Source organism: Aquila chrysaetos, chromosome 8 (genome assembly GCF_900496995.4).
Source record: "Aquila chrysaetos chrysaetos chromosome 8, bAquChr1.4, whole genome shotgun sequence".
Taxonomy (NCBI): Eukaryota; Metazoa; Chordata; class Aves; order Accipitriformes; family Accipitridae; genus Aquila; species Aquila chrysaetos.
In genome coordinates this window covers 3,275,625-3,344,389 of record NC_044011.1, presented here as the reverse complement: position 1 = coordinate 3,344,389, position 68,765 = coordinate 3,275,625, and the positions used below count along the sequence as shown (strand labels likewise).

The 68,765-nt window shown below is 57.2% G+C and overlaps 3 protein-coding genes and 1 long non-coding RNA gene across 5 annotated transcripts in view; 1 reads left to right on the top strand and 3 right to left on the bottom strand.

The window, feature by feature from the left end:
• The window catches only part of ITGA3 (integrin subunit alpha 3), a 16,533-nt gene extending 9,224 nt beyond the window's left edge, over positions 1 to 7,309 (bottom strand). For both annotated transcript variants that reach the window (XR_003924508.2, XM_030021446.2), the window contains exons 1-2: positions 6,956 to 7,309; positions 1 to 16 (exon numbers count right to left, since the gene is read on the bottom strand). The exon at positions 1 to 16 is cut by the window's left edge and continues 106 nt beyond it. Coding sequence is in view for 1 of the 2 variants with exons in the window: in XM_030021446.2 (XP_029877306.1) it covers positions 1 to 16; positions 6,956 to 7,194 (255 nt within the window). In the remaining variant the exon portion in view is untranslated. The remainder of the gene's footprint in view (positions 17 to 6,955) is intronic.
• Positions 7,310 to 12,941: 5,632 nt separating this feature from the next.
• DLX3 (distal-less homeobox 3) lies at positions 12,942 to 16,372 on the top strand. Its single transcript, XM_030021579.2, has 3 exons — positions 12,942 to 13,405; positions 13,782 to 13,972; positions 15,926 to 16,372. Exons 1-3 carry the CDS (start codon positions 13,087 to 13,089, stop codon positions 16,265 to 16,267), a joined length of 852 nt encoding a protein of 283 aa, XP_029877439.1. The 5' UTR covers positions 12,942 to 13,086; the 3' UTR covers positions 16,268 to 16,372.
• Positions 16,373 to 22,393: 6,021 nt separating this feature from the next.
• DLX4 (distal-less homeobox 4) lies at positions 22,394 to 26,567 on the bottom strand. The gene is made up of 3 exons (XM_030021584.1): positions 26,173 to 26,567; positions 24,461 to 24,654; positions 22,394 to 23,547 (listed from the first exon to the last, which is right to left on the bottom strand). The coding sequence occupies exons 1-3, from the start codon at positions 26,462 to 26,464 to the stop codon at positions 23,296 to 23,298; spliced, it is 738 nt and encodes a 245-aa protein (XP_029877444.1). The 5' UTR covers positions 26,465 to 26,567; the 3' UTR covers positions 22,394 to 23,295.
• An 11,341-nt stretch (positions 26,568 to 37,908) lies between these two features.
• Positions 37,909 to 46,806, bottom strand: LOC115344390. Its single transcript, XR_003924518.1, has 3 exons — positions 46,748 to 46,806; positions 40,002 to 40,219; positions 37,909 to 38,002 (listed from the first exon to the last, which is right to left on the bottom strand). It is a non-coding gene; the product is annotated as an uncharacterized LOC115344390 (long non-coding RNA).
• Positions 46,807 to 68,765: the final 21,959 nt, after the last annotated feature.

Genomic DNA, 68,765 nt, shown 5'->3' with positions numbered 1-68,765 from the left:
GGCTCCCACCAGCAGCCTGGGGGGCAGAGAGGGGGTGGGTGGGTGGGTGGGTGCGGGAGAGGCAGGTCCACCCACCCCAACGCCCTCCGTCACATTTTGGGGGGTGCAAAGCCAGGCAGGCTGCCCCGGGGACGGGGTGGTGGGGTGCGATGGCGGCCAGGAGGTGCTCGGAGGGGACGGGAGCTGCTTCCCCGGAGGACGTCACGCCTCGACACCCCCAAATAACGGGGGGCGGCAGACCCCCAGCCCCATCTCCAGAGCAGGAACGGGGGTTCCTCTTGGACGGGCGTGCGCGGGGCTGGCAGCAACCAGCCTCTCGCTCCCAGCACGTGGGTGCACGAGCACGCGGAAAGGTCTCACGAGACAGCAAAGGGACAGACACCCCCCCCCCGCCACTCGGGGTAGGGGGACAGACTGACGGACACGCTCCTCGCAGGACCCGATCCCAACCTGGGCTCACGACCGAGCCCCCCCATCCCGGTGCACGGTGGGTGCAGGAACAGGGGGATCAGGCTGACGCCTGCAAACGTCGCACGCCGCGCCGGTGGGGAAAGCGAAGCGGGGAGCAGTTCGGCACGAACCGGCCGCCGCCGGCACCGTGGCCCCCCCAAGCCTGTGTAAACAGCCGCAGTCCTTCCCGGCCAACCTTTGAGCCGACGGCGACGCCGGGGCCTCCGCGGCACAGCTGCGGCGTGTCCGGCAGACAGGCTCGCCGCCTCCGGCCGCCGTGCCGTGGAATGCCGTGAGAACTGGACGTCCCAGAAAACGGGGAGGGGGGGGAGACCCCTCAGGAGTGGGGAGGGTGAGTTGGGACCAGTTCCAGGTGGGGCACACGTGCATCCCTTTTCCCGGAAAGCGTCTGGGCTTACGTCCCCCTCCTCTGGGCAGCGCTGGGGGTCCCGGGGGGAGGCAGCACCCTTCCGGGGGGGGTGACTCAGGCCCCTGGAGGGGCACAGACATCCCGGCTGAGTCACAGTGATGCCACGCAGCGGCGGGGTGGGGGGAGGACATTGGCATCCCTGGATGGGTGCCCAGGCTGGAGATGCATCACCCGCAGCCCAGCTCCACGTGCACTCATCCCCCAGGGGCTTTAAGGTGATGCTGAAGGGACCCCAGCACCCACCTGAATCCCCCCCCCCCCCCGCCAAGGGAAGAGGCTGGGGATCCCACGTAACAGAAGGGCACAGGATCCGCAGCCCTGCCATGGGACTGGGGGATGATAGGAGGACCCGGCATGCCTGGGGGGGTCCGGAAAGGCCAGCCTTTCCGCCGGGAAGTCCTTCGGGATCGCGAGGACAATGGCGCGGAGGAGGCACGGCCGCACGGTGCCAGCAAAGGAAGCGCGTCCCCACTCGCAGGCAGGATGGAGGCAGGCTGCTGGGGGGGGGGGGGGGGACACGACACGGGGGACAAGGCACCCAGGTAGCTGCCGCAGCCCCTAGACCTTATCGCAGGGCACTGGGGTAATGAGCTGGCCAGTTCTCAGCCTGGCCAGCCCGGCCACCGGCAAGGACGGGGCCAAATCTGGCTGTCCCCATCCCACTGCCATCGGGAAGGGAGCGTTGGGGAAGGCAGAGCTGAGCGATGCGAGGCCGGGAGCGCGGGCGCGTTCGGGCAGCGCCGGGGCGGCTGACTCAAAGCCCAGGCGCAGGAGGAATGTGGGGCCCCAGGCAGCCCCCGTCCCGGCACGTCAGGGCCCCCCCCCCCCCCCCTCCATGCCCGCCTGGCCGCTGACGGGCACTGCCGGCGGCATCGCTCCGGCTGAGTCAGCCAGATGCTGCAGGTGGGGGGGTATGGCATCACTCAGCCATAGAGGAGCCCCCCCCAAGGGGTGCAATGGGGGGGGGGGTCCACTCCCCCCGCTGGGGAATGCTGGGCTGGGGATGCCAGCGACACCTGCATCCCCCCCGGGAAAGCGGGACGCTCCGGGTGTGAAGGCGAAGTCGTTTCCTCCTGACTTTTTCCAACCTGACACAAAGAAATCTGCCCCCCTAATACCCGTTGTGTGTCGTCCGTCCCCCCCCATACACCTGAGAGACACGGTGGGGACAAGGGACACCATGATCCCCACTTACCTAAAGGGGAAGTGACTCAGTGCAGCCGTGCTGTGACTCAGGGCTGGAGGGAAAAGCTGGGGGGGGGGACAGACACTGGGGGGGGGGGGTCCTGCAGGACCCACAGCCCTCGGGTGCTGCCCCACCGTCAGCGTGGCTCCTGGGGGACAGGGACACGCATTTGGCCCCTTGTCAGGGGGCTGCCATGGCCAGGACCTGCCCCCAGCCTCCCCGGGTGGTCCTCCTGGCTCCAAGCAAAGCCATTCCCAACCACCAGCGCTCCCCACGGCTGTGCTCCGGGGGTCCCCCCGTGGAGGGGGGGGGGCGGTGGGAGCCGACCCAAGCCAAGCAGCTTCGGCGTCTCGCTGCCTCCAGCCAAGACTTCCCAGCATGGCAGCCCACCCGCGGGATCTGCTCCTGGGGTCGGGGTGGGGGGGGGGCAGGTTGCGGGATGCTGGGGGCTTCCGAGCTTCACTGGAGCAGTGGGGGGGGGATATGCACAGACACCCCCCGCCCCTCCCTCAACCCACGCATGCCCCAATGTGCCACGCAGAGCCCAGCGACCTCGAGACCCAGGAAAACCAAAAGCCGGGATGCTGGGACTCCCATCTCGGGGACGCCAGGACCAGTCTGTGGCACTGGTCCCACCCGAGTCGGAGGGGGGGGGGGACACACACGAGGAGATGGGGTTCAGCCCAGGCTGCGTGCTCGGACAGCGGAAAAAAGGCAGGGATGGTCAACCAGCAGCAAGAGGGGGAGGCTGGGAAGGGAGGGAGGCAGGAATGCGAGAGGCCATGGCCCGTCCTAATCCACCCTGGTAAAACGGGGCAGTGGGGGGGGATGGGGGGGGGGGGACAGGGGCTCCCCTGTGGGTGCTGGCTGAGCCAGGAGAGGCGGCTGCGGGATGGTCTTGGCACCACGGCACTGATCGGCCCCGAAACGTGGGGGTGGGAGAGGTCTGGCGAGGATGGGGAAGGGGGGATCTGATGGGGACACCGCAGCAAGGGGAGCAGAGACTGTGCAGGGTGGGCTGGGCTCAGCCCTGAAGGGGTCTGCAATGGGGGGGGGGGGGGGGCCGTGCTCCCCCCAAACAGCAGCACATACCCCCCCGCCCCCCCCCCCGGGGTGGGCGCCAGGCAGGGGAGCAGCTGGGCAGCGAGCGCAGCACCTCATCCATCTCCTGACACGCTCGAGGGGTGACAAGCGGAAAAGTGGGCTCCGGCACAGCACCCCATCCTGCTCCATCACATCCCATCCCTGGGCACAGGGACCCCCCCCCGCCTCCAAGGCTCCAGGTTTGAGAGCTCAGCTCCACTATTGGGCTGCAGGGCCCCCCAAGACCACCCCCCCCCGAACCCCCAAAGGCAGGCAACCAAGGGGTGTCCCTGGCATAGCCCACCTCCCCAAGGCTCTGGGCCAGTCCCAAACCACCCACCAGCACCCCGACACCCCCCCAGCACCACTATGTTTGCAATGGGGGGGGGGGGGCGTCCTGCAATGATCAGTTCCCCCCGGGGAGCCCTGAGCAGGCAAATCTGCCGATGCCCACGCCAGAAAGGAGGTGGGAGAGGGAGACATGGCTCCTCGAAGCGGCGAGGGATGGACGGACGGACAGGATGGATGGATGTGACCCCCCGGGCGCCGGCCCCACCACGGCACATCCGTCCCCCCTCCGCCTGCCAAAGAGCCGCAGCCCCACAGGACCCCGGCGGCTTTCGCCGGCCCCCGGCCAAGGCGGGGGGAGCGTAGCCAGGCCAGCTCTGGCAATCGGTAGAAAAATCAGGCGAGGGGGAGGGAAAGCTGGGAATTCAGCTGGCCCCGCTGCCGGCCATGCTCTCCTCCTCCCCGCTGGCCAGCTGGGACCAGAAAGACCCCCAAGCATCGGACAGAGCCCCTGCTCCCCCATGCACACAGGAGGGAAACTGAGGCACACAGAAGGTTGCAGATGTGGGTGCTGCCTCCTGCCTCCCCCCTGGCTGCACGTACAGGGTCCCTGGCACAGAAGCACCGTGCCTCAGTTTCCCCATGTCGTTCAGGGACCACCAAACCCACATGGGTCGGATTCCCCTGGCACCGCCGGGTCCTGCTGGCACGACCACAAGCTGAATCACGTCCCCTGTCTGAGTCCACGGGAGCGGCCGGACCCGGCACGGGCAGCCAAAGGAGTTTCTTAATCTCGTGGAGACCGATAACGCCGCTGCTTCCACCTCGCCTTCACCTGGCCTGGGGAGGAGTGAGCAAACAAACCTTTGCATGGGCACAGCTCCAGGACATGAAAAACACCGCAGGGGTGGAGGAGGGGGGGACGACACGACAGGGGACTCCAGCATCACACCGGCCGTGCCAGCCTGGTCCCCCCCCCGCCGCTGGGAAGCGGCTCTCCCCACCCCACCGGGAGATCAGGAATGCCAGCTGTGCTCCGGAGCATCCCTCCCACCCCACCGCCATCCCAACACCTCCGGCAGCCGCACGGCATCGAGGCGCCAAAAAATAAACCACAGGACACCCTCCTCCCCCCCCCAACTCCACCCCAGCGAGGACGATGGTGGCAGGAAGCGTCCCTTTCCTGTCCCCACCCCGGCTGCAGCACGGCTGCACCTGCGAGAGATTGCCCACCAAGCAAAGGGCAGGGGAAACTTCCATCCGCTGCCGGGACCGAAGGAGAGGAGCGGGTTTTCCCCCATGGTGCTGCAGCCCGGCTCAGTATCCCCCAACCCCGGCTTGTGGCTCAGCTATGGGGAGGAAGAGCAGGGCTGCCTGCCCTGGGATGGGGGGAGCCGGTGGGGGGGGGGGGATGACGATGTCTGTGCCGGTCCCACCTCACCGCATCCACCCAGAATGGTTCTGACAGCCCAGGTTGGAATGCCGGACACCCTCATGGATGGGGCAAACCCTGCGGCTCTTCCAGCCCTCTGCCCCGCTCCTGCCTGCACCGTTCCCCCCCCCCACTCCCTGAGAGGTAGGAGCGAGGGGCAGGCAGCTCCCCCGGTTCGCAGGAGGGCGGCTTGGCCGTCAGGATACCGACACCGGTATTTATCTCCTGCCGCTTCCACGAGAAGCAAGTGCCTCCCCGGACCTGCCCGCAGCGGGCGAGCCAGGCCCTGGTTAGGCAGGAGCTGCCTGCACTCGCCCCGGCCCCCCCCTCCTGCCCACGCCACGCAGGCAGAGCTGCCTGCGCAGCCCATCCAGGTCCGTTGCCCGCATGCGAGGCTCCGTGGGGAAGCAGGGACGTGCTTGGCATCCCACGGCCCCTCCGCACTCACAAGGATCCCCTGTGTCCCCTGCAATGGGGATGGGCAGCTGGGGGGGGGGGGGGGGGGGCTCCCAGGGGAAGGGGGTGCAAATTCCCCCGGGGGGTTTTTACACTCCAAAGCCTTTCCCCCGCAGACCGCAGAGCCTCCGCGCTTCGCCAGCATCACGCTCAGACACGCACGGGCCACGTGGCCCACGCTGGGGGATCACAAGCCCGTGCCGGTGCCAAAGCCCCCCCAAACTCCCCCCCCCCCCCCCCCCCCGAGACAGGGCAACAGCCAGCGCCAACATCTCGGGAAGACGGACGAGCCAATGTGCCCCGGTGCCAGCCAGGAACCTGACCTCGATGTCCCCCTGCCAGCTGCTCCGATGTCACCGGAGCCGGGGAAACCCAGCTATGGATGGGAGCCAGCGTGTCCCCACGGGGAGGAGGGATCCCCGGGGTGCTGGGCCGGGTCCTGCACCCCCGCAGCTGCTCCGCGGGGGAACGGCTTCACTCCCTCCTGGACGGGAGCAACAACAAGACATCCCACGGCGGGCGAGCGGCCGAAATGCATCTCTGGAATGCGGAGCAGCAGATGCCTCCGTCCAGCAGCTGCCACCGGTCCCTTAACCACGGGCACAGCAAAAAAAGAGGGAGCCCTCCGGGTCTCCGAATGGGCCCCCCCAATCCCACAGCCAGGAGTTGCACGGGAGGGTGAGGCAGCAAAAACCTGTGCCCCCAAGCGAGGAAAAAAAAAACCCAACCCAACCCCTGCGCCGGCGCCTTCTCCCCAGCACGCACACGCAACTCGCACCTTCTGGGAGGGATGGGAGCTGGGGATGCTGCCCATGGGGGGGGGTCCGGCTGAGCCAGAGGGGGGGGACACACAACAGCAGGGGACGTGGCGAGCGACAGTGGTGGGATTGCACGGGGAATGCACCGGCTGAAAAGGGCTTTTGTTGGGGTTTTGCTCGACAGCAGGAATTACAGTTCAACAGGTTCCCCAGGGCTGCTGGATGGGGACGGAGCCTCGCCAACAGCCGGCCAAAGTTGAAGGGGGGACGCGAGGGGCTTCGCAACCGCCCCGGGTGAGGGTCAGCGCTGACGGTGCCGAGCCGGGACCCCGCCGGTGGGGATGGCTCCCACCTCCCGGGGGTGGCCGCCAGCCTCCGTGCCCACTGGTGCTGTCACGGCGTGTCCCTGCTCTGCTGCCCCAGTATCACCGGGGTCCTGTGCTGGGGCGGGGGGGGGGGGGGGGCGCACAGTGGATGCTCAGCACCCAGGGAATAAGGGGGGGGGAAACCCCAGGGTCAGGACGGGACCCCCTCCAATAAAGGGGTGCGGAGCAAAGCCACGAGCAGGGGCTAAACACCCGAGGAGCTATTTTACAGCATATATCCCCCTTACCCAAGGCTCTGGGGCCGCTTTCTCCCACGAGGGACCCCCCCCCCAAGCACCCAAACCCCTCGGGACGCCCCTCTCCCTGCACCTAAAGCCCCGCCAGCTCCTCCCCCCGCCCCACGGCGGCGAGAGCAACCCGGGGACCTTTGCCCCCGCCCGTAGGACCCCCCCCCCCCCCCCCCCCGGGGGACCCTCCCCCGCTCCCCCAACCTTAGGAAACCGCTCCCTCCCCCCCCGGGGACCCCTCCCCTCCCTCCGCACTCACAGACACCTCTCCCGCCGCTCGGTCTGACGGTGCAGCGCTACCGAGAAGCCGAAGAAGCCGTCGGGGGTCGCGCCCTCCTTCAGCACCGGGAAGGCGCGGTCCAGGTTGAAGGCGGCGGCACCACCGAGCACCGTGCCCAGCAGCAGCAGCACCACCAACCCCGGTGGCGGAGAAGGAGGAGGAGGAGGAGAAGGAGGAGGAGGAAGAGGCGGCGGCAGCAGCCGGCGGCACCGCGCCATGTCCCGCACCGGCTCCCGGAGCCGCCACCGCCGGACCGCGCCCCACCGGGGCCGGTGCGCTGCGGGGCGGGGGCGGGGCCGGGCGGGGCGGGCGCGCGCCCTTCCGGGCACTCCCCTTAAAGGGGCCGCGCGCACACACGCATCTCCTCCCCTCCCCCGCCCCTCCCTCCTTCCTTCCAAACCGGGCACCTGCGGGGGGGGGGGGGGGGGGGGCGGCGCCCCGCGCGTGCGCAGCGGGGAGGCGGGGACATACCTGCGCGTGCACGGCGGGCGGCGGGAGCACGCGCGCTGGCACACGCCCCGCCCACCCCCCACCCCATCATCCCCCCCCCCCCCCCCCCCCGCACACGCTCACCCACCCGCCACGCGCAACCGTGCCCGCACACGTGGGACGGCTCCGCCCACTCCAGCCGCCCACCCTGTCCTGGCCCGGCCCTGGGCCGTGGGGGATGAGGGGGGGCAGTGCCCCCCCCCCCAAAAAAAAACAAACCACGGGCCCTGCCCTGCACCCTGCGCTGTCCCAGGGGACCCCAAAGGTGGCACCCACCTCCTGGGACCCCCTTACCTGGGACCTCTACACATGAGACCCCCCCCCCCCCCCCCCCCCACTTCGGACCCCCATGATGGATCCTTTGGGATGAGATTCCCCCCCCCCGGGATGGGACCTCCAAGGATCAGACCCCCCCATGGGGTGGGAACCCCTGGGATCAGACCCCCCCCATGGAGTGGGACCCCCTGGAATAGGACCCTCAAGGATCAGACCCCCCCCCCATGGGGTGGGACCCCCTGGGATGTGTCCCCCAAGGATCAGACCCCCCCATGGGGTGGGAAGCCCTGGGATGTGTCCCCCAAGGATCAGACCCCCCCCATGGGGTGGGACCCCCTGGGATGAGACCCCCAATGATCAGACCCCCCCATGGGGTGGGACCCCCTGGGATGGGACCCTCAAGGATCAGACCCCCCCCCCCCATGGGGTGGGAACCACTGGGATCAGACCCCCCCCCCATGAAGTGGGACCCCCTGGAATAGGACCCTCAAGGATCAGACCCCCCACCATGGGGTGGGACCCCCTGGGATGTGTCCCCCAAGGATCAGACCCCCCCATGGGGTAGGAACCCCGGGATCAGACCCCCCCCCCATGGGGTGGGACCCCCTGGGATGGGACCCCCAAGGATCAGACCCCCCCATGGGGTGGGAACCCCTGGGATCAGACCCCCCCCATGGGGTGGGACCCCCTGGGATGTGTCCCCCAAGGATCAGACCCCCCCATGGAGTGGGAACCCCCGGGATCAGACCCCCCCCATGGGGTGGGACCCCCTGGGATGTGTCCCCCAAAGATCAGACCCCCCCCATGGGGTGGGACCCCCTGGGATGTGTCCCCCAAGGATCAGACCCCCCCATGGGGTGGGAACCCCTGGGATCAGACCCCCCCCCCATGGGGTGGGGCCCCCTGGGATGGGACCCCCAAGGATCAGGCCCCCCCAAAGGGATGGGACCCCCCCCAAGGGATGGGACCCCCGCTCCTGAGCTCAGCCCCCCCCTCACTGCACCCCACTGGGAGGTGGGAGCAGGACGGGAGGGGAGAGAAAATCCCCGGCCTCCCACGACGCCTTCCCACCCGGGAACGCCGGGAATGCACGGGCTCCCTGCCCGGTACCGGCTCCCGGGACCCTCCCTCCGGGGGTGGGTGCTGGGGGCTGCGGCACCCGGTGGGAGTCACCCGGGGATGGCTGTGAGGACCTGGGGGGGGGGGGGGGGGTCCCCCAGGGATGGGGCTGGACGGACCCCCACCCTGAGGGCCTGGCTGGGGGCAGGAGGTCAAGCCGGGACCCCGAGAGTGGGACCGGGGTCACGGGGGTGCCCCGGGACAGCCCCCCCCCCCCCCCACGCCGGGGACGGGGACATGGCTGCAGCCCACGTCCCTCCCGGGGAAGGTGGCACGGTCCCCAACCCGGGCAAAAGTCACCGGGAGCCATCGTGCCACTCCCACCCGTGCCAGGAAACCCCCGGGTGGGTGGAGGGGGAAATGTCGTTGCCCCCCCCCCCCCCCCGGGTGAGTGGGTGGGCTGCAGGATGTCCTGTGTCCCCCACCCCGATGTCCCCGCGTCCTGCGCTGCACAATGTCACTGGAAAGAGTGACGGCACAGGGGACGGTCCCAAGGGCAGCCGGCACACGGTGCTGGCACGGGGCCCTGTCCCGATGTCCCCACGTCCCCAGTCCCTGTCCCGACGTCCCCAGTCCCTGTCCCGACGTCCCCCAGCGTGGACTGGCCCCGATCCCGGCTCGGAGCACCCCAAACACCCACCGTCTCCCCAGGGATGGGTGGATTTTCGCGAGGGGGTGACACAGCCCTCGGCACGGGGACAAAGAACCCCAGCCAGGTGGCCAGGCCACCCCCCCCCCCCCCCCCCCAGCTTGGGGACATTTTGGGGTGCAATGGGTCTGTCTCTCAGCCCAACGGGTTGTCAGGTGTTTCAGGGGTTCGCCCTGCGGCCTTGGTTGCCACCCAGGAGGGTGCTAGCACCCAAGGGGGGGGGCAGCACCCCAGGAAGGGTGTTTGAACCCAAAGGAGGGGTATTTGCACCCACAGGAGGGTGTTTGCACCCAAAAAGAGGAACATTGGCACCCAAAAAAGAGGAGCATTTACACCCAAAGGAGGGTGTTCGCACCCAAAGGGGGGGGGGGGGGGTTCACCTAAAGAAGGGTATCGGCACCCCAGGAAGGGTGCTTGAGCCCAAAGGAGGGATGTTTGCACCCAAAGAGGAGTATTTACACCCGAAAAAAAGGGTGTTTGCACCCAAAGAAGGGTATTTACACCCAAAGGAGGGATGTTTGCATCTAAAGAAGGGTAGTTGCACCCAAAGGAGGGTGTTTGCCCCAAAGAAGGGTGTCAGCACCCAAAGAAGAGTATTTGCACCCAAAGGAGGGATGTTTGCACCAAAGAGGAGTATTTACACCTGAAAAAGGGTGTTTGCACCCAAAGAAGGGTATTTACACCCAAAGGAGGGATGTTGGCATCCAAAGAAGGGTAGTTGCACCCGAAGGAGGGTGTTTGCACCCAAAGGAAGGATGTTTGCACCCAAAGAGAAGTATTTACACCCAAAAGAGGGGGTTTGCACCCAAAGGGGGGGATGTTTGCATCCAAAGAAGGGTGTCAGCACCCAAAGAAGAGTATTTGCACCCAAAGGAGGGATGTTTGCACCCAAAGAAGGGTGTCAGCACCCCAGGAAGGGGGTGTCTGCACCTAAGGAGCGTGTTTGCACCCACCGGGGGTGGTATCTGCACCCGAGGGTGGGAGGGGGGTGTCTTCCCCCCCCCCAGGGAAGGGTATTACCTGCCGGGTGGGGTATCAGCTCCCAAAGAAGGGGGTGTTCGCACCCACGGGGGAGTATGAGCACCCAAGGGTGCCAGCACCCAAAAAAGGGGTGTCACCGCCCAAGGAGGGGGTGTCATTACTGTAAGAGGCCACTGGATGGAGCCGTCCGCTCAAGGATGCTGCGGGGTGGGGGGGGCAGTCCGCCTGGTCGTGTCCCCCCCCCCGCACCCTTCCCGCAGCAGCTGTGGGGACACGAGGGGACTCCCGTGGGCACTGCCGGGCTGCGGGGGCGTTTCCAACTGGGGCATCTGGGGGGGGCACCCACCCACCCACCCAACTTTGGGAGGGGACGCACGGGGAGGGGGGGGGAACCCCTCCAGCCTTGTGGGGGACACAGGGGACGGCAGGGGTGGGGGTGCTGGCTTGGCCCTATGGTCAGCCCTGCCAGCCCCCCCCACGCGTGCACCCACCCACGGAGACCCCCGAGTGCCCCCATACAGCGACTGCTGCCATCCCCCACTGTCCCAGTTCACCCAAACTGGACCACCACCCCCCTCCAGTCCCCCCTCCCATCCATGAGCTCCTGGGTTTTTGGGGTTCACCAAGTGCCAGCCTGGCCGAGAAGCCTCCTGCGGCCGCAGGCACCAGTGCCTCCCAGTCGCAAACTGGTTCAGGACTGCACAGACCTGCTCCCCGTTTGCGCCCCGCTCCCCAGCTGCGTTCCCCGGCCTGCAGCTCTCCAACCGGCTTTTCCTGCTGGAGAAACCCTCTCCCAGAAGGAACCAGCCCTGGTGACAGTCCGGCTGGAGGGACAACCTGGCCGGGGACCTGGGGGATGTCCCAGCGGCTCCTCCGGGACCTTGGGAAACCTCCCCAGGGAGGCCCCCGCGGAGCTCCAAGCAGGACAGGCGGCAGGGCTGGGCTTGTCCCAGACGTTTCTGTCCCCTCTGAATTAATTCCTCAAATCTCAAATTACATTTCGCATGCGGGGAGGCGAGCCCGTGCCTTCACACGCAGACTTCTGGGTCACGCTTTGGCCTCCTGCCTCTTCCTGGCTGCTTCCCTCTGGAACTGATCTCCAGTTCTTTCTATTTCTATTTCTATTTCTATTTCTATTTCTATTTCTATTTCTATTTCTATTTCTATTTCTATTTCTATTTTTTCTATTTTTTCTATTTTTTCTATTCCTCCTATTCCTCCTATTCCTCCTATTCCTATTCCTATTCCTATTCCTATTCCTATTCCTATTCCATTCTTTCTATTTCCATTCTATTCACATTTTAAAAAATTATTTTTCTATTTTATTCATGGCCCCGGCGGTGGCGGCAGGGCCGGGACTCGAACCCGCGGCTCCGAGGAGCGGCGCAGATGCCCGCTGCGGCCGTCAGGTGGAGCCGTTGCACCGCGCTGCACTGCTGGGGGGGGGGCGATCGGGGGGGGGGACGGGGGGGAGAAGCCTCTACCAGGCTTAAGGATCGGGCCCCAGCTCCCTCCCAGCCCCCCCCCCAGGCCCTCTCAGGGGTAAGGACCTGCCAGTAGAGGCAGAGACACCCCCCCCCCCCAAAAAAATAAAAGTTCCCCTCCCGAAGACCCCCCCCCCCCCCAACACTGCTGGGTGGGAGGGGGTGGCTGGGGACAGCCCTGCGAGTGGCCGGGGGTGGCAGGGGCTGGTCTGGGACCCCCGGGCTGGGCAATGCTGGCAGGGGGTCTTAGGGCAGCGGGGGGGGGGGTCAGGACCCTGACTGGGGGTGGGAGAGGGGCACAGAGTCCTGGGGGGGGTGATGTCCCCAGAATCAGGGCTTGTCACTGCCCCGAGGTCCCCACAGGGCAGGTGGAAGATGGCGAGTTTTGGGGTACCTGAGGGTCCCCTGCTCCATGAGGCTGGGGGGGTTTCTGCCTTGGGGATGGCATTGAACTGGGAGACACTGGTAACTGCTGGGAGAAGGTGAGGGGGGTCTAAAACATCCCCCTGTAGCCACCCAGCCCCAAGCCTGAATCCATCCTACCCCCTAACCCCAACCCTTCCTCTCCCCTACCCCCCAGCAACCCCCCCTCCCCCAAATCCCCCCTCAGCACCAAAAGTCCCCGGGAGGGCCACCAATCCCCCGGAAAAAAAAGCCCTCCCCTGAATCACAGGGTGTCCCCAGAGACCCTGCCAGCCGCCCCCCCCCAGTCCCTGCTCCTGCAGACAGGAGCCTGCGATCTTTATTTATTCCTTCTCCCTCCTTCACCCACTCTTTGTTGTTTCTTGAGAGAGGGAAAGAAGAAAAAAAAAAAAAAAAGAAAGAGGAAAAAAAACACACACAGAGAGGAGGCAGGAGCCTATTTTGCCTCCCAGGCAATATTTCTGGAGCCAATCGGAATGCGCACCCACCCTGCCCTGCTCCCTAATTAAAGGCTTTAAGCAGGCGGCCGGGGCTGGAGGTTTGGGCACAGTCTCTTGGTTGCTCTTCGCAAGAGCCGGTGCGGAGGAGCCGGCTCTGGGCACGCCAGGCCTGACGCGCGGGCAGCCGGAGCCGCCAGGTTGGGGGGTCCCCAGCCAGGCGGGCAGCTCCCCCCCCCCCCAGTTCCAGCGATGAGCGGCTCTTTCGACAAGAAGCTTTCCAGCATCCTCACCGACCTCTCGGGCTCGCTGAGTTGCCATGCCGCCTCCAAGGACTCTCCTACCTTACCGGAGTCCTCCGTCACCGATTTGGGCTACTACACCGGCCAGCACGACTACTACTCGGGCCAGTCCTACAGCCAGCCCGTGAGCCACTACCCTTACCACCAGTTCAACCTCAACGGCATCGGCGCTGCCGGCACCTACTCGCCTAAATCCGACTATTCCTACAGCCCTTCCTACCGCCAGTACAGCCACTTCAGGGACCAGCAGCTCCCAGTACAAGAAGCAGGTAGGATGCTCAGGAGAGAGGGGGTCGTATCCATCCCGCTGATCCCCTGGGATTGTGGCCGGAGCTTGGCGAAGTTGCACCCCTCTAATTGTCCCCGAGTTGGGGACGGGGTGGCCGTGGGGCTGGGGGAAGGGGGTGTTGTCCCCGTCGAAGGATGGGGTGGATGTCGGGACAGGGCTCAGCCCCCTCCGGCATCCCCGGTGCTGCGGGGGGGATGCAGCAGGATGGAGCCGGGCTGGATGCGGCCATCCGGGGGATGCCCCGAGGGACGGGGCAGTGTCACCGCGCAGAGCGGGATGACCCTGAGCTGGGGGTGGGATGCCTGCGCTGGGACCCCTTCACCGGCACCGGCCTCACACCTCCGCTCTCTGCCCAGTGTCGGTGAAGGAGGAGCCGGAGCCGGAGGTGCGGATGGTCAATGGAAAACCCAAGAAGATCCGCAAGCCCCGCACCATCTACTCCAGTTACCAGCTGGCGGCTCTGCAACGCCGATTCCAGAAAGCCCAGTACCTGGCGCTGCCCGAACGGGCTGAACTGGCCGCCCAGCTGGGGCTCACCCAGACCCAGGTAAGGGCTGAGCCCCCTGTCACCCCCCCGTCACCCCAATTCCCAGCCACGGGCAGGAAGGATTGGCAAGAGGGGGAGCCGGAGCTGCCCCCCTCCTGACAAAACCCGAATGAGTGGAGGTTTGGGTGAGGGCTCCGTTCACAGCTGGATGGTGAGAGCCGGGAGGGGTCTGGGGGTCCCTGGAGATGGATGATCCCCATTTGCTTATGGGCGCCGGGATCCCTGCCGCCAGATTTCCCTGTGCGGAGCAGATCTGCTTTGCAGAGGAAAAAGTGGAGAGGAGAGAAGGAGCAGAGAGAGGGGACGGACCCCAGTCCGTGCCCCGTTCCCCAGGTTTTGGGGTGTATCCCCTTCCCTGTGGAGCCACCCCCATCCCAGACCTCGCTCTGCCCAGGCACCCGGCAGGGTCTGAGGCCGAATCCTGCCCTGGTGCCTGGGAGGGTCCTGGCTCCCAGGAACATGGGACACAAAATCCCAGGCGGGACAGGGTGCTCGGGACGGGGTGCTTGGGACACCCTATCCCGGCAGCAGGTCCTGACCCCGAGTCCAGCTGGAGCGCAGGGACGTGGGGGCCGGACTCTGCTCCCCCCAGCCGGGTTTCTGGGGGTCCCCTTGGGTCCGTCCTCGTGGCACTTCAGCTCCCCGATCCCGCTCGGTCCAGGCAGAGAGAAGGGATTTTGGGACAGGAATCACATTCCCCTCGCCAGGACGCTACGCTTGGGGTGGCACTTTAGGCTGGACTGGAAAAGCAGGAATGGGCGCGATGGGCATCTCGCCACTCATGCACCCAGATTTGGGGCTAAACCCTTGCTTTTGGGATTTGCTTGGCGCAAGGACAAATCGCCCCCCACCGATCTGCTGGCATCAGGGCGAGCGGGTCGTCACCGCGGCGTGCGACTCCCCCGCACCCCATCCCGTCCCCGGCGCCCTCCCTGCCTGCGGGCCGGCGCCGGCGCCCTTGTGCCGCCCTTGGCGCGGCGCTCCCCAGCACCCGGCCTTCCTCCTCCTCCTCCTCCTCCTCCTCCCTTGGGCGATGAAGCAATCGAGGACACTCGGCAAAGGGCTGACGGAGCGCGTCACCCGCTCCCAGAGGGACATCCTGTTTGGGTGACAACCACCGCCCCCCCCACTCCTTCCCCAGGGGCCAAGGGCGTCCAGCACCGACGCCTCACCCAGCACCGGCGACGCTCCCGACGCCCGGCGTGCCGGGCCGGCGGCCCGTGATGCATGGCGTGACGGGCTTCCCGCGACGCCCATGTCCCCAGGGGGGGGGCTTCCCACGACGCACCGCGTCCCCGAGGTGCCCGTGACACCCGTATCATGGGTGCCTTCCCGCGGCGCACGGCGTGTCCGGGTTCCCCGTGACACCCGCGTCCCGGGTGCCTTCCCGCGATGCGCTGTGTGTCTGGGTTCCCCGTGACACCAACGTCCCGGGGGGGGCCTTCCCGCGATGCACCATGTCTGTGGGGTCCCCGTGATGCCCATGTCCTGGGTGCCTTCCCACGGTGCACGGTGTGTCCAAGCTCTCCATGACACCCATGTCCCTTCCCATGTTGCATCATGTGTGTGGGCTCCCCATGACACCCATGTCCCTTCCCATGTTGGATCGTGTGTCTGGGCTCCCCGTGACACCCATGTCCCTTCCCATGTTGGATCGTGTGTCTGGGCTCCCCGTGACACCCATGTCCCTTCCCATGTTGGATCGTGTGTCTGGGCTCCCTGTGACACCCATGTCCCTTCCCATGTTGGATCATGTGTCTGGGCTCCCTGTGACACCCATGTCCCTTGTTGGATCGTGCGCCTGGGCTCTCCATGACACCCACGTCCCTTGTTGCATCCCGCTTGCCCGGCATCCCCGCCTCACCCCCACCCCGGGGTCCTACTCCCGTACCTCGTTCAACCCGGGCGTCCGCTTTTGGTGACGGGGTGCTGACCCCTCTCCCTCCCTGCCAGGTGAAGATCTGGTTCCAGAACCGCCGCTCCAAGTTCAAGAAGCTGTACAAGAACGGCGAGGTGCCGCTGGAGCACAGCCCCAACAACAGCGACTCCATGGCCTGCAACTCCCCGCCTTCCCCGGCCGTCTGGGACAGTAACTCGCACGGCAGCGCGCCGGGCCGGACCTCGCTCCCGCAGCCGCTTCCCTACAGCTCTTCCCCCGGCTTTTTGGAGGAGCACAACCCCTGGTATCACCCCCAGACCCTCAGCGGACCCCACGGACCCCACCAGCCGCCACCGGCCACCACGATGCATCACACCTCTCCGGGGCCTCCCCCCAACACCGGTGCCGTCTACTAACAGCCCGGAGCGAGAAAAGGAACGAGAGACAGTGGCAGAACTCCTTTGCCTCCTTTTTTTTCCCCCTACTTTTTGGGTTTTCTTCTTTTTTTTTTTTTTTTTTTTTTTTTTTTGGACAACCATGTACATGCACCCCTAGATATACACTTATATATCCTATCCTCTCCCAGCTCATCTCAGGAACAAGAGGACTGCAAAGGGTTAAACGCATTAGCTCCCAGCCCAGGGCAGGCGAGGAAAAGGTGGAGAATTCTTCTTATGCATTTTTTTTTTTTTTCTTTTTCCATCCGCCCCCCCCCTAATAAAAACGGCCCCCGAGGAGCCACATCCCACCGGGGGTCCCTCGGCGGAGCTTTGCTTCTTGGGGCCACCCCGGTGAGCTGCCTTGGGGGGGGGGGGGCTGCCCCACGCTGTGACCCCCACCCCACCCCACGCACGAGTGGGCACCCAGGAGGGGCACGAGGGGCACCCGGAGCACCCGCGCCCCAATGGGAACGGAGCCGGCGGGGAGGAGGACGCGGCGTCGCGGCGTGTGGGTGCCCGTCGCCGATGCCGAAGGAGCGGGATGTGTTTCGCCCTCGCGACACTCGAAATCCGGGGACCGGGAGCGGTTTGGGGGGCCACGGACGCCCCACGGGAGTAAACCAGGACCCCCAGCCCGGCCGCTTCTGTGGCAGCTTCGCGGGAATCGCCCGGGACGATGGTCAGACAATAAGGTGGTTATTTAAAAATAAATAAAAAGTGTGTGGGGAGAAAATATTTTAATATTTAAACAGTTCAGGAATGGCTTAAGTTATTTTTTAAAGAGAAAAATCGTGCTAATGTCCGTTTTCTAACAGTGCCTCCATCTGTGTCAGTTAAGCTAACAGCGAAGCAGAATGCCTATTTTTTAAATAAATCGACAACACATTTTAAAGAAAAAAAAAAACCTCTTTACTATTTTTTAAGAGAATGATGCTATTTTTTTAAAAGCAGAAAGTGCAGTTTTAAGAAGTGTTCATACGTGTTGTACAGTCCCGAGGATCTTATTTATGTTGCCTTATATAAATAGGGGTGTATGGGGGAAAAAAGAGAGTGTACATAAGGTTCGTTTGTATAAAGTTGATCCAAACCAAACTGTTTTCGGTCTGGTTTTTTGTTCGCTTTTTTTTTAAGGAAAAAAAAAAAAATCCTGGTGGATGGGAGCCCGCTCTAAGGACAGGGGCTTCCTCCGAGCGTCCTTTGCTGCTTTCCTAGTGAACAAAAGCTGATCTATAAATGTTAATAAAAGAAGTGCTTTGAATTTGAAGGCTCCAAACACCATTTTTTGGGAGGTTTTTGGTGAGCAGGGAGGAGCTCAGGAGTTTTCCGGCTTGGGAAACGTAGAGTTAAACCCTGCGTCCCCTGCGCCCCCTTTTTGGGGGGCAGCTGGGGGGGGGGGGGGGCGGGGACCGGGGATGGCACTGGGCGGTGGGCACGGCCGCTGCCGGCTCCCCCCGAGTCCCGCTTCGCCCCGCCGAGAGGGAATTTGCGGTGAGAGGATTTTATTCCTGCTTTGCAGAGTCTTCCCTGAACCGCCGCGGAGAGCTGCCGCTTCCCTCCCGCTCCTGTTACTGGGACCAGTAGGCTCTTAGCCATGCAAACTGGGAGGGTGACTGGGCTGACCCGGTGTCCCTTTTGGGGACACCCCATGAGCGAGGGCTGGCAGGGGACGGAATCCCCACCAAGGCACCGACCCCGCGGGACCGACGCTTGCCATCCCTGCGGAGAAGCCGACTATCCCCATCGGTTTTATGGGGCCGGGAGGGCACGAGTGACCCAAAGACCCCCCCCCCAGCCGTGGGGTCTTGGGATGGGGACGGGGCTGAACCGCTCCGGTCACCCTGCTCGGCTGTCCCCGGCATCGTTTCATGGGTGGGAGTGCAGCAAAGGGTCGGGGGCTGAAGCCCCGTCCCCCATCCCAGTGCTGTCCCCACTGAGCCGCACTGGGGACGGGGGACCTGGTCCCCAGCATCGCATCCCCGATGGCCGTGGAGGGCCCCCCCCAGCCCCCTGCGCTGCTCCCACATGGCCCCAGGCAGCACCCAAACCTCTGTGGGGTGGCTCCGGGGACGGTCCCCCTGCACCATCCGGGGACACCCCCGGCACCGTGGGGTGCCGGCACGCCGGGCACAACCGGGATGCACCCAGCTTCCAGCGTCCCCAAAGGTGTCCCAGTGTCCCCAGAGGTGTCCCCATGTCCCCCCTTCCCACGGCCAAGTCCGTGCGGGGCCAACCTCGCGCCTCCCACCCGTGGGGGTTTCCCCAAATCCCCCCCCCCACGGGCTGCACCCGCCGGTTCCCCATCCCCATCCCGTGCCGCCGGCGTGCCAGCATCGGGCACGGCCGGACCCCTGGGCATCCCAGTACGGCTCCTGCATGACCGGGCCGGTTCCAAAGAATTAAGGGGTGCTGCCAGCCCCCCGTCCCCCAGCGCTTGGGGTTGAGGTTGGGGTTGGAGGCTGCGTGCAAACCGCCCCAGAGCCGGCAGGCGGGCAGACACGCTGGAGACACGGGGGTTATTAGGGGGAGGCTGCCAGCAAGAGCGAGGAGGCGGCGGGTTGGGAGAGGAGGAAACCGAGCGGCGTTGCCTGGAGTGAGAAGCACGGCATGAGCTGGCGCTGGTTTATTTTATTTATTTTTTTTTTTCTTTTTTAATTTAGGGGGGGGAGGAAAAAAAAAAAAAAAAGAAGATTTCATATCCGTGGATTATATAAATGCCGGGTGCATCGCTGCCCGCGGACAGGCGCTAATCCTGCTCCCCTCCGGCAGCACTGCCTGCAAGCTGGACTCCCCCGGCAGCCTGTGCCGCCAGTCCTGACGCCCCGGGGATGGGCACTGGGGAAGACATTGTGCTCATGTAGCCCCCAGTCCCTCCAGTCCCACTCCTCTATCCTGGCCGTGGAGCATGTCCCGGAGCCCAGGTGGGGCTGGGGGTTCCCAGGGGTCACAGCACCCACAGCCCATGGGGTGGGCTGGGTGCCGGGGAGCCAGCGCCGGTGCAGGAGCCTTTTGCACCTGCCCGGTGAGCCGCGGCAGAGCCGGGCACGGCCCCTCTGGGCTGCCATCCCCCTGTTCCTTCTCGCTCAGCCCCATCTCCAACAACCTGGGGGGGGGGGAAGGTTCAGCACCAGCATCACCCACTGTTCTTCCAGCCCAGAGGTTGGCCAAGACCACCAGAGCTCCCCAAAAGGGACTGCGGGACCCAGACATGTCTCCCCAGGGCAAAGCCCGCTCCTTCTGCCAGCAGCTGCCGCCCCAGCGGGCTGCCGAAAGCAGAATGGGGCCTGAAAACCAGAGGCAGGACCCCTCCGGGGTGGAGACATCACCCCATCACCCCCTTCCTCCCAGCGTCCTGGCCCTGACATAGGAATAAAATGACCATCCTTCATTATACCAGTTATCCCCTGCCGGCAGCGGGGATGGAGAACGGCGCCGAACAGTACCGGGATGGGGATGCCGGGGACACCCAGCCCCTCGGAGAGGATTTTGCCAGTGGCTACAAGCAGGACGAGGGCTCAGCTGTGGTTTCCAGCCTCCGTGGGTCCAAACTGTGGGGCAGCAGTGGCCGGCATCCCACCGGCATCCCCGCACGGATCTGTCCCTCGTGCACAAGCCCCGGCGCGCAGCCCTCCCAGCACGGCACACGTTTCCTGCGCCGTTGCAACACGCCGCTTCCAGCCTCTTGCGTCACGCCGCTGCCAACACAAAGAGCGGGGGCAGCTGCCCGCCCACGGCCCGGCCTGGCATCCACCATGTCTTCGTCTCCTCCCCAGCTCTTGGCTAACCCGGCACACGGCGGCCGGAGCCCAGGAGTGACGCCAGGCAGCCACGGCGTTGCCGCCAGCCGGGGCTCCGTCACCGTTGCTGGTACTGGAAAATAGGACAGAAACGCTCCCGAGTGGCCTCGGGGACGTCTCTGCTCCCGGTCCGCCCCGGTCCGTGTCCCATCACCCTGCCCGGGCTGGGAATGGGAAAGGGACACAAAGTCCCCCCCCGGCTGCCCAAACCCGCCCTGGCAATTTGAAGAGGGTCAGTTGGATTTCCAGCCTGCGCGAGTGGAGGGAAGAGGGAGCCAAACAAGCCCAGGGATGTCCCTGTCCCCCAGTGGGATTTCTCCCATCCAGTGGGTTAAACCCTACCAGACCGAGATGTCGGGGTGCTCTTGGCCTTTTCTGAGTGTCCCCAACCGGGGACGCTTTTGGCCGGTGGGAGAAGAGCCAAGACCAGCTCCAGCGATGCCGTGCTGGCAACACCACCCCTCTCCCGGGGTGCAGAGGAAAGCGGGGTCACCGTCCGGTTTGGCTGCAGAGGAAAGGGCAGAACAGCCCCCAAACCCCCTCCTCAGGGCACGGGACCCCATCCCTGTCCCCATCCCCGTCCCCCAGGAGCACCCCGAGCAGGACCCGAGCGCAGGCGGGCGGCAGCGGGCGCTGAGCTCCCCCGGGTGCCCGAGAGATGGGCTGGAGCAGGAATTTCCCTGCACCCAAGGGTGCCCTAACTGGGATCTGCTCCCACGCGCCAGGGCAGGAGGGGTCGGCCGTGGCTCTCCCACGTGTGGGGTTGGGTGCAGGGGGGAGCCGCAGGCGAAGGCGGCCCCCCCACACCCCTCCCCATGGGGTCCGGGCGCCAGCCGCCATCCCGGCCACACCGCGAGCGCCGGGCGGGCCGGATCCTGGCCCCGGGAGCCAAGGGTTGCTGCGTCCCTCCTGCTGCAAGACGGGACCTGCGAGCGGCTCTGGCTGCAGGTCCTTGGCAGCACATCCATCGGGAAAGCCGAGCGGGCGCCGTGGCCTCTGCCTCCTGCTTCCCCCGTCCCGCCAGATCTTTTCCCTCCCGGGCATGCCACGCTGCCGAGCCCCCTCCAACCCCACCGCCGGCTCTGCAGGAGGTCACCCCAAATGCGCAGGGCTGGGATGGTGCTCAGCACCCAGCTCCTCGGTGGCAGCACCCTAAGGCATCCAAGAGCCCTCTGCAGCCAGTACCATAGCATGTTGCAGCCCCTTCCCGGGGCTGGAGAGTAATTCCTGGAGGAAAGCTGCCCCTTCCAGCCCAAAGCCCCTGTGTGGGGTAAATCCCACCCGCAAGCAGCTGGGCTTTCCCCAGTCTCTGGATGAGAAATTCTCCTTTCTGCCAATGTTGGTGCAAAGCAAATCCACCCGCCTCCCTAAAGGCTCGGTGGGGAGGACGGGCTCCATCACTCACGGAAAATAAAGCTAGTCTTGCCCTGCACAGACCCCTGCTTCTTCCAGACTTGTCCCCACTCGTGGACACCATCCACCCACGCAGAGGACACCACTCGTCATGTCTCAGCCCCGGACCGCGGTCGGTCCCAGCCACGATGTCCCCCAGGGTGCCGAGCCAGCCCGTGGGCTCCACGTCCTCCATGTACCCTCGTCGCAATGCGCCCGTGGCCATTGTGGGACACAGCCGGGGACAACCGTGCCTGCATCCCAGCGGGGTCACCACCAGCATCCCAAACCTCTCGGATGAGGGATCAAGCCGACTACCGGCTGGCAGGGCGGCGGGGGCTCGTGTCCAGCCCTGTGGCTCCCGGCATGGACCTGGGGCTCCCCACGTGCCTCCGGCCCCGGGCACACCGTTCCCACGCTCGACGCCAGATCTCCAGCCCTGCCCATCTCCAAGCTATTGATTGCTTGCTCAAAAACCCGACTCCTCAGGTGGGAGCCAAGTGCTCGGAAAAACTCCGGCCCCCCGTGCTGTCGAAGGTGCAAAGCGAACAGAGCCACGCATGGCATCGCGGCATTGCTCCCTCCCCGACCTTGCCGGCTGTGGTGGGAAACATGGTCCCCCGGACAGGAAGGGACCCTTGGAGCGTGGGAAATATAAGCTGGGAATATCTGGAGCGAGGATCATGGCATGTTTGTGCAACGGAGCAAACCTCGGTACGGACCCGCTGCACCAGCAAATCTCTGCTGGGGAGAGCCCCAGCGCGGGTCTCGTCCCCATCGTGAGTGACAAACACTGAGCAGGATTGGGAAAAGTGAGAAATAACGATAATGTATTTTCTAGCCAGGTTCTGGCCTCTGAAAAGCACAAAGGGAGAGGTTACCCACTGTCAAACCTGCAGCAGAAAAATATCCCCCGTTCCCAAAATACCCTCGCTCCCCGGGCCAGGTATTCACGGGGGCTGCTGGAGACGTGGGGCAGTAACCCCAGGCTCGACCTGCCCCAGGGTCCCCAGCCTGCCCCGTGTCCCCCTGCCCTCCCTCTCCCACCCCTATTAAGGGAGACATCTTCAACAGCTCTAAATTGCCCGTAATTACCCCGAGGAGGCGGCGAGAAGCCCCTCACCGAGGGGCCCAGGTCCACAATTACTATAATTGCGCCTCCATTTCGGGGGAGCGATTGCATGTCTGAAAATAGCGGCGGGTCCCGCACAGATGTCTGGGGGGTGGACACAGCCCCAGCCCCCTGCTCCAATGCCTCCATCCCCGCAGGGCTATATTCCCAGGACCTTTTGGAGATGGGATCCTCCGAGGACCGGGACCGAAGCGTCTCCCCCAAACCAGGGACAGACCCCCCCCCCCAAAGGGAGCGGCAGGTACGGAGGAGCAGTCTTTACAAGTGTACAGCCTATTTATAAAGGGGGGGGGCACATACAATAATGAACGGTATTTATAAATAAGGCCAGGCTGGGGGGGTCCAGAGACTCCCCAGCCCCCCAGCCCCTCTCGGGGCCCCCCCTGCCCCATGTCCGTGAACGGAGGGACGCGGGGCTACGGCTGGAGGCCGAGTCCTGTCCTGCCGGGACGGGCGCACCAGGGTGCTGTACTGGAGCTGTCTCACTTCAGACCGCGATGGAGCAGGCGATCCCCAGGTTCCTGCAGACCGCAATCGCCTTCCTCCTCCTCTTCCTCCTTCTCCATTCGCTGGGGTCCCCCAGGGCTTCGCTGGGCTCCCCGGTCCCTTGGGGGGGGGAGCGGCAGAGCATCCCCCCCACCTCGCTGGCCCTCCCGGAGCCGGCGGTTGCTGGATCCGTGGCAGCATCACATCATGGGGGCTCGGGGGATGGCATCCTGCGGGTGCGGCTGGTACCAGGCTCCGAAGCTGTTGATGTAGCTGCTGGGGGCCAGGGGGGCCCCTTTGCCCGGCACGGGGATGTCCCAGAGCGGGGGGATGTTGGGGGAGCAGGGGGAGAGGGAGGCGGCGGTGTGGAGGTGCTCCCCATCGGGCGCGCTCGAGCCCTGCTTCATGATCTTCTTGTACTTGGAGCGCTTGTTCTGGAACCAGATCTTGACCTGTGGGAGAGAGAGGGGTGAGCGGGGAGGATGGGGTCTGTGGCTAACGCCACCCCCCTAAACCCCCAGCGTCAATAATTACAGACCCCTTTGGGGTCCCCGTCTCCCCCATCTACGCCTGCCCTTTCCCGGGGGCACAGCCGATTCGGCGTGGGGGTCTCTGAGATAAGCGGGGCTTTCAGCCCAACCCTATACAAACCACCAGAGACTCCACTAAGGGCAGCTGGAGGAGACTGTGGGAAGAGGCGCACAGGGAGCCCAAACAAACCTGCGATAAACGGAGACCAACCCAGGAGTCCCCAGCCGTGCACATCCCCACGTGTCCCCCACGTCCCCCCCCCCCTGCCTCCGGCACAGGCTGTGGCCCCCACCAGCCCAGCCGGGTGCCGGGTGCCAGGGCCGGGTCGGGGTGCGGCACGGTGGAGCCCGCCGCGCTGGGGTGGTGGCCCCACTCATTCCTCCCCGCGGTCCCCCCCCGCGCTGCCGGCAGGTTCCCACTTGTCTCTTCTTCCCCGGCTTTATGAGCTCGCTTCGCCCCTGGCTCCGGGCTGCACCGCTGCCGCCTGCTTGTCTCTCCCCATCGCCTTCAAAAACCCACTCACCCCGTCCCGCGGCCCAGGGCCGCCCAACGCCGGGCACGGCCGGGCCGGCAGCCAGGCTTCGGGGCTGGGAAAGTCCCGGTGCCGCTGGGAGGTGCGAGCAGGGGCGCCCCAAACCCGAGCCCCGGGGGCCCACCGGCGCCAGCTCCCCCGCCGCGGCACGGCAAGGCTCGGCACGGTTCCAGTTGCACCCCGGCGTCGTGACGCAGCCTTAATCCGGAGTCGCTCCCGGAGCGGCGATGGGCACAAGACCCCCTCGCGTGGCGCATCCCCGGGGACGCGACCACCCCCTTCGCCCCTGGCGGGGGCCGTACCTGGGTCTGGGTGAGCCCCAGCTGGGCCGCCAGCTCGGCACGCTCCGGCAGCGCCAGGTACTGGGTCTGCTGGAAACGCTGGTTGAGAGCTTGCAGCTGCAGGCTGGAGTAGATGGTGCGCGGCTTGCGCAGCTTCTTCCCTTTGCCGTTGATGCGCAGCTCCCCGTTGGCGATGGCCGGGGGCTTCTCGTGTTCTTGGGGTGGGAGAGGAGCAGAGAGTTAAACTAACACGCTGGGAGGTTAAAAAAAACCCCCCAAACCCAACCCCAAACCATCCCACCCTGGCCCTGGGGGCTGCAGTGGGTTTTGCTTTTTGGAGGTTAGTTTTGGAGGGGAGGGGGAATAAGTAGGGGGGGGGACCTGCTTTTGCTGTGCTGGTTTGTTTAAGCCCCAGGTAAAGCAAAGGGGAAACAGGAGGAGGAAGGGAGGGATGGGATTATTCGTTTAATATCACTATACAAGCCCAAAAGCGGGCAGGCCACAGACCCCTCTGCCGTGCACCCAACGCACGGGGGAGCAGGCAGGGCCCATGGGGTGACAGAGGGGGCGGCAGGACAGACTCCCCTGCCCCGGGGACCCTTGCTGGGGGCACGCTGCTCCCCCAGGCTGCAGCGAGCCCCCGGGCAGCCCCTCGCTGCGAGGTCTGTGCCCCCGTCCTGGACCCATCTCCTCCCCGCTCCGAGCCTTGGAGCATCCCTGGGTCCTTCTTGGGCCACGTGGCTTGTGCGGGGCAGAAACCCACCGGGGCTCAGAGAGGGACGGGGGACAAGGTGGTCCCCGACTCAGCAGCACGGGGGCCGACGTGGGCGAGCGCAGGGCACGGCGGCAAGCGCGTCTGCGCACCCACGTACACCCTGCGCGTAGTCCGCTCTGGCCACTGCCACGGCTCTCCGGAGCTGACGAGGGGGCCACAGGGCCCAGGGGCTCAGCCGGGCTCCGGACCCCTCCGTGGGGCAGCCCGGGGGCCGCTTCTCTCCGGGCTGGCTCAGCTTGCTGTTTCCCACGTCAGCTTTTGGGGAAAACAGTGGGGAACGGGGATACAACAGGGCAGGGAGCTGAGCTCGGAGCACGTTGGCAGTGGGGCAGAAGGGAGAGTCTGCCCGGCCTGGAGGGGCTCAGGGTGCAGGATGAGGGCAGCCGGGGGGGCTCAGGGTGCAGGATGAGGGCAGCCGGGGGGGTCTCGGGGGCAGGATGAGGGCAGCTGGGGGGGCTCAGGGGGCAGTATGAGGGCAGCTGGGGGGGCTCAGGGTGCAGGATGAGGGCAGCCGGGGGGTCTCGGGGGCAGGATGAGGGCAGCTGGGGGGGCTCAGGGGGCAGGATGAGGGCAGCCGGGGGGTCTCAGGGGGCAGGATGAGGGCAGCCGGGGGGTCTCGGGGGCAGGATGAGGGCAGCCGGGACTCTGATGCTCCCCATCCCCGGGGGTTTCTTGCAACCACGCAGCCACCCATCCACACGGGGCTCCGGGCACACCGGGAGGTGGGGGGGGGGGGGCGACCACGGACATCACCCTCAGCCCCCGCGGGTCTCTTCAGGGACCTCCCCACCGGGCCGAACCCCCACATCTCCGCTTCCCCGACGGACCGGCTCAGCCCCAACGCTCTTCCGACGGCTCCGTCCCGGCGCTTCCCGGTGAATTCCCATCGCTCCCCGCCGGGTGGGTGCCCGGGGAGAGGAGGGGGTGCGCAGCGCCGAGCACCCCGCGCCCACCTTACCTGCGTCCTGCAGTCTGCCGCCGTGGGTCAGCCCCGCCGGGGGATGCTGGGCACCGGGGGGTGGGTAAGGCAGGTAGGGACCCCCGTGGGGTGGCGGGGGGGCACCGCCGGTGTAGGGATAGGGCCCGGGCCGGGCGTAGGAGGCAAAAGTTGGCGGGTCGTGCTGGGGATGACCGGCGGGATGGAGACCGTGCAGCGGGTAGTGAGGCGGCGAGGGGTGACCGAGCTCCAGGAAAGCGGCTTTGGAGGGGTCGGGTCCCAACAGGCTCTCGGCCACGGAACTCATGGTCATGGTGGACCGGACCGGACCGGGCCGGACCGGGCCGGGCAGCCCCAGGAGCCCGCAATACCTCTCCGAAGCCCTCTACCCACCCACACCCCCCCCCCCCCCCCCCCCCCCCGGTTCGACGGGGCTCCGCGCTGCCGCACCGCGGCCCCGCGCCCGGGGGATCCCCTGCCCGCCCCGCCCCGCCCCGCCGAGCCCCGCCCGCGATGACGTCACGGCCCCGGGGCACCCCCCCCCCATCCCCCCCCAGTTGCCCACCCACCCCCCACCCACCCCCCGCCCGTGGGGGCAGCCCCCTCTCTGTGCCCCGGTGCAGAGCAATGCGTGGGGTCCGGGGTGGGGGGGCCACCAGGACCCCCCCCCCGCTGTGTCCTGGCTGTGTGTCCCCTTGGGGGGGCCTGGCCCACGTGTGGGGTAATTTGTTTTTGGGGGGGTTAACCCCTTCTCAGGGACCCCCCCCCCCCCTCTAGCGGGGGCACGGGGAGCGGACGGTGACTCCCCACGGACACGGCCCTGGGGGGACGCGTCCCCTTGAGGGGGACACGGGGCAGGATGGATCCCGGGCGAGGAGGAGCTGAGGCCGTTGGCGCTCGGCTCACCTGCGCGGGGACGCTGGAGGGACGCACCGGGGACAGGAGAAGGATGGACACGGGAAAGACGGACACCCCATGGAAGGACGGACACACAAGGGCGTCGAGGCCCTGTGCCTCCCCGATCCCCTTGTGCTTGTGGGTGCTGGGGGAGGACACCCAGGGTGCCGGGGCTGGGGGGGCGGGGGGGGTGAGAGCCCCGGAGTCACCCCGTCAACCCGGCAGACGGGAGGCCCCTTCCCCTGGCGTCAGCAGCACCCCGTCCCCGCGGGGCCCCGCTCCCGGCGGCAGGCGTCAACCTGCCCGGCTGCTCCCTCCCGCTGCCCCGGGGAGCCCTGACCCCGCCGGGGTGCGTGGGGCCCGGAGGAGCCCCACAGCCTCCACCCCGGCTGCCAGCCGGGGCAAACTGGGGACAAAAACCCCCTCCGGGGCCGGGGGATGCCGTCACCACCTTTGGGGACAGCCAGCTGGAGGACCGGATGGTGCCGGCGGGGAGGATTTGGAGGGTCCGTGAGCCCCGGCTGCACCACGGTGATGGGTTTGGGGACACCGGGGTGATACGGCGGGGAAGGGAGCCGGGTGGCTCGTGCCGAGGCAAGCACCGGCCACGAGGTCTCAGCTGCCGCCTCGCGTGGGGTTTGCCCGGGAGGAGCAGCCCCGAGGGAGCGGGGTGACAGGCAGCCGGGGATGCTGGCAGGGAGGGTCCCCCATCCCCACCCTCCCATTAGACCATCTTCAAAACATGTTTCCATCTGGCCATCGTGCCGAGTCTGAGTCACTCCGAGCAGGGGCCAGGAGCTCCGATATAAATAGCCGAGCTCCTGGCTAACCCCAGGACACACTGGGACCGTGTCCTGCCCTAGACTTCCAATACAACAACCCTTCCTCCGACCCGCCTCTGACCCTCCGTAGCTGATGGCTTTCCCCATCCCAACCTCCCTAAACCTTCGCTCACAACACCGTAAGGATCATTTCCAGCACAGCCGGACCCACAGACCGGCCGTTTGGTGCTGGGCGCAGGCTCTGGGTTCCCCACGTCCCTTCATCCCAGCACGGAGCTGGGCAAAGCGCCAGCGTCCCTGGGACTGTCCTTGGGGACGACATGGGCTCAAAATCCTATGTGAGCCCTAAATTTGGGCGCGGGGAGAAGCCGTCCTGCCACCTCTGCCCGGGGCCACCAAACTCCAGGGGCCAACATGGAAAATCCCCCAACCCCACCCAGGCGAAAGCGGGGGCGAAGCAGCAAATAAAAAGAGGCAAAAGGAGAAATCCAGATGTTCTCCAGCCCTGCCTGGGCTGGCTGAGGCATCCCCAGGGAGCCCGGCTTGGCCAGCACCGAGGGCGAAGCGTGGCCGCTGCGAGTATCAAAGCAAACCTCCGCTGATCTGCTTTTATCCCGGCTCCTCACTTTCCCTGCCGGGGTGACTCAGCTCTCACCGGCTCCGGGGACGGGTGCTGGCTTGCTGGGATGAGCTACTGGTGGCTCCGCTCCCTCCAGTGCTCCTCGCCCTGGCGCTGAGGGTGGGAGGGAGATGCTGGGGCTGGGGGCTGCGTGTTCCCCCCCCACCGCAGAGGCTCCCTGTGGTGGCAGGGAGGCTCCCAGGGCTGGATCTGGTGGGTTCAAATACTTAGGGGACCTGGACCCCCTTCCCAGCCCCCTGTGCACTCCCACCCCTCTGCTACGTGGTGGACATAATAAATACCCATAATTAAATCTAAATCTAAGTACCCCAAAATGTCCACCACGTAGCAGAGGAGCCAGGGTCCCTGTGCCAGGTGCCGGTGGAAGGACAGTGTCCCCATGGGTGTTTTGGGGCAATATTTGACTCCTGGCAGGAGGAGGATCCTCAGGGTAAAATCTCCTCCTGGGGCACGTTGTCACAGCTCTGTTCCATTGGTGATGTTGAGGAGGAATCCCACCCCACCACGCCTGGGGGGTGGAGAGCGAGTGGATCCCCCCACTTGGGGATCTCCAAGAGGGTCCCATGGCATGGGGCAGCCCAGGGCAAGCAACGAGGCAGTGGTGACACCAGATGAAAGGCAGCCCATCTCCTCCTCCTCTTCCTCCTCCTCCTCTTCCTCCTCCTCCCCAACTCCATACCAGCCTCGCACAGGAGGAGTTTTGGGTCGGGGGTCTGAAGGTGCGGATCTCAGCACCCCCAAGCCCCATCCTGTGCCAAGGGGACGCCCCATCTCCGAGGGGCGCAGGGACAGCGCTACCTTCTCCACGTTCCCTTGGGAGATGGGGTAAGAAACTGGCACCAAACCTTCAGGCTGTAAAAAAAAAAAAAACCTCCCAGCTCCCAGCCACCGCTCACCCGGGGGGGGGGCTGGTTCCCAGTGACTTCGGCAGCTCGAGGGCAGGAGCCGGTGCCACCCAGGCACCTGCCCGGGGACGAGCACGGGGCGCACGCCCGGGGGCCAGGTCCCAGCCCTCGTGTTTGTGTCGGCGCGGGCTGGCAGGGACAGAACATGCTGTTTTAGCAGGGTTTGGGGTTTGAGGGGTAACCCGCTGCCAAAATAAATACATCAAGTCGACTCGTATTAAATTAAAAAAATAAATCAAGGCCACGCTCGGAGCCAATTCAAAGTCTCGGTCTCGGGGCTGGAAGGTGCTGACACATGCCGAGACCCACGCGGTGGCAGGGAACGCGCCGGGCGCTGCCAGCCGGGACATGCGGGAGACGTGCCACTGCCGTCCACCTGCCCGGCGATGCTCTCGCTGTGGCGGCGGGCGCTCGGGATGCGGCTTCGCCGGTGCAAAGCCGAGGCGATGGAGGCTCCGGGTTTTTACCTGCCGGCTTGCCGGCACCGGCTGCTGAGGCTGATGAAAGCAGGAGGGATTAAAGGGGTGCAGGGAAGGGTGTGGGGGGGGGGCCAAGAAAGCATGTGCCAGGTAACAAACCTACAAGATCCTCCAAGATAAAGGGAGATCCCAACAGCTGTAATTACGCGCTGGAGATAGAGCGGCGCGGGGAAAGCCTGAAGCCAAGTACAGGAATTCTGGGTTAATGGCAGCCCAAGGAGAAGTTAATAACAAGCCGAACAAAGTGGGAGCAGACAGCCTGGCGTCTGCCCTCCCACACGCCACCGCTGCCACACTAACGAACAACCGCGCTATCTCCAGCCCCGTCAATAATCCCGGGGGAGCGCGGAGAGACGGGGTGCCGGCGTGAGCCGGGCTCCTCTGCACAGCGAGCTGCGGCGCTGGCTTCTCCTCGGGCTTCTCCCCGGGCTTTTTTGGCTCGTTGGCTGGAGCAAAAGCCATCCCGGGGGGGACCGCGGAGGATGAAGGGCCGTTTAGGAGCATAGAATCATAGAATAGTTTGGGTTAGAAGGGACCTTTAAAGGGAGCATCCTCTGGGAGGGGGCTGGAGCAGGTAATAGTGCAGGGGAAAGGCTGCGCTCCACGACACCCTCCTTTCCCAGGGCCTGATCCTGCCCCATAAGGGAGCACCAACACGAGCAGGAGCAGGATTCGTCCCCTGGATGGTGTCAGGCACCCCCGAAGCACCCAGGACCTGTTTCCCCGTGCAATGAATCACGGCATGAGCGAGGCGAGATGGGAGCTAGCGATGGGGAGGTGACCTGAAGGTGCAGAGGTGGCCCAGGGGACACACGCACCCGGGACGTGACAGCGACGTGACCGTCACAGGAGGGTCTGGGACCCAGCTTTGACGGGCAGGTTTCAGAGAGACGCAAGGGAAGAGAAAGTTCACATAAATATTTTTTCCCCCTTTACCTTTGCAGAGCTCCAACAACTCCAGAAGGGATCTGAAAGGGTTTTTCTGCAAAAAGATGCTCAAAAAATGGCTTGTCCCAGACATCGCAGCCCCAGCAGCCAGCCTGGCTGGGGTTGGGCTGGTTGAAGCCCAGGTCCCTGGCCCGCACTCGGGGGGATTTCTTGTTTTCCAGCACCCAGAGGTTCTGCAGTGGGTGTGGGACAGCCTGGTGCCATCAAAGGGACCAGCCAAGTGGTGTAAATCAGCATTTTCCCAACAGCACAGCTGTGGTCAGAGCCATCGTGTCGGCCAGGATTTGTGCCCTGCTTCATTGCCGGTTTGAGTTGAGATGAAACCATATAGATGTTAAAAATTCTTAAGTAATCATTCCCCCTCCACCCCCCACTTCATCCCCCCTCAATAAAGCAAATATTTTGTTTTAGAACTTAAAATATTTTCCAGGACGTAGATCTGGTCTGGGTTTGATTTTCACAGGGACTGCCGGCTGGAAATCAAAGGAATAAAAGGACCCTGATGTAAATCAGCAATGATCCACCGAGGGGGCATATAGTCCCCCTGATTGACATCACTTCAGCCCTTGGCCCCTACTGAGACAGATGAATGAGGGAGCAAAGGAGAGGGGGAAGTTCCCCTTCGTGGCATCTTGTTTGGAGAGAAGCAAAACCGGTGCCAGCTTTGCAACCCCATAAATTCACAGAGGATGAAAATTCACACCAGCATCACCAGCTATTCCTGACCGGCACCACTGAGGGCCAAAGCCGAGAGGGTCTCTCCCCATCCCCGCTATTCTTTGGTGAGTTTATTAAATGCCTGGGATTAATTGTGGGAGCAATTTTCTGCTGTCTAAATTCCCCATGTCACTGTTTCTCCCCTTGTGCCCTGGTGTGCGAAGCCAGTTTGGGGGATAATTATGCCCCATCTGGAAACCTTTGGGGAAGGTGTGAACCTGCTAGGCAGAAATATGACATATTTAATCAATTATTCCATTCATTAGCCCGGGCCTCAGCGCCTTGCCCTGCTAATTTGACAAGAGCACCAGTTAAAGAGGCTTTTTAACCCTCATTCGCTCCCCATCGCCCTTAACGCAGGGAGCTGGAGAGCACCGAAGCTGGAAATGAGCTGAACCCTGTCCTGCCGGGGACGGTGACACGTCACAGCCCAAACCCTTCGCCTTCCCTTCCACGGTCACTAGTAAAGCTCTGCCCCAGCCCGCGAGGAGGCTGGCTCTGTGAAAGCATCTTGTCTGCTGATGCAAACCCATAAAATCCTCTGGGGTGCTTCAAAAAGTATTAAAAAAACCAGTTATGTTTCCTTTCCTTCCATTCACATGAAACTCCATCGCTTGGGCTTTGGCTGTGGATTGGCACCAGGCTGAAATTTCACTTGTCTTTTCTAACTTGATGCTCTTCCCCTCCTGTCCCTTCCCTGCCTTTGCTGGAACGGTGCAAAATGGCCTCTTTCTGGGAGGAGCAGATAAAAAGGATAACTTAAATTTATTGTTGTAAGCGGAGCAGTTACATAATGGGAAATATTGGTTTGGATTTTTTTTTTTTTTTGATAACTTGAATTTATTGTGCATTTAAATAATCAACAATATCGGTTTGGATTGGTGTTTTTTTTTTAGATCACTGTTTGGGGGCTGTTTTTCCCCTAAGGGTGAGCCTTACAACAAGCCCACTTAAGATCTGGCCCAGGTTTTCTACATGATTTCCAAGGGACTCTTCCTTGCATAGATGGTCTTTCCCTTTCCTATCGCAGGCTCTTCATTTAAGAAGCTGTTATTTTCCCTTTAGTGAGACCTATTAAGGGTTTGCAACTTTAACAACATAACAAGGCAGTTAGTAATGGCTAGATGCAGCATTTAAACAGAGAGATCATCAAGCGCTGGCCTCTCAGCAGAGAATTTGAACCAATAAACCGGATTAATTTGTTTTAAAACAATCTCTTGCAGGCACACATCTCTAAAGGAGAAACTTTATAAACTTTGGGATTAGGACTGAAACGGGCAGCACCTATTTTACCACCGTAATAGCTGCCACACTGGCAAACCAGGGTGGGGAGAGGGGGTTAAATGCGGTGTTTTCAGAGAGGTGAGGTGCCCGCCGTGGTACCCTGGTGCTGGCACAGCCTCCTCTTGCTTCCAGCCATGCCCGGTGCCCACCAAGGAGTTTCTTACCCCTCATCCACTTCCACCCCAGGTGCCTGCACCCCGGGGTGATGCTCTGCCGCGGAGGCCGGAGTCCCACCGGGGCCAGCTCCGCTCCCACCTCTCTGCCCATCGGGTGGGAGGAATTAAACCCCACATTTCCCCCCGAGCATCCCGCTTCAGCCCGCTGGCAGCAGCGCCTGTTGACATCTTTCTCTGGAAAGGGGCTTGGCCAAGGATGGAATTTAAAACCCACAGATTTTCTTTTTTGTTGTTGGTTTTTTTTTTTTTTTTTACTCATTTTCTTTTTTTCTTGTTGTTTTTTTAATATCCTAGCCGGAAAGTTGAAAGCTATGGCTAAGATCTCCTCTGGCAGTGCCGGGCTCCAGCCCTGCCATTGCCGGCTGCTCAGTGCCCCCAGCAAAGCAAACCTCGGTCACCCACTGCTCCAGGTGCTGAGCAGCAGGGGGGCAATTCTGCTGATGCTGGGATGTGCTGAGGGCTTCTGGGAGGCAAAACCCAAGAGGTGAACCGGGCCAGGAGGAATAGCTGAGCTCCTGGGAAGAAGAGCCCCTCTGCCACTTGTTACAGTGAAAAGATATGATTTTTCACTTTGAAGTCAAGCTACTTTTTTTAACAAGCCCAACCCTGTTTAAATTTCAGTAAGTAGAGCAAAATTGTTCTGTTTTCTCAAAGCAAAACATTTTGATGGGTCAGAAGGGTTGGGGGGGGGTGTTTCACCATTTGTAGGATGTTTTCATTCTGTTTTTGTAAAGGATCAGGAAGAAATACCAGGGTTTCCTCTGAAATCTGACCCCTGCCCAGGCCACTCAGAAGCACTATAAAAACCTGGGGAAAGGCCAATGTCTTCGGGTCAGGGACTCCACCGACCAGACCGGTGGAACGAAGACTCACAGAGGAATCCCTGTGTTTTTTGGTGCGGAGAAACGGCACAAAATGATCTGATCTCAAGTCAGAGCAAGCGGGGAGACTTGGGGGATCTTCACTTTGGGGGCACATGTTGGGGATGCTCCAGCTGTGGGAGCATCAGCACTGCTGGCCCGGAGGGGATGCTGACCGGACAGCATTTCCACTTCCAGATGCCACAGGACAACACTTGGATCCCCCATTTAGGAGCACCTGGGCCCTCTCCAGCCCACCCCCAGCCTCTCCCAACCACTGGAAGCTGCATTTGCAAGCGGACACATGCATGGGAAGGGGAAAGCATGGACAGCCCCATATCCTCCGCATCCGATGCACGGTGCCCGTCTCGTGCCGCGGGACGCGTCGGGGCTTGCAGGTTGAGGGAAGAATTTGCCGAGCGTTTAAAGAGCCGACAGGAAGGGCTTGAGCTTGCAGCTGACTGCACGTTCAGTCCTTGTTTGTGAGCACTTTGCGTCGCTGATGACAGAAAATCGCTTTGTTGCCCAGGTTGTGGGGACCGAGTGACGGGAAATCTGCGGCGCCCGCTCGAATTGGCAAAGAGGGCTCCTCGGCGGAGGGGGGAGCCCAGCCCTCCCCTGCACCTACTCTCTCCGCCAAAAATAGACAAGTAATTTAATCATCCCCCCCCTCCCTGGATTTATATTCATCAGAAAGTGCTTTCAGTGAAGCCCTGTGGCAGACCGAGCTCAAGACGCAGTTTGTGGCTATGGGGGATGCTCGCGGGTGAGCCAAGTGTGGCTCACAAGGAACCACATCGGAGTCCCATGGCAAAAGTCCACGAGCAGGTGAACAGAAGAAGGGAGGAGGTGGTGGAAATCACTGTGACATTTTACTGATGGAACAGAAACTTTGCAACAAATACTTGGAGAGAAAAATATATATTCTGTTGACATTTCCCATATTTGGTGAAATCCCAAGCCTTCCACCAAACCCCCAAACGCACGCACAAAGTCCCTCAATGCTTTAACGAAAAGCAGTGTTCCAAAACATCCTTTTCTTTTTGGTGGTTAAGACTCTGAAAAAAATTATTTCAGGAATTTTTAAGAGGGAAAGGAGCAATAAATTGGAAAAGCTTCAACATCTCTGGAGAAATGGGTGTTTTCCAACCCCTCCCAGTGACTCGCTTCTGTGGGTTTGCTGCTGGAAGGTGCCAAGGATGGTGGCTGTGGGTGTCCTCGAGGGGATGAAGATGCCCAGCTTGTCCCTCGGTCCAGGCACAGCATTAGGGGAGAGGGGAGATGCTCCCTGGGTCAGACCCGCCACATCCTCCGTATTCCAGCTCTATATTTTAGCACTGACGAAAACCGCCCTGTTAGCAGTCCCAGGCCTGGCTCCCTTCTCCTCCTTTGCAGCCAACGGTGAGTTTCAGAGAGAGCAGACTTGGGTCAAGCCTCGAAAAAAAATGTCATCTGAGAGTCCTCGATTTACCCGCAGAAGAGGTAACAGCAGGGCAGTTACCAGCGCCCGGCCCCGGGTACCCACATAGGCTTCCCAGGCAAGATTTTTCTCTGCCCCCCGCGATGCCGAGGCTGCCAGGGGACCCGGAGAGGCTCAGCACTGCGTGGTCACTTGCTGTCCCCAGCTGGGACGTGTGGGTTTGGAGAGACGTTAACAGCATTATAATCAGTGACCCCACATTCTTGCTAATTAACAGAGAGAAAATTAGTGGTAAAGGAAATTGTTCCTCTTATATTGCTGTTTCTGGTTTGCTTGTTTTTTTGGCTTGGGTTTTTTTTTTTTTTTTTGTTCTCTGTATGTACCATGTAGAAAGAATTATTTAAGCCTCTGGGGCCAAATTCCCAGGCTCGACTTAAGCAAAATTCTCAGTGTGAGTTTTTGCCTGAATAAAGGAGTCAGGGTCTTGCCCAGAAGCAAAAAGGGGCAAAAGCCAACCCTCCGCTTCACTGTAAAGCAAGCTGAGCCCACGGTACCTGCTCACAGAGCAGAGGGGTGCCAGGCGATGCTCGACCCAGCCCAGATTCTCCCCTCTGCAAAGGAGGGTTCGGTCCCTGCCAAATCCCGCACATCTCTGCAGAGGGCTTCAAGGGAAAGCCAGGCAGCTTTGAAAAGCAACTTGACAGTGCTGTGGGCATCAGACACCGTCTCGGGCAGGCGGGATGGCTCTGGCAGGGATGCCACGAGCGCGGACGCTGGCAGAGCTGGCAGTGTGACGTTTGGAGCTCGGATCCCCCCCTAGGGCAGAGGTGTCTGGTGGCCACCTCCATCCGATGGCTGGCTAGTGCCTAGGGCTAACAGCCACCTGGTAGCATCGTCCTGCTGCACGGAGGGAGCACAGGGACAACGCTGCATCCTGGTCCCCTTGCAGGACCTGAGCCCTCCTCTTCTGACCCGTGACAGTCATCTCCCTGACTCCCAGAGCCACCGTCCTTTCCTGCAGAGCTGGAGGCAGAGCCACCCATTCCGGGGCCCAGGGACACCCCTGGCAAGCTGGGGAGCCACCGCTGAGCCAGTCGGGGTGGTGTCACCTAACGTGTCCCCATGCCACCGTCCTCCGTCCCCAGCGCACTCGCAGGTGGTCATTAGTGGAGCCGACAATCCCGGCAGCACGCGCCGGGTATTTACATCTCTGGGGAAGCTGAACCCAAGAGGGAGAGAGAGGGAGGGAGAAAAAAATGGTGACGGTAGATGTATAATTAAAGTCCTATTAAGAGGCGCCTAGGAGTCTCCTAGGGAGCAGGGTGTACGAGATCGCTGCTTCCCCGACGGCTTTTGGGTGCAAAAGTCTCCCCAGGCATGGCCAGGAGGACCCGGGGGACCTGCCCCGGGGGATGTGGCATTGTCAGGGTCTCTGTGGCACTGGGACATCCCTCCCAAGGCCAGGCTGCCGTGTGGGAGGACCGTCCCATCCTGTCCCCATCCCCTGCAGCCTTGTTCTGACTTCAGAGATGCTGGGAGCAGGCATCCGTCCCATTACTGGCTCCCCTCGCAGCCACATCTCCCCAGACAGCTCGAACTGGGGGCTGGGTGCCCAGCTCAGGTGCAGGGTGCTCCCTGAGTCCAAACCCCCTCAGACTGGGCTGGAGCAAGGGGCCACCAACCTCGGACAAGCGGAGGGTCCAGCCTGCATCCTGGGCTCGGCGGGGCGATGCCTGGCTGGAACCACACGGCTCGGCAGAGCTGTTGGAGGAGACGGGCGTTTTAATAGGCAAAAAGAGGGAGTTGCTATCGCCTGATCTACATTAGCACTATCACGGACTCAGGGTTTCACCATCTGCTACACCCTGGCTACTCCCTCTCCATCTCTCAGCCCTTTCGGCGTATCAGGTCCTCACCCTCACTGGGAAGTCCGTGTCATCCTCAGAGACCTGCCCACGTCCTACCACGTTCCCCGGCACCGTGCTGTTCAGGGTCCCTTCGTTCAGCCCCTCGCAGGCTCTGTGCCCACCTCCGGCCATGGCCGGGACGTAGCCTGGCTCTGACCCAGCTCAGCAATCCACCTGTACTAGGTGATTATTTTTCCTCTCCCTGGAAGTATCCTCATTACGGAGGTGACACATGAACCTCCCCTGCCACCCTGCCACCTTCACCCAGGGCTCTCCCTGGTTGCCCCTATTCAAAGGCAAAAAAAAGCAGGTTGTGGCCAGGTTTGATCGTAAATCACACCATTTCCTCACTGCCTGCCGGATTCCAGCAACCCAGCTCACATCGCCCTCCCCTGCAGGTGCCTTTCCCATTCAACACCTCCCATCTCGCCTACCCCTGCTCTTTACAGCTCCCATATTAGTTGTGGTTCACTGGGCACTGAATGGGGACTGGAATTCCTTAATCCACCTGCGACCTGCGGAGGAGCTTTCCCAGCCCCAGCCCCGTAACCCAATCCCACTCGGCACAAAGCCGGGAAGGCATCGCCGGCATTAACCACCAGTTGAATCTCACCTCCATCTGGTCCCGGGAGGGTGGGCGGCACCACGGGCACCGGTCCCTTTGAACGTCCCCCGATAGAGATTTGCTGGCGCGGAGGTCGGCCGAGCTTTTGTCTCGCTGTCGGTTTGGGAAATTCCACCTGGTCGCAGTCGGGCTTTCCAGGGATCCCATTTCATCCAGTTTGTAGCCCAAAAAGTGCCCATGGGTTTGAGTCCAGCTGCCACCTCGCCGTGAGCTGAGCACTGAGCAGTAAAAGTGATGGAAGGAGGGTTTGGAAGTATTTTGGTTTGGTTTTTTTTTAACAGGAAAATGTCGATTCATTGGAAATAACGATTTTTGCTAGGAACGTATCTGCTCACTTTGACCTGGGCAGGATTTCTCATCAAAATATTGCAGAGGTGTACATCCATCTCATAACAACTAGCCGCCTGGGCATTCACGCGGAACAGGGGACCCCCATGGCTCCCCAGCTCCCCTCCCACCAGCTGGATTTGCCCCCGCTTTGAGACCTGGAAAGCAGTGAGGGTCCACGTCTCGCACCCTCTCAGAGTCACAGTCAGCCCAAGTCCTTCATGTCAAAAGATTTTTCTTGAAAGATGTATTTTCTGTAAAAATATGTCACTGCCTTCTGCAAAGAAGCTGCCAGCCTTCCTGAGCTCTCCAGTCTCTGGTCCTTCCTGCTCCATCTATGGACATCCTCATGGAAACTCAGCTTAGGTAGGAAAATCTGGCTTTTGGCAAAGGAGAAGTTTTGAATACTAACGTTCGTAAATTTGAGTGCTGCGAAAAGCCTTTGAGGTGGGAAGTGAGTCTTTCTCCAGCCCACAGAAGCTAGATTGTGAAATCATTTGAAATTGTGGCAACGCAACCTGCAAATTCACTTGTACGGTCCAGCCATCATGACAGAAAACCTTGCTGTTAGGAAATAGGGATAATCATCCCGATTTTGGAAAGCTTGGGGTGGGTGATCATTATTATGGGCTGTGGGTGGGTTTGCTTTCAAGGCAGCTGTATACCACCCGAGCTGGAGAAGGGCTCAGAGCACAGGAGGACCCAGGCGTGCAAGGAAGGTTTTCAGACAACCTCCAGCATTGGCCAGGGCACGTTTTCCTTCACCTTAACTTTTGGGTTTATTTGTGTTACGAGTCTGGAAAGCACTAGCCCCTCCACGGCAGAGGGGTGAGTGGGGGTGCTGAGGGGGCATCCCAGGACATGGGGTGAAGACATGTCTTATAGACACCTCTGAAGATGTCTATAAGACACAGCCTTAGCGATTTTCCAGTGCAAACAGCAGGAAAACAAGGTCTGTCTCAGGTTGTAGCTTGTATTGAGACTCCTGGTTTTCAGCTCCCGTGCCCCATCTCCCTCCCCTTCGCAACCATCTTCCCCCCAGGGAGGCAGCTGAGCTGCTGGAGCCACGTGCACCTCTTTTGGGGGGCAGAGCATCCCCCAATGGGTGCCAGTCACCCAGGGATTGCTGACTGTGGGTGTCTGAGCACAGCTCCGCATGGGCCGACGTCGAAGGCGCTTGCGCACGTGCGTGCACGGACCGGCGCGTTTCTCTGGCACGCGTGCACGTCTGTGCACGCGGGGGCCCGGCAGCTGCACGCTCGCTCTCACCTCCACGTCCCCCGCAGCCCGTCCTGCCTCAGGACGGAGATGCACGGCCGAGCTCGCGGCGGAGAGCCGTGTCCCCTTGCCAGCCGCCTGCCACCCGTGGCCTCGTGCCGGGGCGTCTGGCTGAGCTCAGCTCCAGCTGCGGCGATGGGAAGACGAGGTCAGAGGCAAGTGCCCGCTTTCCATTTACTCCGACTTTCCGCCCCTGCATCCCCCCGCATCATCCCCATGAGTAATAGGGAGCGGCCGTTCCCGTCTGCGCCAACGGGAGATGGGGCCACCCAGGACCACCCCTCGGCCCAGGAAGGCAGCTGGCAGGCAGCGAGGAGGAGGAGGGTGATGAGGAAGGAGACTCAGGGCTTTCCTCTTCATCTTGGCTCCCCGGGGTTGTTTGGGGTCCTGGACTGACACCCCTGGGAGCCGGCCAGCTCTCTTAGTCACACAGGGAAGTGCGGAGGCTGGAAAGACCTGCAACCCTGCCAGGGTGGTGGAGAGGACAGAGCGGGCAGGACTTCACGGACGAGCACCACTGCTCTCCGCTGCAAAGGAGCCATGAGGAGGCATTTGGGACTTGAGAGGTCTTGGCCTCTGTTCCTTCCCCTTGGCCCAAATCTCACCTTTCTTGCACTGTGGTGGTGGCATCTCTCCTGGGACGGGCTCAGCGCACGGTGTCCCACCCCCAGGGCTCCTCTTGGACGCTTCGACTACGGGGCCCACAGGGTGGAGGTTTGTGGCTGGAAGAATGCGGGAGATTTTGTGACAAAGGTTGGTTTCCAAACTTGCAGTTTTCAGAGCTCAAAGGGCAGCGGGTGGAGACTAAGGAGGGACAAAAGCCCTAAAAAAAAGGAAGAAAAATAATACTGAACACCTGGATGCATCGCACCAGAGACTGGAGGACTTCAGGAGTGAGGGCAAAGCTATCAGCAAGGCAGTGCTCCTGCCTCCCTCCCCAGCCCAGTCCACCACGGTCCATCCTCTCCAGGCTCCGCAGCCTCACGGGGAAAGACACAGTGATGCCTCTTGCTCCCTCGCACGCACTGTCCTCCGGTGTTTTTTATATTACCTGTTGTAGTATTATAAGCTCTGACTCAGGACTGCCATAAATCTTTTCCTGGGTGAACTGCACATCCCTTTGCTGTTCAGGGCTGCTCTTCCATACCATGCTGTAATTTCATTTCCTGGTGCACTCTGGCCCCAGTGTGATGGATAGTTAATTAGTATTCCCATTCAGGCCAGCTGGTTGCCTTGGAGAAGTATGCCACCAAGCTCCTCCATCCTCTTCCTCTTCTTTGCTTTAGGGGAAGCAGGGAAGGATCATCACGTGGGGAAACTGAGGCATGCAAAGGTGCAGGCTCAAGGTCAGTAACTTCTCTGCTTGCAGGAACTCGCCGGCCAGTCGGACGTGGCCCAGCAGAGACAGGCACCACGCCTGAAGCACTGCTGGGCTCTCAGCAGCCTTTCTCCTGCCTTCCCAAGGGAACAAGCCCAGGTTAACACTAGATGGCTTTTCACACCTGCCTTACTCACCTGATCAGTTCTAAAGCCCTTCACATAACAGGGCTCAACTACGGCACTGATATAATGCGGGCAGCGATGATAACTGAAGGGAGCAGGGAAAGGCACGGGGTGTTTCCCGGCAGGTTACATGCTGCTGTGCATTCCTGCGCTGGCTGGTTCAAAGCCAGCTTGATTTGGTCATGCCTAAAAGCCCTCACCACCGGCAAAATCAGTGCTCCCCACCACAGCGATGACACCAACTCACAGAAACCGTAGTGAGTGCTGAGGGGTCTCTGCTGGCCACCAAGGGCTGGACACGCTGAAAGGACCAAACCGTTCTTCAAGGTCAAACTCAGCCACATTTGCAAGAGACAGTTTGGGGCTTGCCTGAGAAATTCTGCAGGTAAACAGAGTCTCCAGGGATGGCGACGCATGTATATGTGAACACGTATGTGCATATGAGTACGCGTGCCCTGGTGCTGTCACCTCTCTGCCCCGGTGACGTGACATCTCACGACTGCTGCAGCCAGTTTGCTGTTAAGAGGCCAAACCAATGACCTGGAATTAAAGTGATTTTAAGGTAACTCCTTTCCTTTACGCATGCCGCTAAAGTCAGAGCTAAGAGCTGACCCACCAGCCCACCGCCGGGCCAGCCTCCCCGCCGTGGACCCCGAGCAGTGCCGGGTGCGGGGACAGCGCTGTCCCGGTCCCCGGGAGCATCCCTGGGTCCCCGGGAGCATCCCCGGCCCCCGGCCCCGCTCCATCCCCGGGAAAGGCGGCCAGACTGCAGGTAACGTTGCCATCTAGTGGTTTCCCCACCTCGAGCCGAGGGAAGGAAACCACTTTTGGGATTATTTGGGAAGAGGATGGAGGGGTGGGGTGGGTGTGATGCAGCACAGGTGTGCTGGTACCCGAGTGGTACCCGGTGACAGCCCAGTGGTACCCACGCCCGGGGACACAAGGGCTTGGATCATCTGAGGATGTGATGGGCAAGCTTCGGCCTCTCCGCTCGGGCAGCAGCATCCCATCCTCTTCCTCAGGGGCTTGGACCATGCCGCAGCTTCTACCTCCCAGCCGCAATTTGGCAGCGGGTCAGCGTCTGCACAGCCAAACCCAGGGCTCAGAGGGGATCCGTGGCAGCTCCTTCAACCGCTGACAACACTTGAAAGCGGCTAAGGTCCCTGAATTTGCCAGGCAGAGGAGCAGGGAGCCCTGAGCTTTCGCACAGCACGGAAAGGAGCCTGTCTCCAGCCCAAGGGCAGAAGGTGGAGGCTTGGCTTAAACCTGGCAACACCTCAGCTCCTGGAGCTGTCAGGGCTTGGTCACGGCTGTGACAATGCAGCCGCCTATGGATGGTACTTGATGGGCAAGATTCCTGCCAAAGCATCTCTCTTGACAGAGCTTAAGATCAAAGGCGGATGGGGCCGAGTACATGTGCGGCTCGTCTCCACACTGGGCTGCAACTAAACCAAATTCAGAATGGCCCCAGCAGGTCCCCCACCAGTAATTCAGCACGGGGGTATGCACAGAGGTGTAAATACTCACAGGACACAACAAACTGCTCACTTTTGATAAACGCAGGAAAGCTTTCCCAGCCTCCTCAGCTCTACTTGGAGGCCAGAGGCAGGGTAGAGGATCCTTCTCCCTGTTTTACCGGCAGGAGCAGAAGTGCAGGGTCCTGCCTAAGCCACCACCCGGCACGTCTTGGGGGAGGCCCTGCTCTCCGCAGCATCCTGCTCCCCATCACCTCTCCCGCGCTGGCAGCACCCACTGCTCTGCTCATCTCTCCATGCCACCTGCCTCCCAGAACCATAAGAGGGGAAAAGCAGGGCTTGTTTGATGCCCAGAGAGGAATGTCCCAGCTCCAAAGCCCCTGTTTGGGAGGAGCAGGGTCATCTCCAGCCAGCCTCATACTGCTGGCATGCCATTTTTTTTGGCCTGGTTTCCAGAGAAAAGGAATCTCATGTGTTCACTCTACATTTGCTGGCCTATTCCCTCACAGGACTTGCAGGTTTGTCAGCCAGCCTCACCCCCAGCTGACACGGGCAAGCATCCTGACAACAAACTCCCTACAAGTTCTGCACAAATATCTTTTTTTCCAACCCCAGATGGAACCGTGCTTTGCCATGTCAGTACCAAGACCCGTTTCATCCTAGAGAAGCAGATAGACGGATCCTTGCCCTATCCAGGAAAGTAAATCCAATATTACCACAGAAACACCTTACAAAGGAGTAGAACTACTCCAGGATGAGACTCAGGATTCCTCTGGTTCCTCCTCTGGGAACCCTAAAGGAAGTGGTTTGGGGATTACCTGTCCCAGAATAAGCTCCTGTCTGTCGCTTCATCTTCTGCACTGCCCTTTATGTGCTCAAGCATGAGGATTTTATCTGTACCCAACCTCTTTATCTTTTTACAACTTACTATTTTAAAACTCTCGTTGTTCTTCCTATCTCAATACCTCCCTAAAAGCTTTATTAGCCCTGCTAAGCCATTGGTAGCAACAGTGTCTTGTGGCAATGAGTTTTGAACCGCTTTCACGTTATTTCATTCTGGATGGAGATGCTGACCCTTCCTCTCACCTTTCAGGAGCCAGTGTCCTGGTCGTGCTGGCAAAAGCATTTTGCAGCTGCCCCTCTATCTCCTCTCTGCATCTCACACATGCACAGAGCCAGTGCCTGCATTCCTCATAACGTAGTCACCTTGTTTGGCTGGTGTCTGATCCATCTTGGTTTCTCTCCTGCTCTGGAAAACACACCCACAGGAAGGCAGCCACCTCCCCTTTCCCCCTGTCACCTCCCTGTTCCCCATGGCACACACCGGGAGACGCATCACTCCATGCCTGGTTTGATTGTGGAAGAGGACGCAATGGCAGGGTGTTCACCCTTGCGCACCCAGGATCTTTATCTTGTCAAGGGAGAGAGGAAGTGCAGAGGATTTAAATTGGGAGCTGGAAATTAGCTAGGGAACAAGCTCATCCCGCACAGCCTTCCAGCGGCCGTAGGTATCACTTCATTTGCCATAATCCTCCCCTGCCTGCATCCTGCAGGAACTCTCCTGGCCTTGCCTGGCGGTACCCAGGCATCCTCCTGGGAATACTGCAGGCAGCTCAGACTGTGCTGGTCCAAAGCCACATCCCCATAAGAGATCCAGGTGTCTCCTCTCCCCCAGCACGGCTGCATGGGGCTCAAGGAATGTGTGCCACACAATTCTCAGGCTTTGCAAGCCGACTGCTCCAGCTCCCCGCCATGGAAGGCACGTTGGAAATGACCAACTCTGCCCCGTCCCTACTAACTGCTACAGTCATGTCCTCCAGCTGCCAAGGGCTTCTCCATCCTCTGACTGCCTTGAGCCAGCGGAGATCATCACATCTGCTCAGCTTCACGTCCACGGCGTCTCCTTTTCCTACTGCAGGCTACCTCCCTCGCAATCCGGGGCCCCAGTGTTTTCTGTCCCCCAGTGCAGAAGCAGTACAGGTCAGTGCTGGGCGTTAAACAGCCAGGAGGGCACTGGGGCCCCATGTGTAGGCTGCCGGACGGGGCCACGGGGAGTGTGCTGCAATCCCAGCCCTGCTCTGTTGTGTTTACTTCCCCTCCCAGCTTTTTTGCAAGCTCCTTGGGGCAGTGCCTGTTACTCAATAGAGCCCTGCTCTCTCTTAGGGCTTCTGTCTGCAACTGTGAGCTAATGCTTTTGCCAGAGATGATGCCCAAGATTAAAAAAAAAAAAAAAATCCAGGCTATAATCCCACCCAAACCAGGATGCTAATGCTAATCTCTGTGAGCATTTCTGCACACGCAGGGTCAATCTCCAGGAAAACCCTGACCGAATTGTACGCTCTGGGTGACGTCCAGCTTTCTCCACCCTGTAGCATCGCTGCTATCACAGGCAGCTACAGAAAAGGCCACTCAGTATATGAGGGCAGGCAGTGCAATCCAAGCAAACCAGAGCAGACTCCCTGGTTCCCTCCCAGAGGTCAGCTCAGCACCAGCCCATACCCAAGCAGCAGCTGAAGTTAATGAAAGGATCCTTGCTCCCATCCAGCTGCAGTTTTGGCTCCTGATTCTCATTCTCTGAGGGTACAAACACAGCCCAGGCAAATCTCTGGCAGCACAGGGCTGTTGCCAGCACACAAGCAACTCCCAAGCGTCATCTCCGGGTGCCAGCCCGCTCTGCGGAGGCTTTGCTCTTGTCCAAATTCTGCTTTAAACCTTCTCATGGTGGCCAGCAAGCCTCTGAAGCCAACAGCTCCTATTCTGGGGGTGGATGGAGACAGACACCAATCATGCAACCAGCGTTACTGTCTCACGGTTTCTGTAGGCTCCCTAGGAGGTATCCACTAATTTTTCCTCATTTTCTACCAGGCTACAGAGCTTTAGGGGCAGAAATCACTTCTTATTGCTTGCACTGCACCTGGCAGGACACTAGTTTGTACCCAGGGCTCCTGGCTGCTACAGCAACTTGAATAAATCAAGGATGTTCATTAACTATTTGTAACGGCGTCTTCCGCTACGCTTGTATGGCACCTACAGCCAACCTCGGTTGTGGCTGGTAACCCAAAGAAATAAAAATGGAAATGGCACAGCCATAAAGGCCAACAGCCAAGTTAGTTTTGCTGTAAGATAACCAGAAGAGCACCCGTCCGAGACAAACAAGTGTGACACGGTCACGCTTTTCACGCAGGCTCAGGTGTGATTAATCCCTGAAGCCTGCCAGGGAAGCGCGCAGCTAAGCAAATGCAGCCTTTGATGTGCAGCTTGGGGATTGATGAAACTGAAGCACATTTAGTGCAGCATAGCTCTAGGGTGGCCGGAGGAGAGGAGGGGGAGGGAAGGGAGGAGTAGTGGGCAGATAGTCAACCTGTCTATTCAGTGTGTTATACAACTCACCCTGATGGACTCAGAGCAATGCCTAAGGTACATAATAATAATAAAAAAAAGATGCTACAGAAATTTAATTTAATTTAATTAAAAAAAAAAAAAAAAAAAAAAAAAGGGCCGATGAGAAGAAAGGATTGTCCCAGGAAACTTCCCCTTGCCCAAGGGAGGTAGCATGGCCCTGCGGGTGGCAAACTAGCCTAGGGATTTGGGATCTACTCCAAGCAAGGCTGCTAGCCCCTGTGGGGTCTTGGTCAAGTTCCCTTACCCTGTCCCACTGCTTCAGCGACGTATCTCCGTGGCTGGACGTCAGCCCACAGTGAGTCTGGCTGGAGAGCTGCCCTCTGCAAAGGGAGAGCATGCTGCATCAGGTGGGCTTTCGTCCTCACGGGCCCGAGGTTTATAGCGAGGAAGGCGAGTACCTTGCATTGCCTCGCCGCGTAGAGCAGCACTGTCAGGGGTGCAGCTCCGCCGAGCAGAGGAAGTAGCAAAGGGATGGAGCCGGACAGGAGGAATGCAAGAGCTCAACTTGCTCATCACATACCCCGGAGTAGGGACAGCTCTGCCTGTGTCATCCCTGGCATGTTTTTCCAAATGGTCTCAGACTGCCAGTGACGGAGATTTGACACTCTCGCCACAACACGGACCTGAGTTCCGAGCTGAAGTCAAAGGCAGGGCTCTGACTTTTATAAACACAGTTCTTCAAGGCAGAAAGGTGAGGTGTGGAAACCCTTTCTGAAGCAACACAAATCTGGACATCTTTCCACCCTCACTGGCTTGCCAGTGCTCTCACCCAAGCCTCCAGCTCAAATCCCGCTGCTGAGCCCAATTCACATCTTTCTGGATTTAGCAAAGTGCAGGCACAGGATCAGAACTGAGCGCAGAGGATGGATGACCTGACCTGGGGATTTCCTTTGACTTAACCTCATGGAAGGAATTGCAGCAACTCCATGATTAAGGCTTAGCAAAGATAAAACAGGGAAAGTGAACTATACCTGTGCTTCACAGGGAGATGATGTTAGATCCCAGCCCGGCTCTGTGGTTTTGATGCTTCTCTCTGTGTGTCCCAGTACTCTTTAGCTGGCTGTCTAAACTTCTCTGGTGTGATGCTCTTTAATCTTAAAAAAAAAAAAAAAAAAAAAAAAAAAAAAAAAAAAATTAGATTGCAAGGATTCAAATCCCAAACAAAATACACCAAAAATGGGTATTGGCTCCTTCATGAGTCCCAAACTAAATCCAGAAGTGCAGCGTGCACTTGATGGAATAAAAAGGATGTGGCTGGATGTCTACATGGACACAGTTCACCTCTCGTGGTGGCAACAAGGCTCGGTGGGTTCTTAGTTTGCCTTTTCCCAGCCCAAGGCTGCTTTCTCATGCTCCAGTCCCCAGCAGGGACAATGGCAGAGAAGGATCCTCCAAGGGTTTTTGAGACCAAGGGATAATCTGAGCTGAAGGGTTTTCCTGTTGGCTGTTTTTTCTGTGGTTTTATTTAATTTGATTACAAATGTCCGTCACAACAAAAACAATCCCAGGAAGATGCAGACAAACTTCAACTCACGTTGGAAAAAACCCCACATGTTCTCTGACATAAACAGTTTGATGAAACCATTTTCAAATGTCTTCCTCTTCCCCAAAGTGAAATGTTTCCATGTAGTCGTCCCCCCCACCCCCCAACCACACACATACACAATTTTCCAACCAGCTCTGCCCATGGCCCTTTGCTTCACACAGCCCAATACCCTCCAGTAAAAAAGACTGACAAAACCTCCCTGGATACACCGGCCTGGGTGACAGCACGATGGAGGACATTCCCTCTACAGCAATGTTATTCCATCCTCACACCCACCTCTGACCCTCTGCGGGCTCCGAAATTACCCATTGCACAAGGCTGCTCCATCTGAGTCTCCTGAAGCATCCCGGGATTGCTCCCATCGCACAAGAGCACTGCAGGACCATGACTCATTTCTCCATAAGATGAAATCAACTCTTCTCTTTTGGCGGGGGGGACACTTATTAGCTGGGATGGCGCAAACTGGTTCAAGAAAGTAAACTCACTCACCCCTTACCAACACTCAGAGCCTGTGCCCATTTCCAAAACAGAGCCTTTGTGGTTCTACAAAGGCTAGATGTCCTCTTAATTTCAAACATTCTTCCAGTTTTCTTCCAGGACCAACAGGAAATGTGCTGAAACACCGTGAGAAAGCTTGTTCTTGTGGTTATGTCTGGCCCTAACCAGAAACAGAAGCGCCAGGAGGTGGGATGAGAGTGCTTGAAAACTCTCCAACTTCCCGTTACAAACGCTAAAGGTCTGCATGCTTCAGATGAACTTTTGGATGCTCCCATTGAGCTTTTGATGTCTGCCCTTCCCTACTCACAAGGCGCTGAGAACAGCAAAGCATCAGCAAGTGAAGGAGTCTAGAGCAGCAATCCCCAAGGAGACTGTGGAAGACCCTTGTCCCTGTGTGTGCTGCAGAGCTTGTCAGTCCCCAGAAACAGCTGCGGCTGGTTTGGCTCAGCTTCTGCTGCTAGGTCTGACGGCCCTGACTCAATTCCCTGCACGCTGGCCCAAGAGGCAATCTGTTGGAAGAACTCCTAGGGTTGCTGCATCATGTCTCAACCTGAGCGTTTTCAGCAGCTATGCACGTCTGAGGGAATCTCATCATGCTCCAGCAGGGATGATATTAAAAATACCTCTCATCTTTCCACTCCTGGGGTCTAGAATATCTCCTCTCCTTAGACCCAAGTCATCCAAGAGATTCAGTCAAGGGTTCATCTCTTGATCAGATGAGGAAGGAAACCCAAACAGAGAAGGGAAGCCCAGAGAGGGCAACGTGAACAGACATTGAATGGCATCTCTTTAACGCCTTCAGTTACCTTATCAAACCCTCTGCACCAGCATCATGAGATTCTGCAAGAGCCACATGGTAAGGAGAGACCAAAGGCCTCATGGGTGGCTCCAAAAAGCCCAGGCCATACAGGTATTTCGGCATCCCACTCTTATGTAAGCACCAAGGCCAGACTTCATGCCAGGTGATTCAAAGCACCATCAGCTCCCTCTATGGGCTGCGGAAAGAAAGAGAGAAAGAGAGGTGGCCTCCACCAAAGAGGGTGGTTCAGAGCCTAAGTGCAATGACTCATGTTTTGGAATGGCTGCTCGCTCCATCTACTCAAGAGGAAGGCTCTGGTGACCATCCTCCTTCCTTTGGCACTTCCAACACTCCATGCTTGTAGGGTGAGCCCTGGCCCCAAATCCTGCAGGGCTCCCGAGAGCGAGGAAGGTTAGCACCTTTGTGGATTTAACCCCAAAAACCTCAAGTAATGACGCTGTCCCTAAAGCAAAAGGACTATCAACGCTTTTGGAATTTCTTGTTCAAAACAATGCGTCACTGCTGGAGCGAGAGAAGGACCAGCTCCGAGTGACTCGTCACCTGCCCAACACCCCTGGGCAAAGGTGGAGTGGCTCTCAGTGGTCCATCCCTCGGCTTCCTGTTTGCTCTGCCCACAGCACACTCCCGGAGCACCCGGAATGGCCGGCAGTGCCCTTTCCTGCGCACCAAGGTGTCTTGTTTGATTAGGAACAGGTTACCTGGATACGACGCTTCATCAAAGGGAATCCTGCGTTGATGGCATCCCATGGATGCTTGGGTAATTGCAGGTTCCTACCGGTTGGAGCCAGTTCAACCCCTGGCCTCGGCTTTACTGGAAATTGTTGTGCTGGAGAGGAGCACTCCATGCAAAACACAGTGGGGAAGAGCAGCGAGCTTCCCCGAGCTTCCACTGAAGAGATGCTATCATAAAAATATCGTAAATAGGTGGCCCCAAGAACCACTTTTACTCTTGAGTCCCGGCAGTTGCTTAGCCAAGGGAACAGGCAACAGGGCAGAAAAGGCAACGTTGCCCAACTGCTGGAACCAAATCTGAGGTCACTCCACGGCTTCCCACCGATCTGCTGCACAGCTCTGGTCAAATCATCTCCCTCGCTGTTAGGGCTGCTTCTGGCCCCCAAAGCTTGCAGGTCTCCTGCCTGTGTTGCACCTCGTGGAATGGGACTGCTAAGTATCACTATAACATGCTGGGTGTTTTAGCCTATTGGCTCCAATTCACCAGTCACAGGCTTTCCTGGGTGACCCCTCCTCCTCCTCCTCCTGAATATTACTGGACACGTTACAAGAAAAGAAAGTGAAATTAATCAGAGTTCAGAATTTAGAACAGCTCATACTGCCTAGTCTAATTTTACTCTTTCCCAGGCCAAACCTACCCAGCCAAAGTACTTATTTAATTACTGTATTTTCTATAATCATCTGCTAGCAGCCCATAAATGCAAGTAAGACACCAGGCTCCAGTTAGCAGTCACCAGCGAATTATGATGTGTTTGAAATAAAGAATCACTTAAGACCAGGATGGCTGGCACCCTTGAGACATCAGCTATTATCTAATTTTCACCTCTTTGGTAATAACCTCAACCTTTTCTACGAATGCAGAGAAAGCCCTAATGCTTGAGGTGTGAGACATTAATAGCTTGATTTGGCTCTCATTTACACTGGTATAAATGAGAAACAACTGCCCCGAAGTCCACGCAGATAAATAACGTGGGGTCAGGAGCAGCTTTAGTAGCTGGCTCTGCGATGCTGCTGGGAACTGCACCTTTAAGCAGCTGAGCCAAGGGAATAGGATGTTCTTTTCAGCAGGGACAGGTTTACCAGCTGACAGCAGGATTGAGCCCTACTTAAGGAGAAGCTGCTGGAAGTGGCCCTTTCCAGCACCTGGGGATCAGCGCGATCCCAATGTCACACCCTCTGTATAACTCATCAGGAGGGCGGAGGTAGGAACAGAAAGAGTTGAGCAATAACCAGCTGTTTCATTTTGGGAAGAGTTTCAGGATTTTGAAATTTCTAACTCTTTCAGAAAGGAAAGAAAACAAAAAATGATGTTGACGTTTCCCAAAATCCAAAGCTGAATAAACAGCAAAGAACAAATCTCTCTCCCAGCCCCATGAAGAAACCCAGCTACTCATGGGCTGTCAGAGTATTTTGTTTCAGCAAAGTCTGGCCAAATGTGATGCCTGTTTCATTCTACGCTATAACATTTTCTTTTCTGGAATGAGTTCTTCGCAAAGCCGTCAGACAGTTTTGAAAAATATTTTCTTTCTGGCTCCTCAGCACTTTTTTTTTTTGCATCAAGAGGTTCTTAAAGACAAACCTAGAGTTGGCTGAGTCCTGTTGATTTTCCACAGGTTGTTGGGTAACTCTTGAGATAAGGCTTTCCACCCAGAGATACGTTGTCCAGGCATAAGGCTTAGGTCAGAGAGAGACCGAGCATTTCCGATTGGGCCAGATAGAAAATGCCTCCAGCACAGAGAGAAACATCTGCATGTATTATTATTCAGTCCTGGGATGACCATGAATTGCCAGTATGGTGCAGCAGTGTGCATGGGGTAATATAATCCTAGGATCAGCAGGCTCAACATTTCCATTAGAGAGAGAGAAGTATTCCCTCAATAAGGCTTTGAGGGGTCTCATCTGAAATACAGTATCTTCTTTTAATCACCCTTGATCAAGAAATCAGGGGTGGAGGAGAACTACTTGGGCGATGAAGGGAATGGAGAGCCCTTCTTACAAGGAAGATGCTAGAAGACCTTGGCATTCACAGAGAGATAAAAGGGAACGGTCTTGTTCTGCTAAGGAAAGGCACAGCCCAAGTACCCACAGGGTGGAAAAGCAACGTAAAGTTGAAGGACAATGTTGCTACAAGGACAGGTTTGTATAAATCGGACATTAATAAATTTAGGCTAGAATCTAGCAGGTTCCTTATCAGCCACTTAACCTTTAATGTATGTGAGAAATGTAAAGGGTGGTGTTTGTTTCACCCAGCTTTAGATGTTCAGAGTAAGGATGTCTGCATCTGAGAGCGGAGCACCTGGGGCTCTGTCTACAGTCCATAGAGAGAAATGGGCTCCGGTAATTCACCCAGCCTAATGCAGGCGCCTCGCTTAGGGAGAGCTGAAATCCAAGAAATGCTGATCTCTCACAGTCGACTACAAAGGCAGGCAAGGGTGCCTGGTGGAGACGGGGAGAGATGTGCAAAAGAAGAGAGGTGATTCCAGGCCTGATATCACACAGATCTCCGGGCAATGCTACATACACACAAGGCTTAAGTGGGAAGCAGCATAAACTCCGCTGTGTCTGACTGCACATTGCTGAGATGTCCCGGGGAGACACTCCCAGCCCAGGACAAGCATCACTTAGAGGTAAAAAGCCAGCAGGATGGACCAGGTCAGAACACAGCCCAGTGATGTTGAGCAGAAACAGCAAGGGCTCTATTAGCTTTCTAGGGAGAAGAAGGAAGGCTTGGAGTTGTAAGGACAAGAAAGCCTAAGGCATGCGGGCTGTTTTTAGCTCAGCAGACCCATCTCATCTTCCTAGCTGGAGAACTGGGAAAAATTGCAGACATCTTAGAGACTGAGCAAACTTTCTTCCAACCCCTTCCAGGAGAAGTAGAAAAGGTCCCCAAAACCTCGTGGAGGCTGGCAGGACATCACCCCATGCTACTTGGTGCCATGATGATGAATGAACCCTCACCTCCCTTTTCCCAAGCCTGTGGCGACCAGCCATCCCCGGAGAAGTGCCACATTGCACACAAGCAGGTGTCACCAAGCCGCTTCATCCTGTGCAGAACGAGTTTATGGGCCTGATGCAATCCCCAGTGGGTGATCAGTCCGTGGCAGCATTCCTGGGCACGGAGTCACGGGGTGCTCACGCAAGGCCATTGGAAGAGGGCACTCGGCGTGGGTGAGCGTGTGTGCGCTGGGGAGCGTAACCTCGTGTGTTTGCAGGAGGCAGGGGGGTTGTGCGCGTGTGCGTTGCACGCACCCGCAGTTGGATTCGTAACATCCTCCCCTCTTCGGAGAAAGGGACCGGTGAGGAAGGCATCAGCTGGCTTGGGGAAAGGGCGTCTGGTCCAGCTCAGCCCCAGATTCCTTGGGAGATCCCAGATGTGTTGTTCATGCTGCCTAACATGTGCTCCTCATCTGGGGAGTGGGACAGGGACACGGACTTGCTTGCATGCTTCAAAGCCCTCTCTGTAGTCAAGTATGGGAAATCAAAAACCTCCCATTTCATTAATTTAACGGAAGCCAAAAGGATTTAGAAAAAGTGGGAGGCGTTCACTTGGTCCTGATTTCAGAGCATCACTGTGTGCATAAGAATCTGACTTCAATCCCTGATTCACCCCAACTCAGGCATAATTCTCACAGATGTTATTGAAGGTGTACCCCCAGATACCACTGCCGAAGAGCTAAAACCAATCCACCAACTGTTTTTTTTAATTAAGTATAGCTTAATCCCACTAATCAGTTTTGTTAATAATGGAGCACTTGGTCCACCTGCAAAGGGATCACAAAGCCTCCTGCAGAAGATAAGTTGTTGAGACTGAGCAACACACAAAATAACTGACTGTGGTGGGTCAGAGGACTCACCGCTAGCCTGTGAAGCCATTGCAGGAATTTTACATCCACGTGTTTGCCACCGTTTCATCCTGCATGACCACGGGGTCCCAAAATTTTTTAGGGAATTTGGCTCCCACTGAGTTTTTAAAGAAGTGGCTGCAATTCATCAGGTGCATTTTGAAAAACATGATGGGAGTTGCCAGGACCCAAGTACTTTGGAAAACCTGGTCCCACCTTGAAAAACCAGCTCCCATCTCTTGAAAATCTGGTCCACACAAAGCAACAATCGCTTCTCCCCTTGCAAGGCGCTCTGTGGCGAAGCAGACTGTCTGGCCCCCCACGTCTCGCTGCCAGAATTAAGCCTTCAAAGTTGATCTAAAAGAGTAATTTCTAGGCTGACAGATAAGGAGTGTGAAAATGCCACAGGGAATGATTGGCATATGCTCCAGTGGAGACACCAGGCGAGGAGAGCTTTAATTACAGACTGGCCTGGTGGCAGTACCTGTCAGATGACTCACTTCCATCGCATCCCGCGAGGTTTCTCCTCTTCTCTCTCCCCTTGCACCTCTCTCCGTTGGGCTCTTTCATCAGATGGTGGCTCGCTGGCTTCCTTACGAGCCTTGAGGCACTGAGTCACCTGTCATCAGGCAGGAACCTGGCAAAAAAGCACCTCATGGTCCACCTGACACCAGTGTCATGCAGCCATCCAGCTCCGCTGGTGGAAGAGTCCGTGCTGGGGGACAACTGAGGAAACAACAGAGACTCATGAAGGGTGGGGGGGAAAGAGGGGAAGGAGCATGCAATCTTTACCAAAGCAATTAGAAGGGTTTCTTGCCTGAAATAATTCAATATACAGATTACAAAGCAGCAGAACATACCTGGGATTGACTAGAAACCTCCAAGAAGCATCTTCATGGTGCCAGTTCATGGCATTCTTCTACTCTTATTTCTGTGTAACAAGTAACAGTGCAAACTACTGTGGCTTTAACAATTGTGCAAGATTCAGCAAAGAACCTAATCTTATTGTTACCTTCACTGCTTTAGGGGTGGTTTTGCTCAAACTCTTCCTATAAGAGCTTCTGGCTCTGGCAGTCCAAACTGGCATTTCGGGATGGAAGAGGTGGTCCTATCAATCACATGGAGAGGGAAGCAATATATGGTTTGCAACTCTTATTTCAGAAGGAAGAAAATCCATTGATGGAGGCAAATACTAGCCTATATTGGAAGAGTGATCCAAAACAGCATAGGAAATGGAAATTGGAATAAAATGCAAGAGGAGAAGATGGTGCCAGACTTACCAAAAAGCTTTTATCAAAGTCACCAACTCAAGGCAAAGGAAACAGAGACGAGATCATCTGGACTGCAGTGAGCATAGCAATAATTGCCATATGGCTCCAAGATGGGGATTAGCACAGGAAATCTGCCATGGGCAGAGAAGTGCCAAAAGTGAGACAATGATGAGTGGTGGGGAAAAAGGAGTCTCAGGTCGAAGAGGATTTGCCAGTGAGCTCTTCAGGAAAAGACCTTGAGAGAAATCCTCTCCAATATTGTCATTAGTAGTACTGACAGAGATAAAAATGCAATTTGCTGATGGCATCATGGTGTGTCCTGGGAAGAGCTCACTGTTACCATCAGAGATGGTAGCTCAGACCAGGACAGGTACAGGGAAGGACCACAGAGACTCCGTTGTACAGGACAAGGGGTTCTCTGACACAAACAACATGAAAGCTGAAAGAGGATGTCTTACAAGGCAAGTCAAAGTTTCAAAGAGTGAAGATGCTCAAAGAGGGCATTATTTAACGTAACAAGAAGAGGTAGGAGGTTAAGCCAAGGAAGGGCGCGAGTCAGAGAGCTTCTCTGTCGCCAAGTTTCTGAAAAGAAATGGAGAAAGTCTCCATTACCGGAGAGACTTTCACAGGAGACTGAAAAGGATGTGAAGGACTGTTCAGGAAAGAATGGCCCAAATGTAGGATAGAAAGAGTTATTTTTTCCTTTCAACACACTTTCTCATTTTTCTATTTATTCCATTTCATATAACACTTTTTAAAAGATCAGTCTAAATTAAACATTTCAAGTTTATTGAATAAAGGCCACTTTCATGGAACCAAACAATTTTCTTTTCTGCACTTTTATTTTACAAAAAAGATTTTAGATTTTTGCTTTTCTTTTATCTAGGAATATTACTCGGACAGCAAATCCATTTCCCACTGAGGTCCTCTCCAAGACCGTGTCTGTTGTCCTAGATACTAGACACACCCCCCAAGAGAATTTTCCACCTTCAGAAAAGGAAAGGATTTTATCCGTTTTTTCCAAGAACAGTTGTAGGTGGGCCTGATTCAGTACAGTGATAAGCTGGGAATACGATGACTCCCAGTCCGGCCATTGTCCCAGACGAAGACAAGAGATTTTCTGCTTTCTTTATGTTCTAGCTCAGAGAGTTTTTTTTTCTTCTCTAGGTTGAACCACTGTCCTGTTGAAGCTGGTGGGATTTTTGCCATGGACCTCAACAGCAGTAGTTTTGCCAGCTATTTCTCTTTTGTTTTTCCCCTTTTCTTCTGAAGGGTCAAGAGTCAATGGGAAACAGATCCCCTTGGCACACAGCAAGCAAGAAAAATTAGAAGCACATGTTTCCCGCTCCCAAAGAGGTACACATGGTACTACTCCTTTCGAAGAGTCCATTTGGTGTCCTCCGTTCCTCCTAATGAAGGAATGGCAAATTCCTTTGAGTCTGACCCTCCTTTACATGCTCCCATTGCTGTCCTCAATATCCCTTTCCATCCCTGCTTCCCTGTCCTGTCCCAGGATGGGAGCTTAAAGGTAGTTCAGCTCCAATTTATGTCCTCAAGGTTCTAGAGAGCTCAGTTTTTATGTGGATCCCAAACACGTCGGAAGAAGCTGGTCTTCCCCCTCCAGAGCTGGGTTTGCAGGCTCCTAAGGGGGAGCTGAACCCATGGAAAGCTGTTCCTTGGTTGCGAGTCCTAACTATTAGCACTGGCAATTGTCTCCTAATGCATCTCTTATACTGCCACAGTGAAAATTGGGTTTCGTGATGCTTTTCTATCCCTTGCTATGGAAAAAAACAGCTGTGCAAGCCCATGCACTGGAAAACCTTTGGGCTCCTGCAGTTTATTAAACACTTAATAATGCCCTTCCTACTAGAGCTGACAGCAAAACGTCTACTGACTATAGTAGTAGAACCGAGGCCAAGGCATCGGATCTAAATTGAGATTAATTAATGTCTCTCCAGTGGTTGCCTTGTCCAAGGCTAGGGAGACCCTGTGTGGAGACATGGGGCAGCACAAGCTCTGCAGGTCCATGTGGGAGGAGAGGAGAACCACAAAACTCACCTGCACTCAACAGCCTGGTGAAGGACACCCTGCATGTTTAGCACAGCTGAGCTGAGCTTGCTGGAATCTTTGGTTCAAAACCAAAAAAGGTGAAAAAAAAAATTATTTTGGTTGACATTTCTGCTTAAAAAACCAACATAAAACCAGAATTCTAATCACTCAACTTTGACTCCTTTTTTCTATTTCAATTTTATCATTAAAATGGCGGCAAAGATGGGAAACAGAAGAGCAGGAACAGCAAAGAGACACCAACTGCCAGTAATAAAATATTCAGCTTCAGTTTAAAAAAAATATTGGGAAGTTATATTTTGTATATATATTTTTTAAACAGTTAAATTACACTTTTTGTGGAACACAGTCATTTTCAATAGGTAACCAAAGCTAGTTTTGGGTGCAAGGAACATATCAATGACAGGCATCAAAGAAAAGATTATCAAACCAATTCTCTCTCCACTCCAGAGTAACATTTACTTTGGGGTTGGGGGGAGGAAAGTAGGAGATTCTCACATAACGTTATGATTCCCACGATGCCAAGAACAAGAGGACTTTCAGCAAAGACACCGAACACTGCCAGGATCTCAACAGCCCAGTGAGAGGCAAAACCACAGAGAATTAGAAAAAACTTTGGTGCCGTTTATCATTACAGCCCTGGAGAAACGACTATGGGATCCCCTGGAAGGCAAATGCTTTAAAGGCAATACTTTTCAAAGGCATTATGCTTTCATGCTGTCTCCTGCCTGTCCCTTCAGAAGCTGCATAAATGATTAAACCAGATTCCTGAAAAGGTGAGTCAGGCTCACAGGACTGCAGATGAATGTTACGGGGGAAGCACCATCATTTTTTCTCCTTTTGTGCTTTCTGCGCCAACGAGCTCCCATGTTGTTTTGCCGATGAAGAGCACAACACATCTGAAGGAGAAGCCTGCAGCAGTGGCAGGGGATGGGTCAGCACTCTGGCATCTCCTCGCAGATTGCATTTAGGAATGTTTCAAGCCAACACAGTGACACAGATCTCAAAGTACCTGACCTATTTCCCCTTAGGCCCATTGTCAGAATCACCTTAAGAACCAATGAAGATGTTTAACCTGAATAGCTTTGGCAATACCCACAAAACACCTGATCTTAAGTGGGTTGTATCTTCAGCAGAAACATGGAATGGGTCCACATCAGGACCTTCAACCCAGTTGCCCCGATGCCAACACAAAATGGGATTCAAACTCCCAACATTTGCCATTGCAATAAACAAATCCCACCTGAGAAGCCAAGACAGCCAAAGAAGTTATTGTATACCCAGCACAGCATCTGTCCCGCGTGACTCAAGAGGGGAAGGCAGCAATTCCCCAAACCAATCCAACCCTTATCTATGTTCCCAGGAGGGGACACAAAGCTCTGACCTAATTCATTGAGATAGGAGAGCGAGACAAAAAGAGGGAAAGTAGACAAGTGAAAAATGTAGCATTTTCCATTTCCACCCATGCTCTGGAGTGGTAATCCTCTGCTGCGACAAGCAAAGCAGCTCAGGCACCATTCAAGTCTGCCAGTCCTAAACAATCAGAAGCGGCAACTTTCCCCCACTCCCTTTCCCCTTGCAGAGATTTGTTTGAATATGGCAAGAATCAGAAATAAGGTAAAGGGATGCAGTGTTCATGCTGGATCACCACTTGTAGCATCTTCAGAAGCTGTGATTTTTCCCCTACAGCCGTCAGGAGTACGAGCCTTTAACAAAAGCTGAGATTTTGAGGTGTTTACCCAATTCCAAGAACTAGGACTTTTTAAAAAAAAACAAACCCAAGTACAACACAGAACAAATGTGATGAGACAGAGCTAAAATCATGAAAGTTCACAACGTTGGTGTTGAAAGAGGAGCCCTTTGTATGTTAATGATCTTTCCCCTTCTGTGCCCAACCGCTAAAGGGCGATTCAAGCGTTCCCTGTGCTGAGAAATGGGAAATTAAACATGTCCAAGGACAGCCACATATTCTGGCACGTTGTTAAAACCTGCCCCACCCCAGGAGGCCACCACAAGGGAGCTGTATTGCTCCAAGCCTCCTTCCTCTTCCCAGTCCCAAAAAGGAGAGGAAACAGCTACTTTGCAGCTATTTCTAGATGCCTGCGACACCAGAAGGGCTCCGAGATGCTTAGGGAGGGAAAGGCTTGGGATGCACACAGGCTGGGTGCAGTAAGAAGGACCCCAAAGCAGTGTCACACGTGGAGACTGAAGTTGTGCTGCTGTCACTTGTCCTGGATTTCTCCTCTCTTTCACTAATAAGAAAGAAGCTACAGACACACACAGACCCCACCCTGGTAAGTCCTCGTGATTCGGAGTTAGTGGTTTTGCTGTGCTTTGCTGCTCAAAAGCACCACGGCAGCAAAGCCCAGAGCATTTTGCTCATGGTTTAGGAAAAAAAAAAAAAAAAAAACAACAACCAAAAAAACCAACCAAACACACACCCAAAACCAGGCTGATGTATTTGCTCCCCACTACCCGCTATCCTGATGATCTCATGCACTTGGAGATGGGGATATATTCAGCCACAAGGTCTTTCTTCAAAGCCATGTCTCTTCCAAGACAAGGGTCATCCCCGTGGTGGTGCTTCTCACTGACAGATCACCTACTTTTTCCTCTGTTTCTATGGATTTTGGTGTCAAGCAAGACCAGGCTCTCTCCACAGCACATGAACAACTTGCCTCGAGGAAGGCTGGGAAGCTGGAGACCTGCGTGTTACTGCCAGCTCCTCCACATTGTGCAATCTTGTGCGAGTTTCCTTTTTTGCACAAATACGGACACATGGGGCTCCTTCCCCTCCTCTGCACCATGGTGGTACCGCAGGAGGCCAGGACTCACAAGAGCTTTTAACGGCAAGTCTGGCTCCACTCTTCATGGGCTGCAATGCCATCATCTCCAGTGAGCTGCTTGCTCCGGTGCCGGTGAAATTGTAATCGGTCCCTATGATAAAATAACTAGGACTCCACACCCACGGGAGTTAGAGCAAGGCAGTGCCATGGAAGCAGGGGCTGGCATGTTAACGTGGGCTCTGGAGACACCAGTGGTGCATTCCTTCCCTTTGCCCACTGCAATCATCGCAGGAGCAAGCATAAACTCTAGCTTTAAACCTGCTTTTAATTTGCACGGCAGGCCTAGGAACGAACCCCTTTCCTCTGGGCTTGTTTGTCAGAGCCCATACGGTTCGTCGGGTGGTTTCTCCCCACCTCTGTAATTTTAGTGGGGACCAAACAGTCAAAATGAGACTCCAGGCTTTTCAAACCACAAGCCCTACAGTAAATAAGGGTTAAAGGCATTTCCAGGCATGTCTATCAATTTTCTGGTGACTGTTTCATCCTTGATTTTTTTTTCTGTCAGACAAGCTCTCTGCCCAGCTTCAAACACACAAATAGGTCCCCGTGCAAATTTTTCCATAGGCTTTCAGCACCAACTTTTGCACATTCTTAAAGCGCTCTCTTAGGCTGGGAGCTGGAAAAGGAAGCAATACAACAGAGTTGATTTTGAAATAAGTGACTTTGAGTTACATTTTACAATGTCGGATTATTATAAAGAAGAAATTAACGCCCCAGAACTGATCCTTTGGGATGTTTCACATGCATTATTGGGGCAGTGAAGCATCATCCAAGCTTCTTTCAATCTTGGCAGTATAATTTTGGCTTATTTGATGGTAGGGAGCAAAACTCCTTCCCCCTAAAGTCAAGCTATTTGCAGAAGCCACATCTGTAAAGTGCCATGGCCATACAGAAGACCAGCGGCAAAGCTGGAAATAAAACCCAGCAGTCCTGAGCCCTTGGGCTCTATCTTATCCATAGTATTTAGCTTTCTAAATGTTTATGTTAAATAAACTCTTTCTGGAATTGTTCAACATAATAATTATTGGTAGATAATTACCCGTAACATTATACAAGTAATAATAATCACAGATACAAAATCATTTTTAAATAATGCCAGGTCATGACACCACCCAAGGAAAAAAAAAAATCCTTTCCTAGCTTACAAAGCACATGTTCTTATGTCTAAGGCAGTCACAGCCAAATCTTAATTACCTGCAGAACACAGGTTTCTCTGCAAGTTTTTCTGACAGCACCACAATATTATACACCACTGTGGACCACTTGCAATCCTCTTCACATACGAGGGATCATCCACTAACAGCAGCAAGAAAAGAGTGACCTTGTGCTCAGCTCTTGGGGATCATGGGGAAAACAGAGGGTCAATAGAGGCTTTGCTACAAGCTCCCTGATATAAGTCCATCTGCATCTGAGTTTCTCAAACTCCTAAAAGAAAGGGATATCCACTCATTTGGCTCATTTGCCTCTTCGGTGTGAGGTCTCTAATGCCAAGCCCACCTCCTGAGAGATCTTAGCCGCTAAGCTTCGCTTGGCTCTCTGCAAACCCTGGTCAGATTTCGCCTATAGGTAAGGCTTAGCACCACAGGACCTAAAATGACTGAGAGAACCAGCACCAGAGCCTGTTCTCACTACACAGCCTGTGCTGAGCACTGTTTCTGAAGGCAAAAGGGGAAGAGAGGAATGAGTGACAGGCAAGAAGGGGAGAAATGAGCCTCTAATTAGATGCAAGACAAGTCTACACCACACAATGAGCCCCAAGCTAGCTCCGAGGAGGCTGGTGTATCCCATCCACACAGCCCACACATGGAGGCACAAGTTCCTCATACTCAAGGTCAAACACCCCACTCCCAAAAAATATGCAAAAATGAGGGGCCATGAGTGAATGCAGTCATTGGGATCCTGAAAGCCCCAGAGGACAATAGGGTGGCTGAGCAACTGGGCACGGTGGTTGAAGTTATGTTGGGGCACGGGACCACACCGAGGCAGACAACAGCTCCTAGACCCGGGGGAACTTGAGGTACTGGCCAAAAGTACTGGTGCATGGGGTGGGCCTCCCAGCACAAGGCAAGGCAGGTGAATAGCGAACCAGCTGAACCCTCTTCAGTGTACCAAAAAAACCCCAAACCCCAAGAGCCAGTAAAGCCTACTGGAAGAGAAGAACACTGATGTCCTAATTAATCCTCCTGGCAACCCGGGGGCCTTGTGAGGGTGCTGCTGCTGTTTGGCTCTGCACAGCGCAAGGGAGTCAGAGGAGAGGATGCCCAAGGTGACATTATGGTGCTCTCGCTGCCAGGATAAGGCTCATGAGAGGTGGTCACTCAGGCAGATGCTGGGTTTGTAGGTGGTCTGGAGCTGACCTCCCCTGGTATGAATAGCTTGCTTGTTCTCGAGATAAAGAAATGGAACAAAATGAAAGAGCACAGAGAGGAGAAAGAACTCCTTGTGATTATCTGAGCAGGACAAAGACACCCTACGAAGCGCAGTGGGAGCCGCAGGCACTGGGGCGCTCCCAGCAGTGGGTCCTAGCAGGGAGAGAGGAGTCACCCATCCAACTGCTGTTGACAAGGACACAGTACCAAGCCGAGGGACTGAACAGAAAGCCTGTCTGGGAACAGAGAAGAGGCTCTTTGCCATGAAGAATCACTGAGTCCTATTGACACAGACATTCAGGGCTCTCTGGGGAATCCTTTGATGTGAGTCAATGACCCCTGGAGATCTGCTCGCTTCCAGTTCTGCTTGATTCAGCATGATCTTTAATAAAGAACAAGGATCCCCCGAGACAAGCCTCGGACTTGTAAGCCAGGAGCAACGATAGAGTAACTGGCTCTGATGTTGCATGCAACAGCAGATAGACAGCAGCCCTGCACCATTGGGTGCCATGCAGCTGGTGCTCCCAGAAGAATCAGCCAAAGCGTTGTCCTTGATCAGACCACCACCAGGCAAGTGATGCCAGAAGGCAGCAGGCTATCCTCTCTACACAAGGAATCACTCAGCCCAAGCAAAACTCCTGCCTGCAGAACCACAAACAATGCAAAGAGCTCCCGTTGAGCAAACTCAGCTGCCCTTGCTCCATCCTCTAGCCAAACTCAGGACTAAGCACTCAATGGAGCTTCCAGGTCACAAGGCTAAAACAGAAACCCGAACTGCAGCAGCACAAATCATCAGCCAGCTCTCAAAGTGGTGTGTCAGCACCAAGCAAGCTAAAAGGTGCTGCTGGTGCGAATGCAGGCTTTGCTGCCCTGGTAGCATTGGCAGAGCCTCTGGCTGACATAACGCTTCCAGCAAAGGGCAGAGCATTCATCCACGGCTGTGCCCAACAGATCGCGGTGCCCACGTGACGTCAAGCTGTGTCAGCAGAAGCATGTTGTGGCGTGAGACGACATTGCGATGTCCTCCATGACATCACCCCGGGACGAGGGTTTGTGGCTGAGCCCACGGAGCAGGTCGTGCTGTAAGTTACAGGGATTACAACATACCCACCAAAACTGGCCGGCCCCGAGCCAGGGTCACCCTGACATGCCCATGGAAATGAGGGCAGCAGCAACAGGACAGCTCTGCTTAAAATCCCCATCCAAACAGCCAGAGTTGTCCAGCTCGAAGACTGCCTGTTTCCTTGGGCAGTTAAATGTCTATGGACCGAAAACGGACTTCACCGGTTCACTTCCAATTAACCCTTCCCACCCACACTCAGCTCAGTAGCCTTTTTCCTTCCTTAAAATCAACAGGGGCTCTCAGGACATGGTGGTGTTTGTGTCAGAGGTAGCACTGGAAAGCCAAGATGAAAGAAGGTAAATTCCCTCCAACAACCCACCCATGGACTGGGACCTCCCCCAGGGGCTTTTTTAATGGCCTGGATTTGGTCTATTGTGCTGGTGGTGGGGTTGATTTTTTCTTTTTCATTGCAATATACATCCTTGCAGATAAACAGGCTGATAACATGTTTGATGACCAGCTAGAAATGGAGGAAGGCTCACCCACAAGCTCATTAAAGCTGCATTTGAAAAAAGCGGGATGTCTGCTCTGTAAGATTTTCCCTTGAGTTCTGAGCAAAGCAGTACAGTATGCGGGGAACATCCTCAGGACACCGCTTGAAAGGCAATGATTGACCAAAAGGACAGAGATGCAAGAGAACTTCTACCACATCTGAACTGAGACTCCACCACCCATGCCAGCCCCAAGGAAATCATTCCTGTTTGCACTGGGGTCCCAGTCCTCTGGTGGCATACACTTGGATAAGTCCAATAACTCTCATGCCACTATACATTTCGCAGAGGTAAATTCCCCTTTGTCTCCAGAGAACTTTCTTGGCTTGTAGACATTGACCTTTGGGCAATGGAGGTCAGGAAAGGTCAGCAAGGTGGGCACAGGGCTTTGAGCATTTGATTGCAAACTGGAGCAAGGAGCCCATTCCCCAGCTATTCAGAGTCTTTTCAAGGTCAGTGACTCTCTATAGGCCACTCTGCTCGCAGGCACAAGGTGGGGGATGTCATTGCATTATGCTGGCTTTTGTAAGCAGGATATAGGCATCCCTTACTTTGACTAGTGGTTTGTCTCAAGGAACAGAGAAAACCCTGCAAAGGGCATTTTAGGATACAGTACGAGGCTAAGACGCACTGTAGCATCCCTCCAATAGAAACAAGCCCCAAAATGTATGGCTACAAATTCCTTAATAACATCATTTCCCCTTTCTGTGTCACTTTGCTGCTACAGGCTGCAAAATGCACCATAAACACAAACAGAAACAGCTTCACAGCCCACATGGAGACAAACTGATGTGCTACCTTCTCAGCACGGGAGGGAGTATCAACAGGCAGTGGAGAACAAGCCCGTTTAGGCATTTCGCTTGTAAAATTGGAACAGGGGGGAAGCAAGGAACAAGCAAGATCTGTACCTTTCCCTTAAACAATCAGTGATGTGCTTTTAAGTGTATTTAATGTGCCTTGGAAGGGTTGACACAGCCATGGTCTAGACTGGATTCATCACCTCAGAGCATACGAGACAGCTTCAAAGACCGATCACAACTCTTTAGCTGTACTGCACCGATTTAAATACTGCAGTGAGGATACGTTAAGCAAATACAGGAGAACAACAAGGGAGATAGGCCAAAATCTGGAACTCGGCTCTCTGAACACTCAGGATCTGCAGGGGGAAGAACCAAGCAGGACACCTGCCCTGCTTCATGGAGAGGAAAGGCCTGTGAAGTTTATCTTTCCACATACTTAAGCACATAGAAACTACATGACAGGTAAAAAAAACAACCAATGGGACATTGATACCAGTAGAGTCTCTGGGCCCCAGCTGAGGACTTGTACTGGTATGACATGGGGTAGAACTTTGCATCTAAGGAGGACAGACAAAAGCCATCCCTCTTTTAGAGATGGAGAGCTGAGGCTTAGAGACAGGAGCAGCACAGAAGGTCACAACACATTTTAGACTCTGGCATTAAAGTGGGAGTCATCCCCAGTGTCTGGAGCTGCATGCTGTCAGCTGGGCTGTTCATTCCAGCCCCAGCCTTGCTCATCAACAGGTTTTCTCTGGGGCTGCATGGATACCTGGGGGCCAGTGGGATGTTGTCATCACAAGAAAGGTGCAACAGAAACTTGGGCGACTGAGCTAGGGAAATATTTACTTGGTGAAACTTTCCAAAACTCCTGGGCTAGGACTCTCATCAAGGAAGAAGGTACACACTGGCTTTGCCCACTTTATAGACAATTAATGCCATTAAAGTACAGTTCTCCTAGGTGAACCATCTTTATTTTGACTCCAAGCCTTCCAAGGAGACCTCAGCAGAACAATCAACATGAAACCCAAACCCCAAGTGTTAAAGAAAAAAAAAATATATTCATGCTTTAGCAGACTACAGTTTTCCAGCCTCCCAGGGCAAAAATAGTACAGGAATCCCTACCCCTAAACATAAATCTCCAGCTGGGAAACATCCTCTAGACCCAGGTAACAGAGGAGGGAGGACCGGATCCCTACTTATCACTGAATTTCCATTAAAAATGCCCCATCCAACAGCTGCTCCCATACCAACAACCACCCCAGCACAGGACAAATACGAGATACCAGCACCACCTGGGTATTGTTACAGCCAGAAAGGAGGAAGCCAAAGGCAGGCAGGCAAAGGGTTAAGGAACAGATCAGTGCCTGTCATCAACAACCCTGGATGCGCCCCAAGTCTCCGGTGTTGGTACCTGGGCGCCTACCTCTGTCTCTGGGGTGGAGTCCTTCTAACCACAGGGCAGCCTCGCCTGCATTCCTGCTCCCTGAGTGACAGCTCAGGAGCAGCTCGCTCCAGCCTAAACCTTGGCAGGAGAAAAGATGCCTCCTGCAGGGCCAAGTCAGACTCGCCCTGGAAATCTCCTTACTTAGTAGAAACAGGTTAAGGAGCCAGGAGCCAAGGGCTTGGCACTGGCGGGTGTTTTGCTGGAGATGTTTAGGAGTGCATTGAAATTGCCAGCTTGCATCTCCTTAGATGTCTGAGCAATATCCTAGCACAGAATTAGGCAGGTAATAAGGGCTTGAAAGCAGGAACAACCACAGTTGGATTAAGATACAGGCACTCTAGGCCTTTGCTCAGTTCCCTGGCTCAGAGAGACTTGGGATGACATCAGTCTTCGCTTTCGCTTAGTAAAAGCGTTTCTGGCACTGTTTGCAAAGAGAAGCTGGAAGGAGAACTGCGTGAGAGCCGCTGCTCTAGTGACACTTGCCCAAGTTCAAAGACGGGGTCCAGCAGAGCGAAGAGCAGCAGTTGCTATTGCCAGAGCCAAGAGAAAGACTCACGGGCGCAGGCGCATGACCGCCTTGTTACGAAGGTGGCTTGGCTGGCAAGGGCATCTGAAGAGCTGCTGCTGCCACATGGAGGCACCAGACTGGTGGGTGGCAGCTCTGGAGCAACCCCAGACAGTCTCAACAGTACCAGATGGTTTCCATCAGCCTTGGGAATGACCAGAGGTGTACAGGGCTGGACTTCCCACCTGCTGGAACTCATCCAGGTCTCTGCCCTCACCTTTCATCTGCTCATTCATCAAAACCATGAGGCTGTCTCCAAACCTTCTCCCTGGCAAAGCCTGGAGGCTTCCCAGCCCCAGCCCTTCCATGCCACCCCAACAGCAGCGTTGGCTTATGCCAGCCAGGGGAGAGTGGCACAAATGCCAGAGCACGGCAGGCTGAGACAAGGGACCCCACAGCACCCAGAGGCAGCTCAGGGCACAGACACGTGCAGCACTTGGCTCGGTAAGTTCAAGGTCCACAGACACTTGCTCTCAGTTCTGGTGCTCCCCTGTGCTAATCAAAGCAGGGACTATCATTACACACATGCTGGGTTTTGGATCAGGAACATTTTACCCGTGTCCATTGGAAGAAGAGGTGGTTTCCTTGGGGAAGTGCATGTCCGCTTCAGTCAGACTGGGTCAAACATGGACTTTAGGGAGAAGTCCAGAGAAGAAGGACGGTTCAGCTGCTGTGTTTGCAGCGTACAAACCAGTTGACTACACAACCGGGTTTTTTAGACAACCTCTACCATCACACAGCTGCTTGTCCCCATAGAGCAGGGCAAGGATGCTGGTGTTTCACAGCCCCAGCCTGCCCAGCAGCATTTCCTCAGTTCTGGGGCTGCTGGACTTGCCCTCATCCAGCAAAACCCACCCTGCTACCCAAAAGACCACAAAAGCAGCTTTATCGTACCTGTCTTAGCTGTCCATTGTGCAGGCGGACCCTGCCAAAAGCCTGGCTGAGCACCGTCATCTTGCCCAGATATGTCCAAAGAGTCAAGGTTTATGCTGTGCTCCCTGCCCTCCAGCAAGAGTAAGCAGGTCTCTGCAGCACTCAGCTCTCCTCTCAAGCACCAGCATTCAGTCCATCCCTGCTGCGAGTGCAGACCATGCCTAGGGCAGCTTATTAATCTGCCCCAGCTCCCACGAAGCTTCTTGATGCCATTAAGGGTCCCAAGTGAAAATGACTGCATTTAAGGGTATGGGTGGCTGCTGGCACATGATCTTGTTAGTGTGGCTTAATGAGTTACTGAACATCAGCTGAACTATGGTAGCTCAGTTCATTAAAATGCAAAATAGGAACAACTGTAGTAATTTGATCACTTGTAATCCTCCACACATTGTTTTAAACATCTTTTGATTCACTTTCCTCCATAAGTAATGGAGTGAAACCACTGCCAGTTTTTGCAAAGTGCTTTGATTTATACAGATGAGGAGCAGAAGTCCAGAGCATATTTCCTCTTCCTGCCTTTTGTCTTTTCTATTTAAACTTGTGAGATATTCAGAGTCAGAACAGAAAAGGCATTCCTAATCCGATTTGGTCCTCCAAACTATCTTTTTCATAACTGCTTCAATCCCAGAAATTGTTTCTTCTTTGTCTCACCTCAACAACAGCTGGAACATCTCTAGAGAAACACAGATCTCATCCATGGAGCAGTAGTTTACTCAGATCTTTGCAACTACTCCCATCAGAGTTGCATGACTACAGTGCCAAACTCCAACTGTGTTGCAATATAACCGCACTAGCTCCAGTGGCATAGTCCTCCTTGTTACTGAGCATCACTCAATACAAAGCAGATGCTAGGAAGGAACAAGAGCAGGGCTGCTCCAAGAGCGAGATCAAGCCAAGGGCTGAGGGTCACCACAGCAGGGACTATCAGCCATCCTGAGGGAGGCAAAGCAATCAGTCAGGTCCCAGGTCCATCCAGAGCATCCAGTCAGGAGCAGCAGGAGATAGAGACAAACCCACAAGGTAGGTCTGAGAGGTCCATCTAGGAGACAGGCTACCTCCAGCATAGGTCCAAAAGTCATCCAGTAGACAAACCCAGAGAGACACACACCCCTACAACATAACTCAGAGAGAAGCCACAAGCCCAGGGACTGAGCTTAAATGGAGTTCCTCAGCCTATAGACAGAGGGAGAGGGTGGAGACCCCAGGTGAGGCTGCCCAGGGTCATTAAGGTCTATTAGTGCACTCAGGGCCCTGACGGCAGGCTTTCTAGGTGAGGTGAATGTTTCTGTAGGTGGATTTCTTCATGCTTGGTGGTCACAGGAGGAATAAAGAGGTTTTAAAGACAACAGCAGCTTCCCAACCCTCTCTATTCCCTTGGACTAAATTCCCATTGTCTTTCACACATCAGGCTCATGAAACTCAAAAGGAAAATTCACAATGTTTATACAAGCAGTTCCTGCCATTTATAAGGCACGGTCCTAACACACACCATACAAACCCTCCATGTTCCTAAGGCAAGTTGACAAAATTTTCATAATCCAAGCGGCCAAAGCTTGCCACTGGCCAGGAAACCTATCTGCTCCAGTCCTGGTTCAAGCAATCTGGATCTGGCCGGGGTGATGCTGAACCTTGGCCCTGTAGG

Excerpts from the sequence above, each read along its gene's own strand:
- DLX3 (XM_030021579.2), top strand. The coding sequence starts at position 13,087 with ATGAGCGGCTCTTTCGACAAGAAGCTTTCCAGCATCCTCACCGACCTC. Across the intron at positions 13,406-13,781 it reads GCTCCCAGTACAAGAAGCAG|TGTCGGTGAAGGAGGAGCCG; the intron begins GTAGGATGCTCA and ends CTCTCTGCCCAG. Across the intron at positions 13,973-15,925 it reads TGGGGCTCACCCAGACCCAG|GTGAAGATCTGGTTCCAGAA; the intron begins GTAAGGGCTGAG and ends CCTCCCTGCCAG.
- DLX4 (XM_030021584.1), bottom strand. The coding sequence starts at position 26,464 with ATGACCATGAGTTCCGTGGCCGAGAGCCTGTTGGGACCCGACCCCTCC. Across the intron at positions 24,655-26,172 it reads CGGCAGACTGCAGGACGCAG|AACACGAGAAGCCCCCGGCC; the intron begins GTAAGGTGGGCG and ends TCCCACCCCAAG. Across the intron at positions 23,548-24,460 it reads TGGGGCTCACCCAGACCCAG|GTCAAGATCTGGTTCCAGAA; the intron begins GTACGGCCCCCG and ends TCTCTCCCACAG.